At 39.5% G+C, this 58224-nt stretch overlaps 4 protein-coding genes across 4 annotated transcripts; 1 reads left to right on the forward strand and 3 right to left on the reverse strand.

Moving 5' to 3' along the window:
• Nucleotides 1–19612: 19612 nt before the first annotated feature.
• Nucleotides 19613–20265, reverse strand: LOC119730045 (lactose-binding lectin l-2-like). Its single transcript, XM_038202834.1, has 2 exons — nt 19956–20265; nt 19613–19809 (listed from the first exon to the last, which is right to left on the reverse strand). Exons 1-2 carry the CDS (start codon nt 20263–20265, stop codon nt 19613–19615), a joined length of 507 nt encoding a protein of 168 aa, XP_038058762.1.
• A 6400-nt stretch (nt 20266–26665) lies between these two features.
• LOC119730046 (asialoglycoprotein receptor 2-like) lies at nt 26666–27760 on the forward strand. The gene is made up of 2 exons (XM_038202835.1): nt 26666–26966; nt 27558–27760. Exons 1-2 carry the CDS (start codon nt 26666–26668, stop codon nt 27758–27760), a joined length of 504 nt encoding a protein of 167 aa, XP_038058763.1.
• Nucleotides 27761–31382: 3622 nt separating this feature from the next.
• LOC119730047 (tetranectin-like) lies at nt 31383–32128 on the reverse strand. Its single transcript, XM_038202836.1, has 2 exons — nt 31819–32128; nt 31383–31579 (listed from the first exon to the last, which is right to left on the reverse strand). Exons 1-2 carry the CDS (start codon nt 32126–32128, stop codon nt 31383–31385), a joined length of 507 nt encoding a protein of 168 aa, XP_038058764.1.
• A 2281-nt stretch (nt 32129–34409) lies between these two features.
• LOC119730049 (lactose-binding lectin l-2-like) lies at nt 34410–35099 on the reverse strand. The gene is made up of 2 exons (XM_038202837.1): nt 34793–35099; nt 34410–34615 (listed from the first exon to the last, which is right to left on the reverse strand). The coding sequence occupies exons 1-2, from the start codon at nt 35097–35099 to the stop codon at nt 34410–34412; spliced, it is 513 nt and encodes a 170-aa protein (XP_038058765.1).
• Nucleotides 35100–58224: the final 23125 nt, after the last annotated feature.

Below are 58224 nucleotides of genomic sequence, written 5' to 3' on the forward strand. Positions count from 1 at the left end.
TCAGTTGGTTGTTTCTCCTTAATTTTGATTATACCTTTGAGCATCTTGATGGCAGCCCTGTTCAAGTCTCCGTCTTTGCTCACAGTTCCGTATCGCACCTCACCAAAGTTCCCGCTGCCGAGAACTCGCTCATCAACAGTGAGATCGCTCCAATTAATCCCCCATCCCTCGACCCAAGACGGTAGACCAGTGTCTGATGGGACCGCGTCAGGCATTATATTGGGTTGTGTTGTGTTGTTCTGGTATGCGATTTCGTCTTGAACCCCGGCCAAAGACGGTAGGCCAGTATCTGATGGGACCGCGTCAGGCATTACATTGGGTTGTGTTGTGGTGTTCTGGTATGCGATTTCTTCTTTAACCCCGGCCAAAGACGGTAGGCCAGTATCTGATGGGACCGCGTCAGGCATTACATTGGGTTGTGTTGTGGTGTTCTGGTAGGAGATTTCTTCTTTAACCCCGGCCAAAGACGGTAGACCAGTGTCTGATGGGATCGCTTCGGGCATCACATCGGGCTGTGTTGTGGTGTTCTGGTAGGAGATTTCTCCTTTAACCCCGGCCAAAGACGGTAGACCAGTGTCTGATGGGACCTCTTCAGGCATCGCATTGGGTTGTTTTGTGGTGTTCTGGTATGCGATTTTTTCTTTAACCCCGGCCAAAGACAGTAGACCAGTGTCTGATGGGATCTTTTCAGGCATCAAATTGGGTTGTGTTGTGGTGTTCTGGTATGCGATTTCTTCTTGAACCCCGGCCAAAGACGGTAGACCAGTGTCTGATGGGATCTCTTCGGGCATCACATTGGGTTGTGTTGTGGTGTTCTGCATTTCTTCTTGAACCCCGGCCAAAGACGGTAGACCAGTGTCTGATGGGATCTCTTCAGGCATCAAATTGGGTTGTGCTGTGGTATCTGATTCTGAATCGGGGGCTACCGACCTCTGTAAGTCAAATGCATCCACCGATGTAATAAGAATATAGTTAACCAACACTCTAAATCATTCTTCGTCAGATTGACCCAGAATCCAGGTTCTACATCCTTTGAACCAGAAATGTTTCAATTGTGACCATGTAAAGTACATGTATTATGTCAAATAGAATCCAAACTCTGGGTCAATCTCTGACCAGCGACGATTCTAGAGTGTACCTCACCTAAAGGTCATCTTAATAGCTTTTGGTCCTCTCTCGGAGGTCGCCGATCAAGATTTCAGTCATGACAAGAACTCTCTTGCGACTTCCGAATTGTTCCGCCAAACTCAAGACCAGGATTCCAACATCTGAAGGTACCTCCCCTCTCCAATGGACAACGGTATGATTTACTTGATTTGTAATAACTAATTGCTTATCCCATCTGCTTATTTAATCTGGCTTATGTGTCTTAATTTGAGAAATGTAAATATTTAAAATAATTCCCATTTAATTTCCAAAAATCCTTGATTCCAATACTCATTCATGTTTGTGTTCCTTTATAAAGTTTTGGTTTTGTCTGTTTTGTTGCCTGCTAGGATTTAAAGGGACTTCGTAACAACATCTTACCATCTCGACGTTTTCTTGAAGGTTCGGTGCAGTTTGTGCAATCGCTGGTGCTCGGTTATTCGTCTTGGATCTCGCTGAAGCAATGACAAAAGCAGCGACCGACATAGCCAACAATCCACTCAGGACACCGACAATGGCAAAGAGTATCGCCATGTTGGTTGTGCTAATTGCTGGCTTGTTGTCTAGAAATGGAAACCAATCACACTCTCATATGTCACGAGTTAGATTTGGCCAGGAATCCGGGTTGCATTTGAACTGGGGTCTAAATGACACTTTTCTGGGTTAAAAGTACGTTTGCCTTTATCATTTTTCCCTTTTCGAAAAGGATGGCAAAAGTATTTTTCGAGCCACAAATGTTTCACTTTGGCTCTCAGAAGTATCAAATAGAACCCGGATCCAAGGTATAAACTTACCGGTGACTTTTTGGAGTCCTTATTGACATGTGTGGTGTATAGTCAACTTAGTAAAATTATTGATTATTTAGTTACACGTCAAGCACGCATTTCCAAATTACCGAGTTATACATGTTGACCAGAGGTTGCAAAATCGGTTGAGACAATTGGTGACTGCTCTATGTTCCGACACTCCTATGTTCCGACAACCTAGATTGTTACTCCCGGTTAGGGTTAGGGTTAGGGTTAGGGTTAGGGTTAGGGTTAGGGTTAGGAATAGGAATAATGTGCAGTCGGAACATAGAGGTGTAACCGAGACAATTAACTGGAAAGCAGGCCCTTACATGAAGTAAGAAAGCGTAGCACGTCTGCTTCTGTTGCATGCAGTCATAAAAATCCAACATAAAAATTCAAAATACTATTTAGCTCATTTTTTTTTTACCGGTGCACGATCGTAGTTGAACCGTGATTGCAAGTTCTTCTTTTTCTAGACTCGTTGCTCGGCAGGTGAGACTTGTGATGACGTCTTCACTTGATGGCTTGGAAACAGCGAACCTACTAAACACATCGACTAGTTCTTCCGTGCTCGGTGTTTGGAGCATGGATCCGCTTTCCTCCCTCATGCCATCAATGACCCAAGTGATTCTCCACGCGTCGGGTGTGGCTCGTCGCACGGTACATCCGAATACTCTTCCCGTCTCCGATGTCACGCAGATGGCTTCCGAAGTACTACTGATTAACTCTCCAGACGAGAGATTCAGGAGTTCCATTGAAGTATTTGAGACAATTTCTGAATAATCAAACAGGTATTTCGCAGGTAATCAGATACTTTGATACTGTGCTGTACTTAAAAAAACATTAACACTAGAAAGGTGGTCTCACCAGTCTGGAACTTCACTGTAACGCGTTGAGACTCTGTCTGGAAGAATCATGTCACCAAGACTGAGCTCTTTGGCAACTTTCACGAGTCACGATAATAAGCCCTACTGGTTTACTGTATGGGCACCAAGACCTTGGAGACATATCGAGGGCCGGGTCACCCATGCATTTTTACCGGTTGTTCCCACAATAGTGTACACTCGTACATCAGAGACAATGCTGTAAGCTCTGCCGAGGAACTGAACACTGTGTGCAGCTGTATGAGGCATCTTGCCTGGCACTGCCAAGATAAAGCCCGACCTTAATTGCCGACACAAATAAAAGGGTACAAGTAGTGAACGAAGTAGTTATTGTGACTGAGAAACCTTTTTTTTGTCCTCACCGTGACAAGACGTCAACTCAACTGTGTTGCTGATTAGTCTTTCGAGACCCGTAGCCTGACAAGTGAGGTTCTTCGGAATCTCGTCTTGCGACTTGGACAAATTGAAAATGCTGCTAACTGTCACCAGTCCACCTGCTCCGGTCTCAGCGAAACCTGTTACAACTCGCTCTCCCCCGACGAACCACGCGATATTCCAGACGTTGGGTTCGGCGTTCCGAACCATGCACTCGAAGCCGCGTACAGCTGAACCAGACCGACGGACACAAATTGGTTCAGAATCACTGTCGATGAGTTTGCCTGTCAGAAGATCCGTAACATCTATCGTCGTATTTGGTCCTGTAGACATGTTAAAGGTGAATATTAATACGACTGCTGCAAACTGCTTACGTGAGGAAGGGCGCCTCGCACGGTTGGTAGGTAAAAAGCAGATTTGCTCCATGCATTTAACGCGATAACTTAGTTGTAAAAGCCGCTGAACTATTATTTTCTTAGGCAAAATCCTGCAGATATATGTAACATTTGAAACGGTTTAATCCCTAATCGATATCACCACTCATGACTTGTGCTTCGCGCAGAAATGCCTGAAAGTGCAAAAACATTATTTTTTTTTATTTTTTTTTTACAGTTTACAGTATTATGCTAATGCAGTTACTGTGCAGGAATATGTATGGATTCAGAAATTGGGTGGTATATGAACAATTTCCCTAATTCTTTCCACTTTGCTAGTCAAATATATAATTGATTATTGCTCAACATGATTTGCTTTAAGTAAATAATATATCTAGTTATTAATCATTAGATAAATTAAATTATTAAGGATTTTGTTTTTCTGTTTTTTTTTATTTATAGAATGTACGTATTTTGATCAAGTGTACAACGCTTGTAATGTAATGCAAAGCGTTGTTAAAATAATATGAATTATTATTATACCTTTTATATTATTATAAAAGAGATCATAATTGTAAGCATTCTATTCAAATTATGATAAATTATTAAAAAAAACCTTAAGCAACTTCGGAAAAGTTAAGACTTTTGAAGCAATCGCCGCTAGTGCCCTTTTTGATTGCATTGCTCGGTCCCCCTCCTAAGAAATATCTTCTCTGATATTGATAAGGATTACTTAATCTCAAAGTAACTATTTTCACTAACAGGGGTTGATTTCTCGGTGAATTCGTTTGTCATTTTTTTTTGGCTCAACAATGAAAATGCCCCTCCTATTTTACACGCGATGTCCTATAATCCCCTTCTTAATTCACGTTAGCCGCACGCGGGTTTACCAACCTACCGTATGGGGCGCCCGTCTACATTGCCCAATTTGATGACGTCTTCGTGCTTCACAGGTCACCGTACAAGAAGATAACCAGTGTCCTATCTTTCCCTATTATAGGATGTTTGGTACAACTTACATTGAATGACTTAAAACGACATTAATTACACAATTGAGATGCTTCTGGCGATAAGAAGACGTAAACTTCCTACAGATTCTCTGAACAACAGGAACAGTCAAAGTGGTACTGTCAAAATTAAGTAGGTTTTTTTGGTAAAAAAGAATGACTTCACTCAATAAACGCTTTTGACATTCGATTTGCCATCTGGGTATAAATGAAAAACATGCAATGGGTAAACCTGAAGGGATTCCTCAGCAGTTAATCGAATATGAACAGCTTTCCAAAATGACTTTTAAAATAAGGTTCAAAACTCCAATGCAGCAGTTTGTGAAAAGATGATCACTTGATTCTGTTTATGTAGTCAGAAGGATTTAGATGAAAGTTTAACCAGTCCACTGCCCCATAGGCTTGTGCACAAAACGTCAGGTTTATTTGCATCCATACGCTGAATGCTTTGCGAGTGTCACAAAATGTTTATTTCATAGCTAAGAAATCAGTTTTGATCAGTTTCACGTTCTGTGAATTATTTGCTTAATTAACTGCTGCGTCCTAATATGTATTACACATTTCTGTAAATTATGATACTGACTACAACGCTGCAAACTGACGGTTACCGAACTTCCTGCAGAGGCCAACTTTCATTCTCATTCTAAGTGTATTATGTGAAATGAAAGTATTTCTTGTATTATAACTAAACCTGACTTAACATTTGGAAATAAACATTTTGTAACCTTTAGTATGACAAATTTGAATAAAATAATAGTCACCATCAAAAGGAAAACATTTGGTGAGGCAAACTAAAATAACTTCAAGGCCCGCACGACTCAATCACTTTTATTATCTAAATTGAAAAATCTTTACTGAACTGAAACAGCAAGGTATGATAATATCAGTTTAGAGTTTAGGAACCATTTTTCACTATTTTAATTTTTTCCTGTTTTTACTTCAGCAATGCGGTTCGAAATAATTGCAAAGGCTGTGTATTTTAACATAACATCCGGGATGGACGTTTTGAATATCCAACACCTACAAACCTATCGACCTAATCCAGATTACAGGAAAATAGACTTTGCAGTCAAGGTTTTGTTTCATCACAAAATGTCCCACGAAACTTTGTTTAAGTGAGTTGAAGCAAAATGAGAAATAGCCTACAATAGGGGAGAGGGCTGGTTTCTGATCCATCTCAAATATTCCAAACTACAAGGAAATAGGTAGGCTACAGAGACAAACTAGTTCATCTGCTTGAATGCCTTCACATCTTTGACATTATTAATCAATGTTGCCCACAGTTTGGTATTCTTAACCAACTGTTGGGCTGTTCACCTGGTATACAACAGTTAGTTATAATTAGTCATTTTACCCAACGCTGGTTAAATTTGGTAAAATGTAACCAGCATTGGATGAAATGACAAATTTTAACCAAGTGTCGCTTATAAACCAGGTGAACAGCCCTACATTTGGTTAAAAAATTTTCCAACATTGGGCCAAATGTGCCCAGCCTTTGGTAAAGGTTTGCAAAATTGGCAAATGTTACACGTTTGTTACAATTTTAACCAACTTTTCTAACCAACCAAATTTTAACCAGCGTTTTGAGGGTGTGACATTTTTTTCTTTTGCAATATGAAGGTAAATCAAACATCTACTCTTAAAAAAGAACCAAACAAACAAACAACCAAACAGCCCCCCCAACAAACAAACAACAAACAAACAAACAAAATTAAAATCCCCCAAACAAACAAACAAACACCCCAACAAACACCCCAACAAACAAACAAACAAACAAACAAACACCCCAACAAACAAACAAACAAACAAACAAACAAACAAAGTACCTTGCATTATCCAAACATCGGTGTAACAGTTAGACAGTGTGCCATCCGATCGGAACACATGACACCAGAAACGTGAAGAATCTCTCAGTGAATTCACCCTGACAGACCAATCGCTGTTAATATTGTATCCGTTACTCCAAGAATTGAGAAGCGAGCCGTTTGCAAGGCGGGCAGCAAGCGTGTCTGTATCGGAACTGATACCTGTTCCAATCGACCAATAAACTACCAATATTGATGCATGATGTGACCATCGTTCACACTGGCAGGGTAGTGTCATTCTATGTCCTCGCGTTACAGTAACGGACGAAGACATGTTAGATGCACTTGCTGGAAATGAGTCACCTAAAAAGACAATTGAAATTGGGGAGGAAATCTATTACAGACACAACAAAATTCAAAACAATAATCATGGCTCATTTGCAGCTGCATGCAGCAAGAACGAACACAGAAATGTAGAAAATGTATAGACACATTAATTGCTGTGTATTTGTATAGGGACGTGCCGAATATTCCAAATTTTGAAATATTCGATCATCAGTTGAATATTTGAACAACATTTTCTAGATTCGAATATTCGGGGGCGGGGGGGGGGGATGAGCAGTCCTGACAAGATGAAGAGCGATGCCAGTGATGTTATTTTAACCGTATAACTTTGCATCTTTAACATCTTTTAAGTATCAGCTAGTTAGCTATCTCAAAAAAATAGATCGATAAATGATGTTTTTGGGCCGCAGTCCCACAAAATATTTATCAGCACACAAATACTGATCAACAGCCCAGATCAGTGCACACTAATTTCAACCACGATGTGCGTATGAACCATAGGGCTATTATATAGCCCTATGGTATGAACGCGGTTCTTGACTAGCACGTGCAGTTTCCGAAATGTGTACGCAGTTTAGGCTGACGCATAAAAAAAAGAAACTTGATCTGTTGGTATCCCATATTATTTCTAAAATGTTTAAATCCAAATTCGAATAATCCAATACTTAAAATTATTTGAAAAGCACAGCCAAAGCTTTTGCCTTTGCCCCCTTTTTTTTTTTTAGCTCGGCCCATTTTCTTAAAATGTGTTACTGAAGCACGGCATTTATAACAAACTGGTTGGAAAATCAATCGACTGTTGACTTTAAACTGCTTCAAATACCAAACGTTTTAGGTACCTAATACAAATCTTCGGAATATAATATCACCTTTAAACAGGCAGTTGTGAAAGGATGGATCAGCAAAGTAACTTAGAAGAATTAACGCCTCAAAATGTGGGCCTCTGTTCAAAATTTTGGAGAATATTTTCATAACCATTGGAAGGTCAACATAATATTTTAATGCGATCACATACCAATGACATGTGTGTCAATAGTTCCTTTCAAGGACGCGTTTCTTGGACCATGAAGAATGTTGCAAAAGTACCGTCCAGCATGGGTGTAATTGACTGATTTGATGAGTAGACCAAAGTCACTGGCAAGATCGTAGTCGGAATCAGCTACGACGGTGTCAGCAAATAAGCTGTAACTGACGACCGGGCGTTGACTTGACTCGTGAATCCATTGGACCTCACACATCACTTCACCAAGCGTCCAGCTTGTACAAGGAAGAACTTGCTCAAATCCTTGAGGGAGATAGAACTCTGTTGGCGATGCCTTCAAGACAATGTTGGGATTTCGATCTGAATGCCAAAAAGAAAGGAATGAATAAAATATACATCTTGTGAGTGTTTAATATGTACATGAATACAGTGCAGAGGTACACAAGCTATGGGCTCCATGAATGGGTGCTTTTTATTACTTTTCGAGGCCCGGGGGACAGGACACTTTGTACTGGTTTGTGCGCATATAGCGTGAAGTAACTGTAGCGTCTTCGTCTTAGGCGTCGTCGGTAAAACTTGTCTCTATCAGTGGTGTGCACAACTCTCATTTTGTCACATTTACCTTGTAAGATCAAAACGTCAGTAGAACAACTATGCGTTGCACCATCTGGCTGGATCACGTGACACCAGAATCTCTGTATATCTTGCACGTCATTCAGGGAGTTGACTGTAAGTGAAGCGTCGCTACCAATGCTGTAATCAGCGCCATGTTTGATCTGCAGGGTAGCACCACCAGAGAAACGGGCACCAATGATCTGTGTGTCTGAAGTGACTCCATGTCCTGTCGACCAATACACTACCGATGTTGGTGCGTGTTGCATCTGTGATGCGCACCCACATGGTAGCGTGTGTCTACGTCCTCGCTCAAGTCTAGAAAGGGGCGATCCCCCACTGACAGCCTCACTTCCATGTGGAAACGTGTGGCCTGTGATGATGAAACAAAACCAGTTTTGTGATTCAAGGGTTTAATGCATTATTTTGTAACCTCAACTTTAACGCCTTTTTCAACACATTTCCTGTACCCTCAAGTGCCATCCAGTGAACTAAAAAAACAGATTGTCCCTCATTTTAATACGATCCAGATAGTAAAGAATTCACAGATATATATGCACTAAACCCATTTTTTGTGAGCCTCATTTCTTAGCCGCATCACCTTCGAGTTCGATGTATACTTAGATTTGTTCTACAGTGTTTTGGAGAAAAAAAAGGTTTCATTTAACACTCGTTTCGGTTCACCCAACATAGATGATGGTCTCAGACGGGCAAACGATATGAAATAGTTTTCCATTGAATAGTCCATGCATCATTCATTTGGACTAAACTATGCATCAAGAGATGTATCTTCAAGTCAGTGCTCAATGCCTATTTTTCATGTCTATCCTGGTAAAATAATCCTGGCAGAGGTCTTACCAATGACGTGTAAGTCGATTGTCTCTACTTGTTTTGAGTACCTCTCGCCGAGCCGGTAGACTGTACACCGGTATTTGCCACTATCACTCTCCTCAATAACTTCGATGAGGAGGCCGAAATCAGACGAGAGGGAATATCTTTTGCTGTCGCTGTAAACTCTTTCGTCTTTGTAGACTGCAAGAAATTCTGCTTCTATGTCCCCTCCGTTGGTGCTTTTGTGCATTTTGAACCAGTAGACAAACACAGATGTTTCATTATCCCGATTAGAGTACGCCAGACATGGTATTTTGTGTGGAAGTCCAATCTGCACGTAACTGAGAGTTTTGGCTGTAAGCAAAACATGACAAACAACTGTGGTATTCAGTGAATGTATCTAGGGTTGTGCATATTCAAAATAATTTAGTATTCAAATAATTCCAACTTAGACTTGATGAAGCACTCGAATACACAATTTCGGAATGCACTGATCAAGTTAAACGTGCCCAACTGCCTAATCGGGTAGCCAATTTGGATTTGGGTGCACTGGTGCGCTCGACCAAAATTAACGTAGAGCTTGTTAAAATAATACACAAAAAAAGCGAAATGGCTTATACATGTATTAAAGAGATATAATATTCCTCATGAAAGTCTTCAAATCATGCACGAAAGTGGCATTGAATGAAAGTGTGGTATTTGATTAACAATAACATCCCACAAACTACATTCACAGTGTACATGTATACGTTTTTCATCTTCTTGTGACTGCTCACATTATTTTTATCGAGAACAAAAAGTGCTATTTGGGTATTCTAATCATGACCGCACATTCGAATACTCAAATATATAGCTTTAAATGTATCACAACATAACCAGTCTCAATTTTAGTCGCAGGCTATTCATGGGAACTGTGACGAAGCGGTGGTGTCAAGAACAAAGGATGGTGAACAATGGTCCACTTGTTCTTACCGAAAGAATATGGACATGTGTGAATGTCACTAGATGTCAGAGATGGTGTGATCAATCCCACCACGACAATGATAAACGCCCCACGAAGTGCTGGTTTTTCGCCCATTTTGTCGTAACATGCGTGACGTGAGGAGTCTACACCTCAACAGCAATGGACAGCTTGTCAACCTGTTCAACAAAATAAAAAATTGCTTCGGAAATTCGAAAGCGTGGAGTGAGGAGGGGGACAGGAGAGGCAGAACTGGGGATGGTGGTGGAGATGGGGGGGGGGGCTTGAATGCAAATTGACTTAATTATTGCGACACTGTTCAAACATATTCACATACATACGAACACCTATATGTTTCAGCATTATACGGTGGGGAAAATATCGTGAATATTTACACAGTTGATACAACAGTTGGAAACATGTGGACGCTGTCTTTTAATTTTTCTTGGGGGGGGGGGGTTGCACACGCACCCGGCGCATGCCCCCACCACTTCCCATTGGTATTGGCCTTATACTTCATACTTGAATCTAAAATGTTAGACATTTGTATAAGGTGTAGCCAAGGTGGAATCACTTAGAGCACTGAAGACGCACCTGCTAGGCTAGTAACTTGCACATCTACAGTATTGTCTAGGCCTACACCATTGAGATTGAGTATGCCCCTCTTTGATCAAGTTGGAGTGTTTTGTTATCTTTCCAAAATGACTTTAGCAACCTAACGCAGACTTCTCATAATTCTAATCGCACAGTATCTTTCGGTAAAAAAAATATAATAATAATTCTTACGCCTTTAACGCCCCGTTCGGTGGCTGCATTACTGGTCGCCCTCCGTAAAGTAGGGAGCCCAGTAATGTGGCAACAGAATGGGACTAACGCCTTTACAGTTTTCGTGTTAAACATTGTCATCTTCATCGTCGTTTTAATTAGGCCTTCCACAACATTTCCCTCAAAAATCAAAATCCTGCCCTTTACACATACCACTCCTCCTATTGCTTGAAAATTTCGCTAACTAGTTAGGTACGTCCAATAACCAATAAGTGGCCTTGTTAACACATTGACCAGGGCGAGTAACTACATGATGGCCACATGTCGCCACAGAAACAGCCTTTTCCGGGCCTTGTGTCACAACCCCGCTTCCCTGGCCTGTTTTCACTCAAACCCTCCCCCTCCACTTTCACTCAAAACCATCCAGATGCTTCTTCATTAACATACTTACCGAGCGTGTGCCAGCTGAAATCGATCAATTTCTTCCAAATTTTGCTAAACGTGACTGAAAAGATCTCCCTTTTAGAAGTGTCTGTATGTTGTGATTCCCGGCATAGAAAGAACTTTTGTAGGTCGCGTCACCTAAAGGACACACTTATAGAGGATATATAGGCCCCTCCTTTCAGAAGAACTCCGTGTGTGGACACGAGATGGCGCTTTTTGACTGCTTTCGAGTTCTCAAGCGGGAGCTAAGGACACACTGCGTTAACCGTTGAGGGGGTACTTGTGCGCGGAGCCCATACACTTACACGTCATGCGAAATACCTCGCCCTATATTCGTACGCGTGTGGATATGTGAATTACATTTTAATTCCACCCGCTGCAGCGAGACCAAAGTTTTGGGTCGATAAGTCACCCTAACAAGCAAAACTATTGTAACAAAATCCTGGAAACCAAGGAATAGAATTCGGATCGCAGCCCATGGATATTACACCATTTGTTGATGAGTGCACTGCAGACCTAAGTTCATTTTGTTAAATCAACACACAATTGGACAAAACGCAAACAATTGTAAATGGGGGACTTTGCCATCAGCCTCCTCTACCCAAAATATATCGGGATACCCCTGCGGGATCGCCGCCCATTCCCCACCGTTCCCCTTGAAAATGGTATCATGAGGAACTGATATAATGAACTTTCCTCCTAACCTGCATCGGTGTCACAGCTCGCCTGAATTTCAAATTTAACTTGTAATATATTATTGGTGGGAAAGATAATTGAACTGTGGAATGGATCAATAAAAACGGACAATAGAAACAGACAATGGACATGAAGGCGTTTCACTATGAAGACATTTCCAAATCTATTTGACATTGCTTCGCAGAGTGCAGTAACGACATTGTGACGGAACATACATTCGCCAACTGTATGTTTAAGTACCATAGGACATTTGAGTCACCCACACTTTGCATATTGGGGAATCCTGGTATCCGATTGGTCAACTATTAAAGTTTATAAACTGATGTATTACAGGGTTTAGGCCAAAAAAAAAATTATTCGGTCTCTGGTCAGACCAAAGTTCCGGAATTGACGCGGGGACACGGCTTTTTTTTTCTTTTTTTCTTCAAGCTTGGATTGTACAGACAAGGTGGGGTACTATTTTACTATTTGGTGTCCTCATGTACATTGGTGTCCTCCATAATTTGCCTTGGTGCTCTCGATCATTTGCCTTGGTGCAATTTGCCATTCCTTGGTGCTCTTTGGTAAAAAAAAAATGAGGAGGTGCGGCAATAGAGGGCGCTGTTGGAGCTACCGCGGAACATTTTGGAAAAAAAAAAGATTGACGCGCAAGATTAAAATCGACGCGCGCGCTGACCAGAGACCGACTTATTTTTTTTTTGGCCTTATTACTATACCGCAACTAGTTTTGGGGTTCAAGAGTTTGTTTTAACATGGAAGTTTCTAGTACCTGAGCTAGAGAGAAGGTAAGGGAAGCGTACTGCTCAATGTCATTGGGACGAGGTTGCCCTTCAATCACATGACTAGCATATTCCTTATCCCCAGATTATCTCATTGTATAATGGTGTCCATCGATGGCTATAGTTGCCTAACTTCATAAACTATTTTTTCTGTACCGTCGGCTTTTAAAGAGACTTCAGTATTGTCTGACGAAACCGTGATCTTATAAATATGACTTTAACTTCAGGTGTGAAGACCAACCAAAATATTTCAAACATGTACATGCTCGATAACAACTTGATTTTTTGGGCTCTAAAATGGGTTTCACGTGTGACAGAATCTTTATTAAAATGATTTATCTTTCTTTTTTTTCCCATTGAACATAATTATAATATCTGCTGCCGATATTCTTCTCATATAAGAAGAGCGCAACTCCTCTCTTCCCGACACTGTTAGGTGCCACCGAGATAAACACTGCGCTTATTTTAAACGAAAAATCGCAATTGACCCATTGCACGGTGCATCCTCACTGGGGACATTTTTTTTTAAAATTTAAATTCAATGGCAATGCATATTCCTAGTTCTACTCATGCTTATCAGAGGAGCAAAGACCTGCCCTAAGGTGTGATGTCAAATGCAAGGGGTCTGTTGCAAACTTGCCCCATTTTATACACTGAACTTTGATTTGGTGTGCACTCTTTGTCAGTTTGCAACTTTTCATTTTGTTTTGTTTAATAACAGGGGAGATTCATTTGTTTTTCTTTGTAGCAGGGGGTGGATCCAGGCGGACTCTTGGAGTGCTGTTCAAACATGCATGTCCTGTAGTGGTTCTATCCCAACCTCGTTTCAATGGGTACGATCTTGCTGCGCCATGTTGTTTCCCATCATGCCTTGCGCGATCTGAGCCCCCTGGATTTGTTAAATTTAAATGTGACAAAATATGGCACATTTAAATAAGGACTGCAGTCGTTATACTGCAGTCGTTATATATAACACGAGACGCCATCTTTAAAATGTTAATGTCAATGTCAATCCATCGAAAATAAGGTTTTGACGTCGCGTTATTTAGCAAGGATTTGTGTTAGGCTAAATGTACGTACCTCTTTCGTACGGATTTTTTTTTGGGGGGGGGGCAGAAAACGAGGCTGCCATAATCCATATCGTGTTCACCACGTCTAAGGGTTAGTGAAGGAAAGCGCACGCGCCCATGGAGTCGAGGCAGGTTCTCTTCCTGAATCCCTGCTTACACCTGTCGGAACTGCGGAAATCGCAGATCGATCTAGGGCCCGAGAAACATGGATTCGTTTGGGGAGCAATTTGCCACCGATTTGTTGATGATTATTGACCTCTTGGATTCATGCAGTGAATGCTAATAAACCAGTGCTAATAAACCAGTAATGGTTCATGCTAATTATAAACCAGTAATTACGACACAATACTGGACAACGGACAGTTTGTTTCTGTGTAGGAAAAATCAATCTATTGCCTGTTTTAATCACTCTTCCTTAACCACATCTACACGATTCGTATTTTAATATTTATTCACATTAAGAACTGTTTTAATTGATAACCCGCAAATTTCAACCACAATTGTATACCCACAAGTGTCATCCACAGATGTCACCTACATTACGTCACCCACAAATGTCTTCCACAAATGTCATCCACATACGTCATCTACAGTGCCATGCTAAGACGTTATTCACAGAAGTGCAATGAAGGAACGCTAATGGAAAACGGACAGGATTGATTCGAATCGGAGTTCTCAGTATTTACCACCTATCTCACTTCTCGTTACTAATGATGTGCAAACCAGACCCGTACCTGAAGCCGACCCAACCCGTAACCGACTTCGGGTGGGGTGGGGTTTACCATTGCGAATGAAACCGTATTGGTTTACCCTGAAGGGGCCGGGGGGGGGGGCGGAATCCGCCCCTCCCCCTCAACATTTTCCGTGATAGCCGTGAAAACTGAATTTTCGCATATACGTCGTGTACACAGAGCAGAATTGCCATTCGTACATATGAATAATTAATTAGCCATAATTCCAAAACCCTTTGACCTATAGTCATGAAATTTCTTGGGTATGTTTAGGAAGAGTTGCTCTATGCAATCAGCCCACCCCCCCCCCACCCCCGGCTGAGAGATGGTCAAAATAACCCGGCCCCTTTAGGGTTAAATTAATATTACATAACACACCATAGAATTTCAAGTGTCCTGAGCAATTATTTTTTACCTATATAAGTTCCCTTAACATTTTCATGGAATTTAATAACACAAGTAAAACATCACATGTAAATTCTACAACACTATATAGATCTTCCACATTACAGTAAACATATCTTTACAAGCCTGATAACACATCCCAATAATTTCAGTTTACAGCCAAATTAAGTTGCCAACTTGACAAGCTTATTATACCGCCTTTAAGATCTCACCAGGATCACAATGTAAAGATTACAAGGCGAAAGGCTTTCCTTGTTTTAGCTGTTTACAATATTTTGGTAACTTATTTTAGTATGCCGTTCGATGAGAAATCAACACGAATTATATTTTAAAGATTGATTTAAATTCTAATATTAATGGTCTCAGACTATACTTGGTTTCAGCAACAAAATTAATGCTGCCTGTTCAGTGTGAACGTGTACGCATGCTGAACAGACCAAATTAAACAACCGACTTGGACCCAGTCTAAATTCAGCTCCAGTGTGAAACAAGCGAAATATATAAAGCTCTTCTTAAGGAATATATGTCTATAATTACTGCTAAAAACAAAATCATTCGCGATCATTAAAGAACATCATTTTCTTTAAATAGATATCGTTCAGAAAAAAAAAGACAATTTCAGTAATAACAGAGATAGTAGTTTTTACGTTTAATGCAATTTGAAAGGTTTGCATGATGCAGTGAGCAATAAGAGAACATTTTTTTGTAAGTTTGTGAAGTTCTGAAAACTGCCCTGTTGGGGGATCACCACGTTTCGACACATTTGCATATACTTTTTGATTTGAATTGGATTTGAAATATTCCGAAATGATATCGCGCAGACAATTACAACATTTTTTCCTCATAGTGATTATAGATTGACATCCCGCATGTGACATTTGTAATGTCCATTCGTAATTTGCGTTTAATCATCTATCTTCCACTTTGTATGGATTGTAAGTGTTAATAAGCGCAGCTGTCGCGGAGGCTGGTTTCACCTTCTCAAATCGCAGGGAGCTGCCTACCACACCATTGATCATTCCATTCCCCATTAGAAAATACATGAGCGCAGTCCTCATCAGCTCCTTGACCGTTATTGGGTTCACCAGGCCCCCAATTCCTGAACCCCACCTCATCGGTACCGTCCTGACACTTCCATGTACCTACCAAAAACAATCAATGTATCACGATAAGAGTTCAATTGGGTGGGATTGACAAGGTAACGACAATTATGTCGGAAATCCAATTTTCCAGCAACTGAACTAATCACGATTGAGATTTTTAGCAATTCAATCAAACTAGAAAGAGCAACAAACCTTCTTCCTCAAGATCGTTGCAATTGATCCAAAACCAGGGTGGCACTAGGCGTATGAGGAAATCAGTTTCCTCCTGAAACTGTGGCACGACCAAGACACCTCCCATCTTGATGCACTCATCTTTTGCCTCAAACCATGTCAGGCGTTCCATGACGGCTCTGTAACATTTGCCACCCCACTGGATCCAAGGAGGAGGACACGCCCACCGACGGCCACTACTGGAGGTCTTACACATCTCGTTACCACCAGTGCGACCCATCATCAGATGAAGGCTTATCAAGCCAAAGATGAACCGTTTAGGCACCATCATCTTTCGCATCTTACCCGGCTGGTGTCTAGTGGTGAAATGGTTAGTCTGTATGTCATAGTGAATCATCATAGGCCTAGGCCTATATATGCATTAAATCTCTGTTCGGGTATATTCTTAACGGAAATAAGATATTTTCTTTTAATTAAGAGAGTGAAGATAGCAAAGCACGCTGGAAACTCCTCCTTTTGTATCATCGACAGTGTAAGCTAGAGCGGTATATCGATCTGTGCTTTGAGTATTGCAACTCCCGTTGGTATAGTTACCGAGATGAAGTATTGTATTTTTGTCAATTGTTTCTGCCCGGTTTCATTACCGTGAAGATGAAGGAACGCTTCGAATGGGAGGCTAATTTAGACAGCGACTGGCAATGGCGACGAATCTTTAACCAGCGTAAATCACAACATTTAACCCAAATATTGTTCAGCATCCCCTCGTTTTGATTTTTTTTTCATGGTAAGTCGAACGTTCATTCACAACCACGTGAATGTCATTACAGAGTGCTTTTGAAGCCAGTGACAGTCTTCCAGATTGCTTTTAATATTTAATTCCTTAAAACTGTAACCACACAGTATTCCACATGAGTTATATCATTACCCCCCCCCCCCCCCAGTTATTTTGCTGTGATAAAACTACTTTGCTTCAGGACCCAAAGTGGAATGCAGAAACAAATTCTCACAATTGATTTTGTTTATCAAAGTGATCGGTTAAATACAATATAATGTCATTTTTTTTTTTTTGGGGGGGGGGGGGTTCCACTGCGGAGGGTACCACCAAAATCACAGACAACGTTATTTTAGAAACGTTGTTGTGGTGTTACAACTGTGCGATTTTTAGTAGATTTAATGTTCTTGTTGAGTGACAAATACGATTTCCCTCTGTAATGTCTTGCAATCAACAACTTCATTCTGATGATGACCATAAACGTTTAAAGACAATCTGCATGCATACAAACAGCCTTTCAAAACCAATGATATAAAACGTTTGTGAAGTCAAAACTATTTTACGGCACAAGTACAAGTATACAATAACATCTCCAATTAAAAGATACTTCAGAATAATTCACAGTGATTCGATCTAAGTTATTTCAACGAATTATACAGACAGTTGACTTTCACATATGTATTAGGGTTTCGAGAATACTAGTCAATGAACTAGGTGCACCTTTGATTGGGTGTTCTATCTCTTACGTTTCAAAAAGTCATGACAAACGCCATTGCTCTATACAGTTGTATTCATTTTTGTTCATAACTTAAAGTCTATGTGAAATCAATTAAGTCTGACAACACTTACATTCAAAAGTAATACGTCTCATCAATAATAATTTTGCTTAAACATCTGTTATTTCAATAAGAGTTGAACATTGACATCTTCTTAGTTTCCTCATTTACAAAAACAGCACATCAATAATTTCTTAAGTGGCTAATTATAAATGCAGTGCAATTTGCTCTAATACATCGGTCATACTGTTCAAGGGCCGTGGTATACCTTAATTTGATGAGGCTTTCTATCTGTTAGGCTTTCAACAGCCAATTTTGTATGCAGCTGTATTCTTTTTTACAATTTAAAGTATCAACACACCATACTTACGGATTTTATATACAAATGTGATACAATACATCCAAACTGATTTTCTCAATTCCTCATTTACAAACACAGAACATTGATAATGTTTTATTAAGTAGCTTATTATACGTGCAGTTTGTTAGAATGTTCTTTACTAAGATTAAATATAATTCAATGAACACAATAAAATATAGGAAATATTATTAGTTCTGTTGCTATTGTACGACAAATTTGCGTTTCTCGACAATCACATTTGATCACTTGCTATATAATCACTTGAAATATTTAAAATTGTCGACGAAAATTTTCATGATTTCATTACGAGTCAATTTGATTAATCATACTGATGGCTTTATATTTTAACGATTCTATCTGTTTTGGATTAACTTAAACCTTATTATATGTTGTTTACCATTGTGAGTGATACCGTATTGATTAAATTTATATTACATAACACATCATAGATTTTCAAGTGTCCTGAACAACATTGTTTCATCTATATACCTTTCCTTAACATTTTCATGGAATTTAATTACACACGTACTAAAAGCATCACATGTAAATTCTACAACTCTAGTTCTTCCACATTACAGTAAACATATCTTTACAAGCCTTATAACACATCCCAATAATTTCAGTTTACAGCCAAATTAAGTTGCCAACTTGACAAGCTTATAATACCGCCTTTAAGATATCACCAGGATCACAATGTAAAGATAGCAAGCGAAAGGCTTTCCTTGTTTTAGCTGTTGACAATTATTGGTAATATATTTTAACATGCCGTTCGATGAGTAGTCAGCACGAATTCTATTTTACTCTTTGCTTTAAGTTCTATTATATATGGTTATAGACTATACTTGATTTCAGCAAAAAAAATATGGTGCCTGTACAGTGTGTGTACGTGTACGCATGCTGAACAGACCAAGTTGAACAACCGACTTGGGCCCAGTGTAAATTCAGCTACAGTGTGAAACAAGCGAAATATATAAAGCTCTTATTAAAGAATATATGTCTACAATTAATGCTAAAAAAAAATCATTCAACATCATTTTCTTTAAATAGATATCGCTCAGAAAAAAAAATTCGACAATTTCAGTAATATTGAGGACAGTAGTTTTTAGTACAATTTGTAGTTTTAATACAATTTGAAAGGTTTGCATGATGTAGTGAGCAATAAGAGTACATTTTATGTTAGATCACAAAAAAAATTTCTGTTATAACAAGTTCTGAAAACTGCCCTGTTGGGGGATCACCACGTTTCGACACATTTGCATATACTTTGACGGGGGATTTGAAATATTCCGAAAGGACATCGCGCAGACAATTATGTTAACATCCTTTCCTCATAGTGATTATAGATTGGAATCCCGCATGTGACATTTGCAATGTCCATTCGTAATTTGCGTTTAATCATCTATCTTCCACTTTGTATGGATTATAAGTGTTAATAAGCGCAGCTGTCGCGGAGGCTGGTTTCACCTTTGCAAATCGCAGGTAGCTGCTTGTCACACAGGTTATCATTCCATTTCCCACCAGACAATACCTGAGCGCAGTCCTCAGTTCCTCGTTTGTCATTGGGTTCACCAGTCGCCCAATTCCTGAACTCCACCTCATCGGTACCGTCCCAACACTTCCATGTACCTACCAAAACAATCGATGTATCACCATAAGATTTCAATTTGGGTGAGATTGACAAGGTAATTATGTTTGAAATCAAATTTTCCATCAACTGAACCAATCACGATTGTGATTTTTAAAATTTAAACAAACTAGAAAGAGCAACAAACCTTCTTCCTCAAGATCATTGCAATTGATCCAAAACCAGGGTGGCACTAGGCGTATGAGGAAATCAGTTTCCTTCTGAGACTGTGGCACGACCAAGACACTGCCAAAATTGATGCACTCATCTTTTGCTTGCAACCATGTCAGGTGTTCCATGACGGCTCTGTAGCATTTGCCACCCCACTGGATCCAAGGAGGAGGACACGCCCACCGACGGCCACTACCGGAGGCCTTACATATCTCGTTACCACCAGTGCGACCCATCATCAGATGAAGGATTATCAAGCCAAAGATGAACCGTTTAGACACCATCATCTCTCACATCTTACCCGGCTGGTGTCTAGTGGTGAAATGATCTGACTGTATGTCATAGTGAATCATCATAGGCCTAGGCCTATAGATTCATCAGATCTCTGTTCAGTTATATTCTTAACGGAAATAAGATATTTTCTTTTAATTAAGAGAGTGAAGATAGAAAGCACGCTGGAAACTCCTCCTTTTGTATCATCCACAGTGGAAGCTAGAGCGGTATATCGACCTGTGCTTTGAGTAAACTACTGCAACTCCCGTTGGTATAGTTACCGAGATGGATTGTATTTCTGTCAATTGTTTCTTCCCAGTTTCAATACTGTGAGGAGGAACACTTCGAATAGGAGGCCAATTGAGACATCGATGGGAAATGGCGACGCATCTTTAACCAGGTTGCATCACAAACAGCAACCCAAATATTGTTCAGCATCCCCTCGCTTTTAAGTCAAGCGTTCATTCACAACCACGTGAATGTCATTACAGAGTGCTTTTGAAGCCAGTGACAGTCTTCCAGATTGCTTTTAATATTTAATTCCTTAAAACTGTAACCACACATTAGTATTCCACATGAGTTATATCATTACCCCCTTAGTTATTTTGCTGTGATAAAACTACTTTGCTTCAGTACCCAAAGTGAAATGCAGCAACAAATTCTCACAATTGATTTTATTTATCAAAGTGATCGGTTAAATAAAATATAATGTCATATTTGTTTTGTTGTTGTTGGTTTTTTTTCACTGCGGAGGGTACCACCAAAATCACAAACAAAGTTATTTTACACACGCTGTTGTGACAAATACGATTTCCCTCTGTAATGTCTTGCAATGAAAAACTTCATTCTGATGATAACCATGAACGTTTAAAGACAATCTGCATGCATACAAACAGCCTTTCAAAACCAATGATATAAAACTTTGGTGAAGTCAAAACTATTTTACGGTACAAGCACAAGTATACAATAACATCTTGAATTAAAAGATATGTTTAGAATAATTCTCAGTGATTCGATCTAAGTTATTTCAACGAATAATACAGACAGTTGACTTTCACATATGTATTAGGGTTTCGATAAAACTATTCAATGGACTAGGTGCACCTTTGATTGGGTGTTCTATCTCTTACGTTTAAAAAAATCATGACATATGCCATTGCTTTATACAGTTGTATTCATTTTTGTTCATAACTTAAAGTCTATGTGAAATCCATTAAGACTGACAGCATTTACATTCAAAAGTAATACGCTTCATCAATTATAATTTTGCTTAAACATCTATTATTTCAATAAGAGTTGAACATTGACATCTACTCAGTTTCCTCATTTACAAACACAGCACATGAATAATTTCTTAAGTGGCTAACTATAAATGCAGTGCAATTTGGTGAGGCTGTCTATCCGTTACGTTTCAACAGCCAAATTTGTATGCAGCTGTATTCTTTTTGGATAATTTAGTGTCTCAGCACACCATACTTACGGATTTGATATACAAATGTGATACCATACACCCAAAATAATTTTCTCAATTTCTCATTTACAAACACAGAACATCGATAATGTTTTACTAAGTAGCTTATTATACATGCAGTTTGTTAGAATGTTCTTTACTAAGATTAAATATAATTCAATGAACACAAAATATATTGGCAATTTTAGTAGTTCTGTTGCTATTGCACGACAAATTTGCGTTTCTCGACAATCAAATTTTATCACTTGCTATATAATCACTTGAAATATTTTAACAAATTTATTTAAAACATAAATTGTTCTTTTCTTTGGCATTTTTGTTTCAACAAAGATTTTCCCTCTTCCAAAGCTGAATTACGGAAAGTTTCAGTACCTTCCATGGCAAAGTTTGATGAGGTCCATGATTATTTGTTAAAAACTAATCATTACAAAAATATTAGGGCGTCTGCCGTGCAGACCTGTACCTTTAAACACGTCATATATAACGTCATATTTTTCACGGACACGTTTAATTGGGATTGTAGTGAAACCTCACAGTCGGGGCTCACACGGATCGTGCCTCCTATAAAGACATTCAATTCAGAGTGACCACGATTTGCTTTTCTACAAAGCTTCTTTAAAATGGAAACCTGGAATGTATTAAGACCTGGTGTTGTTTGCGTTCTGATCACGGCAGAGCCTGTGCGAAGGCAAGATTAGTGGATTTTTGTTCAGTGTCTTGCTACACAGTGATAATTATAATGATGTATAGTTTGATAATGGTGAAAATACCCAGCAGGCACCAAACGTCAGACTGACGTTGTATAACGGTTGTACTATGGTCGCAACGTCGGATCAACCATTCCTAACCGAAAAACAACGTTGTTTTGGTAGACCAAAGAAAACGTTGTCATTATAACGTCTGCCAGACGTTGCTTTAGTGTCGGCAATTTAACGTCAGAATTTGACATAACAACAACGTCACAATGTAGTAGGAATTTGGTCACAAATAATACGTAACATAGTTTCAACCATGATATGACGTTGTTTTGTCAACGTCTTTACAACGGCCTGAAAAACAACGTTGTATTATTGTCATTATTATGGTTCCCTTCAAGACGTCACAATTATGTCATGTTTTCAACCAAGATATGACGTTCGCTTTCTAACGTCGTTTCAACAAATCAAAACACGACGTTAAATTGTGGTTGGCCGTTGGTTATAATATCTGACGTCGTACATATGTCATGCTTTCAACTAAAATGCAGCGTCCGTTTTTTACGTTTTTTCAACTACTAAAAAAATGACGTTGAATTATGGTCGGCTGCTGGTTACAATATTTGAAGTCGTTATGAGGTCATGTTTGCATCTAAGATATTACGCCCGTTTTCTAACGTCGTTTCCGCGATTCAAATAACGACGTTGAGTTCTGGTCAGGGGATGGTTAAAATATTTAACGTCTTTATTATGTCATGGTTTTCACCAAAATATAACGTCCGTTTTTGACGTTTTTTCAACGTTTTCAAAAGCGAAGTTGAATTGTGGTCGGCTGCTGGTTATAATATTTGACGTCGTTATTAGGTTATGTTTTTAACCATGATATTACGTCCGTTTTCTAACGTCGTTTCGACGATTCAAATAACGACGTTGAATTCTGGTCAGGGGATGGTTAAAATATGTAACGTCGTTATTATGTCATGGTTTTCACAAAAAAATATAGCGTCCGTTTTTGACGTTTTTTCAACGACTCCAATCGAGGTTTTATTGTGGTCAGCTGCTGGTTATAATATTTGAAGTCGTTATTATGAGGCCATGTTTGCATCTAAGATATTACGTCCGTTTTCTAACGTCGTTTCCACGATTCAAGTAACGACGCTGAGTTCTGGTCAGGGGGTGGTTAAAACATTTAACGTCGTTATTATGTCATGTTTTCCCCAAAATATAACGTCCGTTTTTGACGTTTTTTTCAACGACTCCAAAAGCGAGGTTTTATTGTGGTCAGCTGCTGGTTATAATATTTGACGTCGTTACTAGGTTGTGTTTTAACAATGATATTACGTCCGTTTTCTGACGTCGTTTCCACGACTCAAATAACGACGTTGAGTTCTGGTCAGGGGATGGTTAAAATATTTAACGTCGTTATTATGTCATGGTTTTGACATTTTTTTTTTCAACTACTCGAACAGTGACGTTGGATTATGGTCGGTTGCTGGTTATAATATTTGAAGTCATTATTAAAGGTCATGTTTTCAACCATAGTTACGTCCGTTTTCTAACGTCCTTTCGACGATTCAAATAATGACGTTAAGTTCTGGTCGATGGATGGTAAAAATATCTAACGTTGTCATTATGTCATGGTTTAAACCAAAATACAACATCCAAACGTACGTCTTGGCTCCGAGCCAAAATTCCTGCCCCGCGCGCCAAATGACCAAAACATCGCGCGCGCACCGCGCGTGCGTGAGCATTATTTACGCCCTGTGTGTGACCTCTTGCATTCCATCCAATACTACACGAGTCTAGCAACTTCGAAACAGCTCAGTTCGGGAAAAGACGTGGTGGGTCAAATGTCGAAGTTTTGTGGGCACATTGCAACAGTCATTGTCCTACAGTATATGCTACTTGATGACAAGATCATGTTCCTGCTAATCTTAACTTCAAGTCAAGATACGACATCAGGATGTATGGGACAAGCACAAGATTCGATTGAACTGCAATTATCAAGATTACTACGCAGGCGTACAATATGGTCGGCTTTTGCAATGTACCGGTCTGAAAAACGGTAAGTTTCTAATGCGATTGTTTCCGAGTTAGGGATTTGAAATTTCTTTTAAGGACGGGATCGAGTAGTCTTGAAATGTTATCCTGACAGTGATATGTACAATGGGTTCCCTTCTGTAGGCCTACTTACTTGTATAACATAAAAATTCAATGGAAAAATACTTCAACTTCTCATTGTTGAAAGTTGTTAATGTTTGACGCTATTGTCAATTCTTATTTCAAATTCAAAGTTACACTTACGGTGCCCTTTATTTAAACATTGAAATCTAGACAATCTAAGCTAATCAGCAGTCATGCATGTTCTGCCCGCCTTCCATCATCATGTCCAAGCTGCATTTAAGCCTAAAACTGCTGTCATTTAACGCACATCTCAACATGAGACATATTTCCTACACTATGTTGATCGATAACTTAAATATTCCAAATCTCACTACCGCACTAACTCAAATGAGGACCTTGTGATGCTTGCAGTTTTTAAAATTTTTATATTCTTCGAATTTTTAAGTTTTGTTCATTTTCTTGGAATCGCATGGAACTGCCCAGTATACTTAAAATATGCATGTCTTCTTCATAAGAATAATTGTTTTCTTCGGATCTCTGAAAATAAATTTGCCGCTGCACTTAAATTGGCTTACATAAAGAATCTATTTTGTTTTAATTATTTGCAAGTCACAAAAAATATTTTTGAATGTGTTGGTATTCAAGAAAATTCACAATTTCATTCATCTCCTTTTAATTTTCCAGCTCATCTCTGCTCTTTGCAATTGATGGAGAAGAAACATACTACCCAAGCCCTACCATACGTGTCAACAATCATCAGAGAAAACATCAAGATCGACGGCCTGATGTCTTCTACCTCCACACATATTCAAAAAAGAGATTAGATCTCATGTCTGTGTTTTAGACGTCTAAATAAATTACACTTTCAACCATTAACTGACCTCAATTCAACAAAGAATCTGACGCCCTGTCGACGTCCATTTAACCAGTTAATCATGGTCAGACTGACGTCATGATTTGACCATATACGGATGTTAGATTTTGGTCATGTTTTCAACGTCTAAAAAACTTTCAAAATCAATTATAAAATGACCAAAATCTGACCATGAAATCAGACGTCAGATTAACGTCAATCAAACCAGTAGGATTGACGTCACAACCCGACCATAAACAGACGTTATTATTTTGTCAGATTTCAACGTCTAAATAACTTACAAAATCAATCATTAGATGACCAAAATCTGACCATGAAATCTGACGTCAGTTTAACGTCAATCAAATCAGTAGGATTGACGTCACAACTCGACCATAAACAGACGTTATTATTTGGTCAGATTTCAACGTCTAAATAACTTACAAAATCAATCATCAAATGACCAAAAACTGACCATGAAATCTGACGTCAGTTTAACGTCAATAAAACCAGTAGGATTGACGTCACAACTCGACCATAAACAGACGTTATTATTTGGTCAGATTTCGACGTCTAACTGACTTTCATAATCAATTATAAAAGGACCAAAATCCAACGTCAGTATTGGTCAGAATCAAACGTCGCTTGGACGTTAAACCGACCAAAAATGCCTGCTGGGTACTTGAATATCACAAATCAAAATGACCAAAAAAAAATAAAAAAATAGAGTTTAGACATTATTGAGATCATAGTTAAAGAGGTCTGTAATTTCCTTTAAAAAGATGAGGGGGTTCTTCCATGCATGTCTGATTCTAACTTAAAACACGCCAAATGATTTTTTTTTTAATGGCCACGCTTAATTGAGATTTGATTAACTTTCATTTTTGGAGCTCAAACGAATCGTGCCTCAATGTAGCGTAGCGCTATTGCATGTTGATATTTCCCACGCATCTCTGTTCAATGGAGCGTTATCTTAAGGTACCAGCTTGCACAGTTATAGCCACTGGTAGATGGAGCTTGACAAAAGTGGTATCGGAGACCAAATTGGTTTTCTGGCTCTTTGGCAATACGGATGACACACTTTAGCTACTCGTATGCAAGTGACAGTGACACAGCAGAAAGCATTTCCGAGTGTGTTTTGATATGTGCCCTCATGAAAATAAAGCATCATAGTAACAGCTCAGGCTTACAAGAGGAATCAACTTAACTTACAGTCTGATCACTTAACCACTGCACAAAGAGACCAACCGAGTAAGATCTGAAAAATGAGGATGCATAGACGGTTCATTGTTGGCTTGATAATCCTTCATCTGATGATGGGTTGCACTGATGCTAACGAGGCGTTTAAGGCCTCCATTGGTCGTAAATGGGCGTGTCCTCCTCCCTGGATCCTGTGGGGTGGCAATTGCTACAGAGCCGTCATGGAAGATCTGACATGGCTCCAAGCAAAAGAGAAGTGCACCAAGGAGGGAGGTTTCTTGGCGGTGCCACGGTCTCTGGAGGAAACTGATTTCTTCCTGCGCCTATTACCATACAGGTTCTGGATCAATTGCAATGATTTCGACAATGAAGGTTTGTAGGTATTTGGAACTTGGTTCTTAAAAAATGAAAAAATAAAATATTTTGAAGTTTCTTCAATCAGTAGTATAGTATTTTCAAAATGTTTTGTTTTTCCTCTAAAATGCCCGTTTGTCACTTTATACATGAACAATATCCTCTCTCACAACTGATAATGTAGTTACCAACGGTTGACATATCACCAATTGATAATGTCATACACATTGACTGATACTGTATCACTAACCGATAATGCAACAAAAGTGTACCGATAGTGTAGTAAAATGTACTACACTATCAGTCTATTGTTGTTACATTATTGGTCCGAACCCATAATGTAACAAAAAAATACCGATAGTGTAGTGACATTTAATATACTCTCGGTCAATTTCTGTTACATGATCGATTAGTGATACAGTATCGCTCAATTCGTGTGACATTATCAGTTGTGACATTATCAGTAATGGTAACATCCTCTCTGAGTGATCCCCGTGTGATATATCCCCGGTTTGCAGCATTGCTACTGTTGGCACCGGAGGTCGCAGGTTAAACACGTGTTCCTGTCATTTGTTTTTTCCAACTTTTGAATTTTGTCGTTTTTTTTAGGTACGTGGAAGTGTGAGGATGGCACCAATGGGGTGGAGTTCAGGAATTGGGCGGCTGAAGAACCTAATGACAACCACGGTAATGAGGACTGCGCTGAGGTATACACAGGGAAATGGAATGATGGGACATGGAATGATCAGCCATGCAATGTGATTCGCCGTGCAATATGCAAAGCTGCCACCAGCCCGCGCTGCACTTTCTAAATCTATGGTATAGAGGGTAAGTCAGAATAATCTGGACCCAAATTAAAGACAATATTAAATTATGTACATCACAATTAGCAAAACAAGTGCGAATGAGATATGTTAGAGGCTGGTATTTTGGACATATTTGGTGAAAGTTTGATATATATATATCCATTGTACCATCATGAAGAAAAACGCTAAGCAAAGAAAACACGCTAAAAACACTCTGGCCACGGTTCCATGGTTCAACAAATGTATTGAAATTGCGTACTGGTGTGAAGCAGTGTAATAGATAAAAACCAAGACATGGTGACCGACTCACTTGAATTTTTTGAAACTTTTTTTAAAAAGGCAAAACCAATTCCTAGTGTAGATTGAAAAATGAGACACTTCAATGAAAATGCCATGATTCCTCACCATAGCCACTAAATAAAAAAAAATAGTAGTTTGTGTAACGATGTTTAAGAAGCTACGTATTTCGTTTTAATTAAAAAAGTCTTTAACAAAATTAATAAATTCCGTGGCACTGTTTCTAGATGGGGTTTAATCAGGGTTTAGACCATCGGCGAATGAACCTTTGAACTAAATTTCAAATTGAGACACACATTTATTACGTGAAAACATTGTCCTTTGAAGCAAATCTCAATGACGAAGTATGTTTAATATTTCCCTCCACTAACGCCCCCTTGTCAGTACACTTTCTGTCGTACCAGTTCAGTTCAATTTTTGATCCTATAGCGGTTGTCGATGTTAGGAGGGTTTATCACATCAGGCGTATGAGGGAAGTACTGCGAAGGAATTAGGAATTAATTACTGATTTAAAGAGCCTGTTTCTCGATCCGACCGAGTGCAATGATAACTCTTCTTAACGTTGCTATCAGGTTCAAGACATGGAAAGTACAGACATGATAAACCCCAAATCGCAAACTAAAGAAAACTATAACAGCTTCAAGAAATGTATAGATATTTCTGTATGTAGCTTCGAAGCAAGTGCGTTATTTTATCCATGACTCCAATACACCTGCTTATACCATAGCAAAGGAACTATTGCTTACTCTTTCCTGTCGTCAAAATAACTAAAGGAAATTCTGCAACCCATGTTATCTAATCTTGTCTGTAAGGTTTTTAGGCCCACGGATAAGTTTAATAATTTGTGAACTCGTCTGTTGGCACTAGGATGAGCTTGGTATATTCAAATTCACGTGGTTGTAACTGTAGCATTTGGCTTACCGTAACAACATTCAGACGCGAGGGAATGCTGGATAATATTTGGGTTATGTTTGTGATTCACGAGTGTTAGAAATGTATAACTACATTTTAAGTACCTTCCTATATGGAGGCATGCGGTTTCTGCTATTACATTTACCGAATCAACTGGTTAATATTGGCGTCAATCCTCTAAGCCACTAGAACAGAATTTAATTCAATTTCACTTTTAACGTCAGGGATCTCGCATCTGATGAATTGGTTCTATACAGAGTGGCCTACTTGTAGCAAACTGCCGATCGGTGTGTCCTTGGGCTCCGATTCAACGCATGCATTCATCTTTCACCGTAATGAAACTGGGCGGGAAGAACTGACAGAAATATAATGCATCTAAAGACCAAGTGATTTGGTCAAAATATTGAAGTAATAAACAGAGTCGGAGCCTACGTTGGTGTGGAGATAGCGCCCTCTATTCGCGACTGAATTCGCCTTTGGCAAAGTTACCTGAGGCAAATGCCATTAGAGGGCGCTTTTCAAGATACAAATGAACTTTTGAATCTTTTCAAGGTTGTGCGCGTACGTCTCTTAATATTACATCCAAAAGAGCATTTCAAGCTTCTGTCCTGTTTATTATCAGGTTTTTTTTTAAATGAGTCAATAAACTTGGACGACCCCATAAAATGAACTTATAGTTTGGAATACAATAAATGAAGCTAGCGAAGCATCTCAGGGAATTTACGGGATTTTTTTTTCCTTTCAAATTAGTGTGATAGAACTCCAAAGTCGCAAAACCAACAAGTTGCGGGTTTTACACGGATTGATGTGGGGAAAAATTACATTCTAAACGAAAATAACGGATTGGTGTTAATAAAAAAAATCGTACGTAAGTTGAGAGAAGCACACAATTATCTTACAAGGTGATTTTTTCACGTAATGCTCGCCGGTACACTTGTTTTGAAAAATGAAAGATATTGGCTAATACTACGAGAATTGCCCATTTTTCGGGACCATGACGTCACGCACACTGACCAACTGAATAAGATTCGTGTGCCAAGTTCTGATTTCATGGGACACTACTGGGTAAGACTCACAGTTTGTGAAGGCCACTTTTAGATCGGAAGTACCAGCAACGGAATGCACTTATAGGTGGCCCAAATAAATATTATAGGTTTCCTGCTTTTCAAACTGTATATGATCCACTGAGGTGGAACTTCAACGGGTTAGTCGTCAAACAAACAACTGTACCTTTAAAATTAAAGATGTATGTGCAAAAGGTTTCAACAAAATATTGTTGGAGTGTTTAAGACATTGCAAATGATTAATTTATCTCATTCAGATTTATCGGATCAAATTCGTACTCGACGAATGTTTTAAATTCACAGACTTGTATAAAATGTAGCAATGTAGTTAGGTCCTCGGCTCCAATGGTATTAGACATTTTTTTTCTAATGAAACATGCGGCGGTCATCTTGAATTTCAAAACGACGGTTTTTTTCAGATTTTGCACAACAGCTTCGGATTTTGGAGGCAAATCCCTATTTTATAATTGATAAGAAATCATTGATGAATGGCGGGTATCTTTAATTTTCCTTCAAAAAGGTCCCTGCTTCACACACGAAATAGCATAGTATCTTTGCATATCTAGAAGTCACATGTGGTTTTTTTGGTTGCAAAGTCCAATTGTTTATACCCTAGTATACCAAAAAGCCACCAAAAAGCCTTTATGTGACTGAGCCAACACCGCCGCACGATTTATGGAAAATATATTGTTTTCAATGGTAACATCTTTCAAAGTATAAAACAAATTCCATCTTTAACAATATGAATAATGTACTATATCTGATATTTTTTAATCAGCGGCAACAAAAATCTTCAATTATGTCAAATACTGTACAATCTGATATTCTTTTAATCAGCGGTAATACAAATGTTCAATTATAAGTTCGCAACGATGGAGGAACACTTTTTTCACGATAAGTCTATATTATTTATTAGTCTATATTATTCTATTTTTATGATAGTAATTGTCATTTAAATGCAATCCTTGAACAATGTTCTCGATTAAAACCAATTGAACTAAAATCATAGGAACTCTTTTCATTGTGTATAATGGGCCTTAGCAAGAAGTATACCCTGCTATTCCCCAAAATTGAAGTGACCAAAACAATTTTAGTTTTCTTTTCCATCGCGTTCGAAAACAACTAAATATTTTATATGTTTTTGCAGAAACATGAACTTATCCCTTGTACATGTCTTCTAAAATACAATTCTAGTATTGATGAATTCTTTTAGAGGATTTTGCAAATGAACTTTGAAGAAATTTCAATTAAAAAAGATAAATACCTTTACTTTCAGTGACCATAATGATTTGTATCCCAGTCCTTTTGTTTCGAATCAGGGATCAAAGGTATTCAGTCTTATTTCCAGGTCGTGCTCACCGAGTGCAGCTGGTTACGAGTTTGCATACTGCAGGGCGTTGCTTTTTGCATTCAGCATCATTCCATTTCCCTGCGGGGTATGGAACCACCTCACCACAGTCCTCTATACCTTTACCGTTATCAGGTTGGTGATTTTCTGTTGCCCAATTTCTGAACTCCACCTCACGAGGACCATCCTGACACTCCCAAATACCTGTAAAAAAAGTCAATACAACAATCAATATCTAATGGAGGTTGAAATTTACTAAAATGAATCTTCAAACTTCGACAATCATGCAGAAGACGATAGCGCTTGCCTTCCACCCGCCCCCACTTACCCCACTTATAGGTCTGTCCCCCCCCCAAAAAAAAATGTTCTTGCATAGAAGCCTGTATTTCTATACCAACGATTGAACCACGAACTCCATGCATGAACTTAAAATTTCAACGAACCTTCTTCTCTGATGTCATTGCAATTGATCCAAAACCGGGGTGGTTGTAGGCGCACAAGGAAATCAGTCTCCTCCTGGGTCTGTGGCGCGACCAAGACACCTCCCATCTTGATGCACTCATCTTTTGCTTGAAACCATGTCAGGCTCTCAGTGATGGCTTTGTAGCATTTGCCGCCCCACTGGATCCAAGGAGGAGGACACGCCCATTTACGACCAATACCGGAGGCCTTGCACACCTCGTTACCACCGCTGCAACCCATCATCAGATGAAAGCTTATGAAGCCAAAGATGAACCGCTCAGGCACCATCATTTCTCACATCTTACCCGGCTGGTGTCTCGAGCTAAAATGATGGGCTTGCACGTTCACTAATTACATTGGAGAGCTCCGACTCTGTATGAACCAAGTAGTCAAATTAAAAACCTTTAGTGTGACCATGAAACGTGTCAAATAACGAGAAAGATGCATTATTTATTGAATGCAACCAGTTGGTAAATGAATATCGATCGAGGCCCTTACTTTTTGTGAGAGCAAATTTAATATAGAGAAGTGACAGCTAGTGGGCAAGATGCAGTATATTTCTCGCCAGTTGTTCTCACTTAATTCAATACCGCGAATATGAATGCATTCGTTATATAGAAACTCAAGGCAGACGCCGTATGCAATTTGCTGCACAAGTAGGCCACGCTGTATTACAACCACTACACTAGATGAGAGATCCCTGATATTATAATGAAACGCAGTTAAATATCGTTAAGGTTCCATCATGCCGTAGATCTTACCCGACTGGAGTCTCAAAATTAACTTTTGGGCAACGCTCAACCTCTTATAATAATAATAATAATAACGGGCATTTATACCGCGCCATTATCCGCCATAAATGACGCTCATGGCGCAACCAAAATTATATCAAATCAGAAATAACAAAACAATTAAATTTAACTAAACAAGAATATTCTGAGTGGTCTGAAACAAATATCTTTTTGGCAATCTATCGAGCATTTAAATTTGTCATATTAGGACACAAGCACAGACACGAGGTCGAGAAAATGGCCGCCATGTGAGAAGGGCTGATTTATTATGCACAACAACCAATAGTGTCATTCAATAGAGGGTGCACTCTACATCCGGTGTGGACCATTACATTACAATAACATTTTACTATAAAACCAAAACCCATTACGACTTTACGAGTATCTACAGTGGCATTACGAAGATGCATCATTTTTTTGGTTCAAGAAGATGTCGCTCAGTTTTCATTTCTGTATTATGAATATGCGTGGTCGTTGAATACGAATTCCTTGTTGACATCGATTGGCAATTTGCCACATGTAAGCCACGATGTAGTGACCCTGTTTGTCTGACACTCAGACAGGTTCCCGGAGCCCAGTAGCTAGTTCCCATTTATAGCCATCGAATTGATCGCCTGAGCGCGTGCTCAGTATCATTTTTTATATTTTTCCAAATGTGTACAAAAAAAATGGTACAAAAGCGTCCTCTCTTGTTGGCGCATGAAGCCCTTAGGGTGCTCTTTTCAAAGCGGACGATCATGGACACCTTTGGACAATAGGTGGCGCTTTTCATCCCGGCACATGATTGTGCCGACGGACATAAGATTCTGCCCACAGGAGGACAATTTTGCAGACACACAAAACAAAAACACGCAGGGGGTGGTGTGGCCGAGATCTATCGGAAATAAAAACTGGTTTGAACTGTTTTAGCTTTCAGGTTAATGCATTGTTTTCCTTATTTAAGGCCTCCTTAAAGTAAATGAACACTTCTAATACGTATTATAATTATAAGAAGTCATATTCACAATGTATAGATCTTAACAAACGTATCCTTTTACAAACACAGCGCAATATCAATATTGTGTCATGTAGCTGCTTGTATACATGCAGTCTTTTAAACAGATGTTCTAAGTACTAAGCATGTTTAAAAGAATCAATTAAACTTTGGTAACACTGAATTCTAAATAGTTTGTAAAAAGTATAAAGCAGTAGCTCAGCATCTTTCAGTTTTGTTTTTCTTTTGAAGTTAGATTCTTATGTGCAGAATGTAACCAGAAAGATTAGCCATTTCAGTGGTTACCAGCATACATCGTATTTGACCAATCACATCACGCACCCTAACATGAATATTTATCAAGCTGCGGAAGACACTTAGGTTCTCGTAGTGTTTTCCTTTCAATTAAACGTATCCCAACCAACAATCATATTAAACTTGACACAGGTTCGAACCATAAATCTTGCGATCCATAGTTCATCCCACTATCCACTAGAAATAGGCCACTGTGGCACCTTGACAAAAGCCGTTCTTTGAAAGGCTTCAATGTACATGCATGAGTGAGCTATAGCAATGGTGTGATGTCATTGTTATTTTCTTATGGTTAAACATCGAACTAGCTGATAATCATGATCTAATGACGATGTGTGCTGTAGAAAACAAAAACACTGCTACCGGTTCGAATCCTGTAATAGGCACTGTGACTCTGCTGTTCCCTTCAGAGTCGTTGTGTTCTAGTGGATGCAGGTTTGAATCCTAATCATTAGTGATTAGTGTCAACAGTTTTATTTACCGGTCCACATGGGTTTTAGAAAGTGCAGTCTTGGCGCAGGCTGGTTGCAGCTTTGCATATTGCAGCACGTTGCCAATCACACGGCATGTCATTCCATTCCCCAACAGCTGAGGTTGTCACAGCACAGTTTTCATTACCTCTGGCGTTATTAGGCTCGCTATTAACCGGGTCCCAATTCCTGAACCCCACCTCATCAGTACCATCCTGGCACTTCCACGTACCTTTCAAAAACAACACAACGATATACAGGTACAAAGGTGGGAATTGACGAAGTAACAAAAAACCTACAGGAAAAAAACATCGTATATATTTGTTTTCAATCCTAATATTAATATCGACTGTCTTTGGTTGAGGAATAAAATCATAAAATTAAAATGCAAAGATCCTTTGCAACTAACCTTCTTCCACGATGTCATTGCAATTGATCCAAAACTCGGGTGGCAATAGTTGCATGAGGAAATCAGTCTCCTCCTGAGATCGTGGCGCGACCAAGACGCTTCCGATCTTGGTGCACTCATCTTTTGCCTCGGACCATGAAAGATGCTCCATGATAGATGTGTAGCATTTGCCACCCCACTCGATCCAAGGGGGAGGGCATGCCCATCTGCGACCAACGGAGGCCTTACACATCTCGTTAAAACCGGTGCAACCTATCATCAGATGAAGGCTGATCAAGCCAAAAATTAACCGCTTAGGCAACATCATTTCGTAAACCTTACCCGGTGGCGTGTAGAAGTGAAATGGACAAAATGCTTTTCACGGTGAATTGTTGTATAGAACATGTCCTCGACTCAGATATTTTCTTTTAATTACGAAAGTGAAGGTGTCAAAACACGCTGGAAACCTGTCTCCTTTTGTGTTATTTGCAGTGTAAACTAGCCAAGTATCGATCAGTCCCATCAACAATTGCGACTCTCGTTGGAAAGATTCTGCCAACGAGACATCTAAGAACATGACCCAAGGACAAAATGCATCGAAACACGGGCGTTGCTAGACCATTTTAAATGGAGGGGGGCATCATGAAATTTGCCGAAGGACCGTCACGCAAAATGAGTGTAATTGATTACTTTCGCCCAAAATGATGACTGCCTGCGAGCGAGCACATGCTTGTGTTAGATCAACCGTCCGTAAATGAAGCGACCTCGCGCGTCTGCTCGTGCCGACATGACAGAATGTACAATCTTTTGCCATGGGTTGCAGAACCGGATTATAGCTTCGCGGGGTTTTGAGCAGCGGTGTTTATTATTTATATTCCCCACTATTACTTCTTTCTTCTTCCTTTCCCCTTCCTTTGCCAAAGTTCATTTCTGCTTTGCCGACAGCACCATGATTTTGCCGACAAAACTGACTAATGGGGGTTTGTGACACCCCTATGAAGCGACGCCCATGTGCATCAAATGTGCAGACGATCTCGTTCAAGCCTGTGTTTCATGTCCTCACACATTATAATGATAAACAGCCATTTTCTGTTTATACTGTCGATGCAATATGCTGCGATCATAGAATTTTTTTTGGGGGGGGCAGGGGGTTCAAACGTGCATTCAAACAAAATCGCACCTAGATTTCAATTGCATCAATATATTATAAATATAGGTTTTTCCGGCCAATTTCCTTAAATGTTCATTCACTTCTGAAAATCGATGTCGTTCATTTTCGTCTGACTTTGAACGCACGTCTTTAATTTCATTTCAATTCAACGAAAGTTCCGTGCATTCGGTTTTGAGAAACAGGCGGCCAATTACGTTACCTGCGCATTCATTTACGCATACATACCTTTTCGCGCAGAGTTCTATCAAAACAGCAGATTGCATCACATAACATTACACTAAAATTGAAATAGAATTTTCAATTTCTGAAATCACCCTCTAAAAGCAAAAAGGAATGTCTTGTAATTGAATCTGAATGAGCATATTAAAGGAAATGTGCTGCTCAATCACTTAATTGATTGAACTGAAATGGAATCGAATGCTCTGGTAGCGAAAATGAAACGCGTAGTCAGAAGAAAAAGGAAATTGGCCGGGAAAACCTATTTTATTGCGTATCAAAAGCAATTGGTGCTTTCGTGTTTGCAATTTTAGGTTGCTCGTACCATTTGGAGGAAATCAAAAGAAGCACATATTTTGAAACAAAACGAATTATGGGTGCAGAGATTTAAAGGTAAGTTGTGTGGGGTCATCACCACTGGCAACCCCGAACATAAATGTATTCATAAATATGGAAACAGCGTCATATTCATAAAACATTTTCAAGTTGAACATCAGGGTCTCGTATCTGACGAAATGGTTCTATTAATAGTAGCCTACTTGTAGGATCTAAATTGCCAATCGATGTCTACCTTGAGCTCCTATTCAACGAATGTATTCATCTTTCATGGTAATGAATTTGGCGATCGAGAAATAATGCCAGAAACATAATGCAGCTTGGTGACCACATGATTTGGTCGTATTGAAGTAAAAAAAAAAAGAATATGTGGTCATCGCGCTCCTCGATGACAAGTTGATAATTTTGATTAATTGCAATGATCTCGAGAAAGAAGGTAAATATATATATTTCGGATTCGTTTATAAAATATAGGTTTTCAACTCGCAAAGTAACTTCCTGCTTGTGAAGTTCTATTATTGGATGTTTTCCGCCTCCATATCAATCGTGTTATTGTTTTGATGGGCAAAATGGAAATGTCACAATGGCAAAAATGAGGTAATACTCAGGAATTGGGCGACTGATGGGATCCTCTGGTCAACCTCATAAACAGCACGGTAATTGATACTCTTTGATAACTTGAAAATGGAATGATTATCCATGTAACAGAAAATATAATGCAGTTTGCAAATTTGCAACCAACATTCGCAATCTCTACCATTTTTGGAACATATACAAGCTAAACACTGATATGCGTTTTGAGAATGACAACAATATTTAAAAGAAGCCGAAATGAAGGTCTTCAAATACAATAACTCGTACCGCTAAGATGTACCTCTTTTAATATTGATGAGATCAGGTTTCACGAGGTCCGTAATTTCTTTAAAATATGGAGAAAATTATTGGAACTTCAGTGCACGTCGGGGTTTAACTTGAAATACGTCCATGTGTTCAAATGACCATGAGATGTGATTAACCGTTCACTTTTTGAGCAAACAAGAATCGTGTCTCTTATATGGAGGCTCAAAGTAGCGTGACGCACTTGCGTGCTAATATCTCCCACGCATCTTCTAGTCACTGGCTTATTATCTTGAGGTTACAAACAGGAGCTATAACAAACTACACATCGGTGCATCTTGGTATAAAACGTGTGATGCCGTTTGGGCACCACATTTTCTCAGACCTTTCCCGCCTGGTGTCTAGTGGGGAAATAATTAGACTGCACGCGACTCCAATTACGACAAAATTACGTGATCTCAAAGCTCTATTTCGGGCTGTATTTCTCGATCGCCAAATTCATTACCATGAAAGATGAATGCATTCGTTGAATAGGAGCTCAAGGTAGACATCGATTGGCAATTTAGATCCTACAGGTTCTCTACTCTGTAAAGAACCATTTCGTCAGATACGAGATCCCTGACGTTAAAATTGAAAATATGTTAAAAGTCCATTCCAGTGGCTAAGAGGATTGACGCCAATATTAACCATTAAATTCAGTAAATTTACCAGCAGAAACTGCCTCAACAGGAACGTACCTAAAACGTAGCTATAACAGTACGCATGTTGTCCAGCATCCCTTTGCACTCAGAGTAAGCCTGATTCCTCCCCGCCCAGCCCCCCCCCCCCCGATCTCGGCCATTGTGGGACGACAATTTATGAAACTCGGTCCATGCATAGAACAACTTAATGTAAACATACCCAAGAAATTATATGACTATAGGTTAAAGGTTTTGGAATTATTGGCTAATTAATTATTCATATGCACCAATGGTAATTCTGGTTTGAGTGCACTACATCTGGGAAAATTTATTTTTCACGGCGGTAAACCATGGTCGAAATTTTATGTTTTGGTATCAAAAGATGCGCAAGACTCGAGGCTAAAATGTCAGGAAAGTTCGGGTGGGAAGGGGGGGGGGAGTTTGCAAGGGTATCGCAGAAAAAAAGTTGAGGGGGGCGAATTTCACCCCCAGACCCTTTTCGGGTTACAGACTCAATAAATGCTTGCTATTGTGTTTTGGCATTAGGGCCACAGTACAAACTAGGGGGCAGACCACGAGAAAAAAACACACTTATATATAATGTTTACGTTTATGGTTTTTGCCGTTGGGGAGCAGTTGGGACTTATACATGTAACACATATACTGTACACAACTACAATATACGTTTCCGCACCGATAGTTTCTTACAATTTTGGGAAGAAGTAAACTATACTCAGGTGGAAAGTAAGTGCCAAGAAAAATTGAACCGGATTTGTCTGAGATATTAAATACAAACGAACAATGGTTTACTTTACACAGGTCCATTATGTGGCTCCATTTTACAAGATAACTATTTTAAATGTTCATTTGACGTAAATTTAAATCCTACATCAAAGGACAAGAACAAAATGGCAATGCAATTATTACTTTTGATTACAGCGAGTGTTTGTTTAGATCAAACAAGTACCCTCTGAAACATCGTCAGACAATCTCTCTGTGCATTACTAAAAATTCACTGCAAGGTTTAGTAAATTACTGCAATGTGCATGGTTACACAGTATTCTTTAAATTCAACCAGTTCGATGGCGTAGCCACACTGTTAAAAATGTCCGTAAATTTACGGACTACGTAAAGTGAAATTGTCCGTAATTTTTGCGCTTAATTTTACGGCCTTTCCGTAAATGCAAATATTAATTATGCTAATTAACGTGATTACAATCAACCAAATTTGCCCAAACACCTACACAAAATAAAGAACATCTAAGTACATATTGTTATTTCACCCACAACCGTGTACTCATGTCCAAACTCATCTTAAGGGTCTGTTTATTTTACGGAACGAAAAAAGTTTTCCGGAAATTTTGCTGCCAGCAAAAAAAATAACGTTCCGTATTCCTGCAGCAAAATTTCCGGAATTGTTTTTTCTTTCCGTAAAATAAAGAAACCCTTAACATGAGTTTGGACATGTGTACACGGTTGTGGATGAAATAATAATATGTACTTAGATGTTCTTTATTTTGTGTAGGTGTTTGGGAAAATTTGGTTGATTGTAATCACGCTAATTAGCATAATTAATATTTGCATTTACGGAAAGTCCGTAAAATTACGGCAAAAAATACGGAATATTTCATTTTACGGAGTCCGTAAATTACGGACAATTTTAACAGTGCACGGGGGGGGGGGGCGTGAGGGGGATGGGGCGACAGCCCCCATGAAACCTTGTCCCCCCCCCCCCCCCCCCACTGAGATTTTGAGTTTCTAAAAAAAATATCATTGATCTACATGACGCCCCCATGAAATGTTCCAGCCTCCCCCCCCCCCCCCCCCCCCCCCCCCCCCCCCCCCCCCACTGAAAAAAATCCTTGCTTCGCCACTGAACTAGTTCAAGAACAATCTTTATACTCTTTGGGATTCCAAACTTGAAAATCTTTGATCACGATTTCTCTGTACCAAAATTCTTTCAATTTTTTACTGACACCTAAGGTATCAATAATTGACTAACTAATAAGTTGTATATATATTTTCCCTAACAATCTTCAATCACAAGAAGTTTATAACCAGAAATTAAAAGCCGTCAGCTTTATCAAAACATATAGCCATCTTTACTATGAGCACGACTACTTCCTCTACGGTACGCGGCAGTTTACATGACAGTCTCTGCTATATTGCAGGAATAGCATTGGATTCCGTAACTGGATTTTGAAGTTAGCAAATAACATATTTTTTTTTCAGATGACGACATTCGACCAATTTAATTGTAAACATGTAAAAATATTTACTTCCTTCCTCCTTTTTTTGCTTGAGTCTTCGAGTTTTTTTTACTTCCTTCCTCCTTTTTTTGCTTGAGTCTTCGAGTTTTTTTCCTCAAGGTTCAAGGTTCGAATCCCGCGAAATGTACTTCATTAAGTAATAAATATATGCTAATTTTTTACAACCAGTTTTGTTTAAGTCTGGCTCCCTAACCTGACAGTTCCCTCGATGCCCTGGCGCAATACATAGTAGGTCAGGTAGCCGCCACGCATAAAAAATATACATGATGACCCTTTCTTAAAGATTGGCTTCGCTTCAGGTTTGGCTTTATAATTAAAGCTTTAAATGTTCTTGCAGTCAGGGCTCAGGATAATAAGAGGAGCCAACAGACGAGCAGTCTGACTAACTCTTTATACTAGACACCTGCCAGCCGGGGAGGATGCAAGAAATTACGGTGCCTAAACGGTTCATCTTTAACTTGATAAGATTTCATCTGATGATTGGATACACTGATGGTATCGAGATGTGTACGGCCTCCGTTAATGGTCGAGGTTGGGCGAGTCCTCCTCCTTGGATCCAGTGGGGTTGTTAATGCTACAAAGAATCTCCCACGCATATCTGTTTATAACTTCAAATAGGCCATTTTTTTTATGACCTTTCACTTTTGGAGCTGACTCGAATCGTGTATCTGATTACGTGTATCAATGCAGTGTGTCGTACGTGCGTGCTAATATATCCCTAGCAATCTCTTTTCAATGGAACATCATATTAAAGTATGAGGTTACAAAAACAGAACTGTAACTCTTGGTAGATGCATCTTGGTAAACTTGCCATCAGGAGTCCAAATTGGTTTTATTCCAACAGGATGACACACTCAGCTAAGCAAAAGTGACAGTGACACACCCGAAAGAGTCTGAGTGTGTTTTGATATCTCCCCTATTATTAATTTGCTGGAGCGAGAACCTTTAATGTTTACTCTTCAGTGACTGGATGGAATGTGGTTTCTACAAAATGTAATTTGAGCCACCCGACCCTCACAACCAGCCCATTTACCCCTGATTAACCTCTGGCATGTCTGGAGTATCTCTCAGGCCCCAAACAGCCGTTAAAACCACAGACATAACCCCATTTGACATTCCATTTTGGTCACAGGGGTGATCGAAACAATCCCAATGTATATAGTGCATTTGTACACAAGCCTATGTAAATGTACACAAGCACACAGGGTTTTCCCGCCAATTTTCAACCCCTCCAGTATGATCACAAGACTGACACCCCCCCCCCCCCCCGAAGGATGTACTATGGTCCATACTACGATCTGGTGGTAGATGGCCCCGGGTGTGTTTACCACGTGGCCAGGACAATATAAAACATAAAAATGTGTAGAGTCGATATGTAGTCCGATCATTTCACCACTAGACACCAGCCGAGTAAGATGCGAGAGATGATGGTGCCTAAACGGTTCATCTGTGGCCTGATCAGCCTTCAACTGATGATGGGTTGCACTGGTGGTAACGAGATGTGTAAGGCCTCGGTTAATGGTCGTAGATGGGGGTGTCCTCCTCCTTGGATCCAGTGGGGTGGCAATTGCTACAAAGCCATCACCGAGCGCTATGGTCTGAGGCCAAAGATGAGTGCATCAGGATGGGAGGTGTGTTGGTCGTGCCACAGTCTCAGGAGGAAACTGATTTCCTCATGCAGCTAGTACCGGAGACTTCTATGTTTTGGATCAATTGCAATGATCTCGAGATTGAAGGTGTGTTTAAATTGATTGTTTTTTGGCGGTTTTTTTTAAGAAAGTGTCGCTTTTGCAGAAATAATATTTTTTTTTTTCGACTGATATGTTATTTTATTTATCGTTATGTTGTTTACTGATAGGTACTTGGAAGTGTCAGGATGGTACTGATGAGTTGGAGTTCGGTAATTGGGCGAAAGGCGAACCTAACAATAAGTCAAATAAAGAGCACTGCGGTATGATATTACCAACTGGTAAAGGGAATGATTCGCCGTGTGATTGGCAACGTCAATCAGTTTGCAAAGTTGCAACCAGCTTGCGCCACAACTGCACTTTCTAAAACCCACAATGAACATGGACTGGCCGGTGGTTGAACTTGGACACCTCGTGACTACTGATAAAATTCGAACCCGCAACCACAAGCACAAAAACTGTTTCGCTCCTGTTAGACGCCTGCAGAAAGACTTCAAAGGAAGTAACAGATTGGCGGTACCATTTACATGATTTCGGCTCCCTATCCGGGTCCAGCTTTATCACCAACCTGCATGAATGGAGAAGCCAGGGTTGGGAAAACAGTCCCTAGTCTGGTTCTGGCGTCAGGCCCACAGACATAAACACAGGCCTAGGTCTTATGATTGTCATGTCAGGGAAGCAGACTATATGCGTAGTACACGTACGTTAACATGCACGTACACATACACGCTCTGAGTCCCCTTTCGATTGTCGAATCGGCCTGTGAAGAATTTGTTGCACTTTTGTGCCCAAGCTGCTTCTTCTTGACGAAAGTCACGAAATATGTCGTCTGTATACAAGTAATCGTACTTGTACTCGGAAGTACAAGCACTCGTACTTGTATCCTACTCGGAAGTACAAGTACTGGTACTCGAAGACTTGTACTCAGAAGTATAAGTACTCGAACTCGTACTCGGCACTACTCGGTTCTTGGGGGAAAATACTCGACTACAACACTGCTTTATTCAAAAGACGGGCCTTCAAAATTACTTTGTTGACATATTTAACTTTTAAACTGAGTTTTTATCGCTGGTGATGTTTAAAGACAATTGTGACGACGATTCTTGAAATTGCAGTTTGGACGAAAGAGGTTTTAGGGTTATTGTGTTGAAATTGTGATATATTTTGAACGGATTGAGCAATTTAAGTGTTTTTTTTTCCTTCTAAAAATTTGCTTTCCAGTCATTATTTTTATTTTGGGGCTTCATATGTTTTTTAATATGAAATATTTCTTGAGGTTGGGGCTCCGCTTTTTTGACTCACCATGTATAATGTATGTATGTATGTGAGCTTATTTTTTGATCAAAGATGCATGATAATATGAAAATCGTTCTGAAAGAGTACAAGTATATAGTTATACGCTGCAATATCATTTGTTGGAATCGTGCTGTGTTTGAAAATACCGAAAATGTGTAGATGCTTAAGTGAAAGATGTAAAGATTATTTATTTATTTATTTATTTTTTTTTTTTTTTTGCTTCAGCATAATTTTTTGTGACGGGTGGTTGAGAAGGTTACAAAACCCAAATTACAATCCTCAACCGCGTAAGAATATTATAGACAAAAACTGGGTAAACATTTAAACGTAAGTTACAAAAGACCAAAATTAAGGTACATCGAGTCTGCATAATTGGATTAAAATCGTTGGCACTCTAATTGAAACAAACTGTCGCCAGTCTCTTCAGAAATATATTCAAATTGTCGTGGTTTGCCTTCATTAATATAACACTGTCTCCTAAATATTTATGAATACATTTATGTTCGGGGTTGCCAGTGGTGATGGCCCAACATAACTTACCTTTAAATCTCTTCACCCATAATTCGTTTTGTCAGATATGTCCTTATTTTAATTTCCTCCAAATGATATTAGCAACCTCACATTGCAAATTGGAAAGTACAAATTGCTTTCTATACGTTATAATATTTGTAATATATTAAATAATTTAATACCTAGGTTGCGGTTTTGGTTGAATGTACGTTTGACCCCCCCCCCCAAAAAAAAACCCTATGATTGCAGCATATGTCACATCCCCCATTAGTCAGTTTTATCGGTAGCCATGGGTAACCATGGTTACCGAAATGAATAATGGAGAGGGAAGGGTAATGAAAAAAATGGAGGATGTACATGATAAACCCTGCTGCTCAAAATCCCGCGAAGCTAAAATCCGGTTCTACAGCCCATGGCGAAAGATTGTTAAGCACGAGCTGACGCGCGAGGTCGCTTCGTTTACGGGCGGTTGACACTCACAGCTACAACTGTGCAAAACACAAGCGCAAGCACGTGCTCGCTCGCAGGCAGTCATCATTTTGGGCGGAAATAATCCGTCGGCATATTTTATGATGGCACCCTCCCCCCATTCAAAAAAGTCTAGCAACACCAGTGTTATGATGCATTTAGTTGTCATTGGCTCATTCTTAATAAAAGATGTCTCGTTTGCAGAATCTTTCCACCCGTGAGTCGCAATTGTTGATGGCACTGATCGATACTGCGCTAGTTTACACTGCAAATAACATAAAAGGAAACAGGTTTCCAGCGTGTTTTGACACCTTCACTTTCGTAATTAAAAGACAATATTTAAGTCGAAGATAAGTTCCATCACTCAGTCATGGGTGTACATGCACGTGTACATTAAAGCATTTTCAAAGAACAGCTTTCGTCGAGCTGCCACAGTGGCCTAGTGGATAGTGAAATTAACTATGGATCGCAAGATTTGTGGTTCGAACTAGACTTGATGACAAGTCGTTAGACTATAGTGGTTTATGTCCGTCATCAGCGCCAGAATCCGCATACCACCGCCGTTCATGCAACGTGAGCGCTACAACCATTCATGCCGTACTACCGCGCGGCATGGTCAGTTCGTGTCTAACGACTTGACTAACACGTTTTCAAGCGAATATTCATATATGCAGCCACTGCAATTAATATGCATGACGTTTCCATAGCGAGGGCCAGTAGTAGCCCATCTGGCTTACGAAGAAACATCCATTATAATATAGGGGTAATTATTACACGATCATTTTCAAGTTTGCATTTGATTTGGCAGTCCTATTTCTAAAATTACAGTAAAAAAAAAAGAGTATAACATTGTAGATAATATTGGTACTTTTGCAATTGTCTTTGAATAAAAGGAGTAATATTTAAGTGATTATGGAAGTTGAAACTGCTACGAATAATTGTAAATCCCTTCAAAAAATGAAGTGCGCGCCGACTGTAAACGTAAGCTCCTTTTGGCCCATGTGGTTTGTTGTAGTTTAACTAATCACCCTGCATAGTGACCGTTTTAGCCGATTTTCGGCTAACTTTGACATATTTTTGTTAAAAAAACGAGTTTTGCCTGAAATTTCATATTACCTTTATGTGGTTATAGATTGTTTAAAATGTAATTTGAACTTTAATTAAGGCAATATTATAACAACTGCATGTGATTTAAGGTGTTTTTAGTGTATTTCGAGTAAGTCTGGGGAATTTGGCAGATTTTTGATAAATCTGACAGATTTTTGAAGTGCATTTAGCAGATTTAGTCATGACCTTACGGTCACCCTGTCACCCTGAACACGAACTCGTACTCGTTCGCGGTTTGTGCATTTTTAAGGTTACAGAACCGCTATGCACTGATCGATGGCCCTAGTTCATCATGTTGGTTTAATTAGTTGAATAATGTGTAATTATATTGTGTTGGTATTCTACTCAAGCTTGAAAGGCTTCGTGAGTGAAGAAAGTATGCCCACATTACGTGATATAGACCTTCCTTTATGAAGTCGATACAGAAAGGGGCTAGCTGGTATTATCAGGGATATCCCGTACCCGGTGGGTAGATTCACGAAGCTAAGGTGTCGTTGCCGTCAAGAAAATCAGTTGCGATTGCCACAGTTTGTTGGGGTTTCAGAGCACTGGAAATCCCCAGTTTTCGCAACCCATGGTCAATGGAACCTCTATACCTTTCGGTGCTAGCTTCCAACACCTCCATTTTAACGTTGGGCGATATGAAATCCGAAGAAATTTGATGTAAGCGATTGAGAATGTTTGGTGAAGACTACACTAACATGCCGCGATAATCGGGTGTGTACGTACACGTACTATGTAAACTTGTGTGTCGTCGTGCAAGCCAAAACGCATCGGCTAAGAGATGCCTGTTGAATATTCATATTTTCTTGATTCTTAACCAATCAGACTGCTCCGTCCAATTTTGGTAGCAAGTCTCATTGCCTGTGCACAAACTGACAACGAGTTATTCAAGTCTGTAATGCAGCACACGCATGGGATCGCACACACATGGGGTCGAAAATGTACGTAGCGTCCCCGCTACTAGTACAGCACGCGGTACGTCGTACCCCCGGCACAGAGCTTGGCAGTTGAGTCGCGCGCGGCAGACGCGATTAAAACCACTCATTACAGACTTGATTTCAAGTCTAGGTTCGAACCTACGTCAATGTTAATATGATTGTTGGTTGGGATCCGTTTAATTGAAAGGAAAACAGTACGGGAATTTAAGTGTTTTTCATCCACACAGCGTGATAGATATTCATGTTAGGGTGCGTAATGTGATTGGTTAAAATACGATGTATGCTGCAAAAAAAAAAACAAAAAAAAAACCACACAAATACGCGAACAGTAACCACAAGAGTATATCTTCTTTCTGGCTACAGTCTGCTCATGTTCAAGACATATGTATCGCGCAGACATAAGAAACTAACTTCAAACGAAAAACAAAAATTAAAGATGATGAGCTACTTCTTTTGTTAAACTATTTAGAATTCAGTATTACCGAAGTTAAATTGATCCTAGAAAAATTTAAAAAGCTTGGTACTTAGAAAACCATTAAATGACTTCAGGTATATAAGCAGCTACTTGATAAAATATTAATAATGCGGAAGTTATATATTAAGATCAATACTTTGTGTTTATGAATTCTTATAATATATACGTGTTTTAAGTTGTGATTTATTTGTAGGAGACCTTAAATTTGGAAAGCAATGCATTAACCTGGACTTAAAATAGTTAAAAAACCAGTTGATTTTTTTTTATAGATCGTGGCCACCCCCATTGAACTTTATTTTTGTGTTTCCAAAATTGTCCTGTCGGCAAAATATTGCGTCCGTCGGCAAATCATGTGCCGGGATGAAGGGCGCCACCTATTGTCCAATGGTGTCCATGATCGTCCGCTTTGAAAAGCGCACCGTTAGGGTTCCATGCGCCAACAACAGCTTTTTCACCACTTTTTACCACATTCTCAAGAATATCATACTGCGCTCTCAGGCCTTCTTACAGCCCTCCTTACATGGTAGCAATTCAATGGCTTTAAGTGGCAACTATGGGCTCAGAAACCAGTCTAAGTGTCAGACAAACAGGGTCACTACAGCAAGGCTTACATGTGGCAAATTGCCAATATCGGTGTCAACAAGGAATTAATTCGTATTCACTGATCACATCTATTCATCTTGAAGAAAATTAAAACTGAGCGACATCTTCTCGAATCCCCCCAAAATGACGCATCTTGGCAATCACGTTCCCCTTTTTCATTATTGGGGACGTTTTCTGTTCATGCCACCGTAGATATAAGTTGTATGAATTATATCTTTCTGGTTAATGATATTGTAATGGGTTACAGCGGATGTAGATTGCGCCCTCTATTTACAGACACTGTCGGTTGTATGTGCAAAATAAATCAGCCCTTCTTACAAGGTAGCAGTTTTCTCGACCTCGTGTCTTTGCTTGTGTCCCAAAATGACAAAATATAACTGTTCGATAGATTGCAAAAACATCAAAAAAATATAACAGGCGGAGCATTTCCCAAAACTTTATTAAGAGACTCCACTCGGGTAAGATCTACAGCATGATGGAACCTTAACGATATTTAACTGCGTTTCATTATAAAATCAGGGATCTCTGATCTAGTGTAGTGGTTCTAATTTAGCGTGGCATACTTGTGCAGCAAATTGCCAATCAATGTCTACCTTGAGCTTCTATTTAACGCGTCCATTCATATTCATGGTAGTGAACTGGGCGTAAAATACTTGCAGAAATACAATGCATCTTGGTAACTAGTGGTCAGTTCTCTTAATTAAATTTGTTCATATTAAAAAGTAAGGCTCTCAATCGATTTTCATTTGGCCACTTGTTGCATTCACAAAATAATGCATCTTGGTGACCAGTTGTCAGTTCTCGTTATTTGACACGTTTCACTGTCACACTAAAGTATGGGGTTTTCAATTGCTTGTACGTTTGACTTCTTGTCCAATAATAAACGGAGTCGGAGCTCTCCAATAAAAGGTTGACAGGCAGTCCCATCATTTCAGCTCTAGACACCAGCTGGGTAAGAGGTGAGAAATGATGGTGCCTGAGCGGTTCATCTTTGGCTTGATAAGCCTTCATCTGATGATGGGTTGCAGCGGTGGTAACGAGGTGTGCAAGGCCTTGGCTCCAGTGGGGTGGCAAATGCTACAAAGCTATCACTGAGAGCCTGACATGGTTTCAAGCAAAAGACGAGTGCATCAAGATGGGAGGTGTCTAGGTCGCGCCACAGACCCAGGAGGAGATTTACTTGTGCGCCTACGACCACCCCGGTTTTGGATCAATTGTAATGACATCCGAGAAGAAGGTTCGTTGAAATTTTAAGTTCATGCATGGAGTTCGTGGTTCAATCGTTGGTATAGAAATACAGGCTTCTATGCAAGAACATTTTTTTTGGGGGGGGGGTGTACCTATAATTGGGGGCGGGAAGAAGGCACGCCCTATTTTCTTCTGCATGATTTTCGAATTTTGAAGATTCATTTTTAGTAAACTTCAACCCCCATTAGTTATTGATTGTTGTATTGGCTTTTTACAGGTATTTGGGAGTGTCAGGATGGTCCTCGTGAGGTGGAGTTTCGGATTTGGGCAAAAGAAAACCACCAACCTGATAACGATAAAGGTATAGAGGACTGTGGTGAGGTGGTTCCATACCCCGCAGGGAAATGGAATGATGCTGAATGCAAAAAGCAACGCCCTGCAGTATGCAAACTCGTAAACCAGCTGCACTCGGTGAGCACGACCTGGAAATAAGACTGAATACCTTTGATCCCCGATTCAAAACAAAAGGACTGGGATAAAAATCCTTATGGTCACTGAAAGTAAAGTAATTTATCTCTTTTTAATTGAAATTTATGCGATGTATAAAAAAGTTCATTTGAAAAATCCTCGAAAAGAATCCACTAATACTAGAATTGTATTTTAGAAGACATGTACAAGGGATACAGTTCATGTTTCTGCAAAAACATATAAAATATCTAGTTGTTTTCGAACGCGATAGAAAAGAAAACTAAAAATGTTTTGGTAACTTCAAACTTGGGGAATAGCAGGGTACTTCTTGCTAAGGCCCATTATACACAATAAAACAGTTCCTATGATTTTAGTTCGCTTGGTTTTAATCGAGAACATTATTCAAGGATTGCATTTGAATGGCAATTACTATCATAAAAATAGAATAATATAGACTAATAAATAATATAGACTTATCGTGAATAAAAGTGTTCCTTCATCGTTACGAACTTATAATTAAACATTTGTATTACCGCTAATTAAAAGAATATCAGATTGTACAGTATTTGACATAATTGAATATTTTGTTGTCGCTGATTAAAAAATACATGTATCAGATATAGGACAGTATTCGTATTGATAAAGATCGAATTTGTTTTATACTTTGAAAGATGTTACTATTGAAAACAATATATTTTCCATAAACCGTGCGGCGGTGTTGATACAGTCACATAAAGGCCTTTTTGGTGGCTTTTCGGTATACTAGGGTATAAACAATTGGATTTTGCAACCAAAAAACCCACATGTGACTTCTGGATATGCAAAGATACTGTGCTATTTCGTGTGTGAAACGGGGACCATTTCGAAGAAAAATTCAAGATAGCCGCCATTCATCAATGATTTCTTATCAATTATAAAATAGGGATTTGCCTCCAAAATCCGAAGCTGTTGTGCAAAATCTGAAAAAGCCGTCGTTTTGAAATTCAAGATGACCGCCGCATGTTTCATTGGAAAAAAAATGCTAATACCATTGGAGCCGAGGACCTAACTACATTGCTACATTTTATACAAGTTTGGGAATTTAAAACACTCGTTGAGTACGAATTTGATCCGATAAATCCGAATGAGATAATTTAATCATTTGCAATGTCTTAAACACTCCAACAATATTTTGTTGAAACCTTACACATACATCTTTAATTTTAAAGGTACAGTTCTAGTTGTGGGTTTGACGACTTCCAGCTCAGTGGATAATATACAGTTTGAGAATCAGAAAACCTATAATAATTATTTGGGTCTCCTATCAGTGTATTCCGTTGCTGGTACTTCCGATCTAAAAGTGGCCTTCACAAACTGTGAGTCTTACCCTGTCGTGTTCCATAAAATCAGCATTTGGCACACGAATCTTATTCAGTTGGTCAGTGTGAGTGACGTCAAGGTCCCGAAGAATCGCCAATTCTGGTAGTATTGGCCAATATCTTTCATTTTTCAAAACAAGTGTACCGGCGAGCATTACGTGAAAAAAATCACCTTGTAAGATAATTGTGTGCTTCTCTCAACTTACGTACGATTTTCTTTTATTAACACGATTCCTTATTTTCGTTTAGAATGTATTTTTTTCCCACATCAATCCGTGTAAAACCCGCAACTTGTTGGTTTTGCGACTTTGGAGTTCTATCACACTAATTTGAAGAAAAAAAACCCTGTAAATTCCATGAGATGCTTCGCTACCTTCATTTATTGTATTCCACACTATAAGTTCATTTTATGGGGTGTTACAATTCTACTACACATGTACTAATGCGCCTCCAGTTATAAGAGGACTGATTTTCTTTAACTTTTCAAATGTCCAAGTTTATTAAATAATAAAAAAAAACCTGATAATAACCAGGACAGAAGCTTGAAATGCACCTTTGGATGAAAGATTAAGAGACGCACGCGCACAACTTTGACAAGATGTTCATTTGTATCTACAAAAGTGCCCTCTAATGGCATTTGCCACAGGTAACTTTGCCAAAAGCGAAGTCGCCGGTAGAGGGCGCTATCAACACCCCAACGTAGGCTCTGCTTCTTTCTATTACTTTGATATTATGGCCAAATCACGTGGTCTTCAACATGCATTATATTTCTGTCAGTTCTTCCCGCCCAGTGTCATTACCGTGAAAGATGAATGCATGCGTTGAAACGGAGCCCAAGGATACACCGATCAGCAATTTGCTAAAAGTAGGCCACTCGATCTGTATAGAACCAATTCATTAGATGCGACATCCATGACGTTAAAAGTGAAATTGAATTAAATTCTGATCTAGTGGCTTAGAGGATTGACGCCAATATTAACCAGTTGATTCGGTAAATGTAATAGCAGAAACCGCATGCCTCCATATGGGAAGGTACTTAAAATGTAGTTATGCATTTCTAACACGCGTGAATCACAAACAGCAACCCAAATATTATCCAGCATTCCCTCGCGTTTGAATTTTGTTACGGTAAGCCAAATGCTACAGTTACAACCACGTGAATTCGAATATACCAAGCTCAGCCTAGTGCCAACAGACGAGTTCACACATTATCCCTGCGGGCTGCGCATTGGCTCACGCGCTAGTCCCTTTTTTGTTTCTTAACTTTTTTTATGAAGCTATCGCCCAATTCCCTTGAAACTACATGTAATCCTAAAGTGAATCTTGTGGTTTGAGATGGTATGGTCGCTTTTCTTGTAGGAGTTCACTTGGGGGTCAGCCGCCCCTGGGAAAGTTGGGCCTCCAGCCAAAGCCCATTCACTTGTGCACAACAAAGTTCTCTGTGTTTTACATACCGCCGTCACAACAATGTCACCAATCATCCTCTACTGCTGGCCCAGTGACAGCTGTCTAGAGCCACAGAAAGGCTGTCACCACTGTTTGATGTCCATCTTTTTGGGGGGATCCAACATGTAATGGTCGATCCAACATGTAATGGTCACAGTGCATGCAGTGTATATGTACATGACTGTGCAGCCACAATGTATGTGAGTGACCTACTGGAGGGGTTTCAATCTTGTATGGGTTCGGGGGACCTGCATTCATAATATTCAGACCATTAGAGAAAGGATTGTGTCCACAAAATGGTATTTTATACGCGAAATCAAAACTGCCTCACGCGTGAGCACCTCAGTCTACGCGGCGTAAGTTTTTACGCTTCGCAGCTCGCAGGGTTAAAGAGTAGCCTACTTGTAGGACTTAAATTACAATTTCATGTCTACCTTGAGCTGCTATTCAACGAATGCATTCATCTTTCATCGTAATGAACTTGGCGATCGAGAAATACTGCCAGAAACATAATGCAGCTTGGTGACCACGTGATTTGGTCGTATTGAGGTAAAAAAAAAAAAAAATCTGTGGTCATCGCGCTCCTCGATGACAAGTTGATAATTTTGATTAATTGCAATGATCTCGAGAAAGAAGGTAAGTATATATATTTCGGATTCGTTTATAAAATATAGGTTTTCAACTCGCAAAATAACTTCCTGCTTGTGAAGTTCTATTATTGGATGTTTTCCGCCTCCATATCTATTAATTAATCGTGTTATTGTTTTGATGGGCAAAATGGAAATGTCACAATGGCAAGAATGAGGTAATAGTCAGGAATTGGGCGACTGATGGGATCCTCTGGTCAACCTCATAAACAGCACGGTAATAAGCACTGCGATTTGATACTCTTTGATAACTTGGAAATGGAATGATTTTCCATGTAACAGGAAATAAAATGCAGTTTGCAAATTTGCAACCAACATTTGCAACCTCTACCATTTTTGGAACATGGACAAGCTAAACACTGATTTGGGTGGCATGGGTGGCTTGTGCGTAAAGCGCTCGCCTCTCACCAAGGTGACCAAGGTTCGAATCCTAGCCGCGAATCGCATGTGAGTAGAGTTGTGCGTTGGTTCTCTCCTGTGCCACGAGGGTTTTTCTCCGGGCCCTTCGGTTTTCCTCCCTCTGGAAAAATCAAACACTTTCGATCTCAGGCTGTGCTCCGTGGTCATATGGGTCGATGTGGCCGGCAGCCATAGGCGCCTTTACGTGCCAGCGGCCCGACCACGTTGTAGCCGCGTCCTTCGCAATTCAGCATACCAGCTGCGAGTAAGGATGATTAGCTTCCCAAATTATGATTATTATTATTATTACATGCGTTTTGAGAATGACAACAACATTTCAAAGAAGCCCAAATTAAGGTCTTCAAATACCAATAACTCGTACCGCTAAGATGTACCTCTTTTAATATTGATGAGATCAGGTTTCACGAGGTCCGTATTTTCTTTAAAATATGGAGAAAATTATGGAACTTCAGTGCACGTCGGGGTTTAACTTGAAAAACGTCCATGTGTTTCAATGACCATGAGATGTGATTAACCTTTCACTCTTTGAGCACACAAGAATCGTGTCTCTTATATGGAGGCTCAAAGTAGCGTGACACACTTGCGTGCTAATATCTCCCACGCATCTCTAATCACTGGCATATCATCTTAGAGAATGAGGTTACAAACAGGAGCTATAACAACCTACACGTCGGTGCATCTTGGTATAAAACATGTGATGCCGTTTAGGCACCACATGTTCTCAGACCTTACCAGCCTGGTGTCTAGTGGGGAAATAATTAGACTGCACGCGACTCCAATTACGACAAAATTACGTGATCACAAAGCTCTATTTCGGGCAGTATTTCTCGATCGCCAAATTCATTACCATGAAAGATGAATGCATTCGTTGAATAGGAGCTCAAGGTAGACATCGATTGGCAATTTAAGTCCTGCAAGTCGGCTACTCTGTAAAGAACCAATTCGTCAGATACGGATCCCTGACGTTAAAATTGAAAATATATTAAAAGTCTATTCCAGTGGCTTAGAGGATTGACGCCAATATTAACCATTGAAATCGGTAAATTTACCAGCAGAAACTGCCTCAATAGGAACGTACCTAAAACGCAGCTATAACAGTACGCATGTTGTCCAGCATCCCTTTGCACTCAGAGTAAGCCTGATTGCGCCCCCCCCCCCCCTCAGATCTCGGCCATTGTGGGACGACAATTTATGAAACTCGGTGCATGCATAGGACAACTTAATGTAAATATACCCAAGGAAAGAAGATGACTATAGGTTAAAGGTTTTGGAATTATTGGCTAATTAATTATTCATATGCACCAATGGTAATTCTGGTTTGAGTGCACTACATCTGGGGAAATGTATTTTTCACGATGCGGTAAACCATGGTCGAAATTTTATGTTGTGGTATCAAAAGATGCGCAAGACTCGAGGCTAAAATGTCAGGAAAGATCGGGGGGGGGGAATGTTTGCAAGGGTATCGCAGAAAAAAGTTGAGGGGGCGAATTCCACCCCCACCCGGCCCTTTTAGGGTTACAGGCTCAATAAATGCTTGCTATTGTGTTTTGGCATTAGTGCCACAGTACAAACTAGGGGGAAGACCACAAGACAAAACCATACTTATATATAATTTTTACGTTGATGGTTTTTGCCGTTGGGGAGCAGTTGGGACTTATACATGTACAACATACTGTACACAACTACAATATACATTTCAGCACCGATAGTTTCTTGCAATTTTGGGAAGGAGTAAACTATACTCAGGTGGAAAGTAAGTGCCAAGAAAAATTGCATCGGATTTGTCTGAGATATTAAATACAAACGAACAATGGTTTACTTTACACAGGTCCTTTATGTGGCTCCATTTTACAAGATTTTATATGTTCATTTGACGTTAGTTTAAATCCTACATCAACGGACAAGAACAAAATGGCAATGCAATTATTGCTTTTGATTACAGCGAGTGTTTATTTAAATCAAACAAGTACCCTCTGAAACATCGTCAAACAATCTCCCTGTGCATTACTAAAAATTCACTGCAAGGTTTAGTAAATTACTGCAATGTCCATAGTTTCACAGTATTCTTTAAATTCAACTAGTTCAGTGGTGTAGCCACGGGGGGGGGGGGGGGAGGGCGTGGGGGGCGACAGCCCCCCCATGAAACCTTGTCGCCCCCCATGAGATTTTGAGTTTTTAAAAACGTTATCATTGATCTACATGACGCCCCCATGAATTCGCAATCTCTACCATTTTTGGAACATGTACAAGCTAAACACTGATATGCGTTTTGAGAATGACAACATTATTTCAAAGAAGCCCAAATTAAGGTATTCAAATACTCGTACCGCTAAGATGTATCTATTTTAATATTGATGAGATCAGGCTTCACGAGGTCCGTATTTTCTTTAAAATATGGAGAAAATTATTGGAACTTCAGTGCACGTCGGGGTTTAACGTGAAAAACGTCCATGTGTTTCAATGACCATGAGATGTGATTAACCTTTCACTTTTTGAGCGCACAAGAATCGTGTCTCTTATTATGGAGGCTCAAAGTAGCGTGACGCACTTGCGTGCTAATATCTCCCACGCATCTCTAATCACTGGCATATCATCTTAAAGAATGAGGTTACAAACAGGAGCTATAACAAACTACACGTCTGTGCATCTTGGTATAAAACGTGTGATGCCGTTTGGGCACCACGTTTTCTCAGACCTTACCCGCCTGGTGTCTAGTGGGGAAATAATTAGACTGCACGCCGACTTCAATTACGACAAAATTACGTGATCACAAAGCTCTATTTCGGGCAGTATTTCTCGATCGCAAAATTCATTACCATAAAAGATGAATGCATTCGCTGAATAGGAGCTCAAGGTAGACATCGATCGGCAATTTAGGTCCTGCAAGTTGTCTACTCTGTAAAGAACCATTTCGTCAGATACGAGATCCCTGACGTTAAAATTGAAAATATATTTAAAGTCTATTCCAGTGGCTTAGAGGATTGACGCCAATATTAACCATTTAATGCGGTAAATTTACCAGCAGAAACTGCCTCAATAGGAACGTACCTAAAACGCAGGTTTAACAGTACGCATGTTGTCCAGCATCCCTTTGCACTCAGAGTAAGCCTGATTCCGCCCCGCCCCCCCCCCCCCCGATCTCGGCCATTGTGGGACGACAATTTATGAAACTCGGTGCACGCATAGGACAACTTAATGTAAACATACCCAAGAAATAAGATGACTATAGGTTAAAGGTTTGGGAATTATTGGCTAATTAATTATTCATATGCACCAATGGTAATGCTGGTTTGTGTACACTACATCTGGGGAAATTTATTTTTCACGGTGCGGTAAACCATGGTCGAGATTTTATGTTTTGGTATCAACAGATGCGCAAGACTCGAGGCTAAAATGTCAGGAAAGTTCGTGTCGGGGGAAAATGTGTGCAAGGGTATTGCAGAAAAAAGTTGAGGGTGGCGAATTCCACCCCCGGCCCTTTTCGGGTTACAGACTCAATAAATGCTTGCTATTGTGTTTTGGCGTTAGGGCCACAGTACAAACTAGGGGGCAGACCACAAGAAAAAAACACACTTATATATAATTTTTACGTTAATGGTTTTTGCCGTTGGGGGGCAGTTGGGACTCATAAAATAGACATATACATGTACAACATATTGCACACAACTACAATATGCATTTCCGTACCGATATTTTCTTACAATTTAGGGAAGGAGTAAACTATACTCAGATGGAAAGTTAGTGCCAAGAAAAATTGAACCGGATTTGTCTGAGATATTAAATACAAACGAACAATGGTTTACTTCACACAGGTCCATTTTGTGGCTCCATTTTACAAGATAACTATTTTAAATGTTCATTTGACGTTAATTTAAATCCTACATCAAAGGACAAGAACAAAATGGCAATGCAATTATTACTTTTGATTACAGCGAGTGTTCATTTAAATCAAACAAGTACCCTCTGAAACATCGTCAAACAATCTCCCTGTGCATTACTAAAAAATTACTGCAAGGTTTAGTAAACTACTGCAATGTGCATGGTTTCATAGTATTCTTTAAATTCAACTAGTTCAGTGGCGTAGCCATGGAAGGCGGGGGGGGGGGCTTGGGGGCGACAGCCGCCCATGAAACCTTGTCGAACCCCCCCCAGTCAACCCCCCCCCCCACTGAGATTTTGAGTTTCTAAAAAAGTTATCATTGATCTACATGACACCCTCCCATGAATTCGCAATCTCTACCATTTTTTGGAACATGTACAAGCTAAACACTGATATGCGTTTTGAGAATGACAACAATATTTCAAAGAAGCCCAAATTAAGGTCTTCAAATACTCGTACCGCTAAGATGTACCTCTTTTAATATTGATGAGATCAGGTTTCACGAGATCCGTAAGTTTCTTGATGTATGGAGAAAATGTCCATCTTTTTGGGGGGATCCAACATGTAATGGTCGATCCAACATGTAATGGTCACAGTGCATGCAGTGTATATGTACATGACTGTGCAGCCACAATGTATGTGAGTGACCTACTGGAGGGGTTTCAATCTTGTATGGGTTCGGGGGACCTGCATTCATAATATTCAGACCATTAGAGAAAGGATTGTGTCCACAAAATGGTATTTTATACGCGAAATCAAAACTGCCTCACGCGTGAGCACCTCAGTCTACGCGGCGTAAGTTTTTACGCTTCGCAGCTCGCAGGGTTAAAGAGTAGCCTACTTGTAGGACTTAAATTACAATTTCATGTCTACCTTGAGCTGCTATTCAACGAATGCATTCATCTTTCATCGTAATGAACTTGGCGATCGAGAAATACTGCCAGAAACATAATGCAGCTTGGTGACCACGTGATTTGGTCGTATTGAGGTAAAAAAAAAAAAAAATCTGTGGTCATCGCGCTCCTCGATGACAAGTTGATAATTTTGATTAATTGCAATGATCTCGAGAAAGAAGGTAAGTATATATATTTCGGATTCGTTTATAAAATATAGGTTTTCAACTCGCAAAATAACTTCCTGCTTGTGAAGTTCTATTATTGGATGTTTTCCGCCTCCATATCTATTAATTAATCGTGTTATTGTTTTGATGGGCAAAATGGAAATGTCACAATGGCAAGAATGAGGTAATAGTCAGGAATTGGGCGACTGATGGGATCCTCTGGTCAACCTCATAAACAGCACGGTAATAAGCACTGCGATTTGATACTCTTTGATAACTTGGAAATGGAATGATTTTCCATGTAACAGGAAATAAAATGCAGTTTGCAAATTTGCAACCAACATTTGCAACCTCTACCATTTTTGGAACATGGACAAGCTAAACACTG

The sequence above is a fragment of the Patiria miniata genome, unplaced genomic scaffold (genome assembly GCF_015706575.1).
Source record: "Patiria miniata isolate m_02_andy unplaced genomic scaffold, ASM1570657v1 HiC_scaffold_22, whole genome shotgun sequence".
In the NCBI taxonomy this organism is placed as follows: Eukaryota; Metazoa; Echinodermata; class Asteroidea; order Valvatida; family Asterinidae; genus Patiria; species Patiria miniata.

What these genes read in the sequence shown, in the direction of transcription:
- LOC119730047 (XM_038202836.1), bottom strand. Translation starts at nt 32,128, where the DNA reads ATGATGGTGCCTGAGCGGTTCATCTTTGGCTTCATAAGCTTTCATCTG. An exon ending in CAATGACATCAGAGAAGAAG is followed by an intron (nt 31,580 to 31,818) that starts GTTCGTTGAAAT and finishes CTTTTTTTACAG; the next exon opens with GTATTTGGGAGTGTCAGGAT.
- LOC119730046 (XM_038202835.1), top strand. Translation starts at nt 26,666, where the DNA reads ATGCATAGACGGTTCATTGTTGGCTTGATAATCCTTCATCTGATGATG. An exon ending in CAATGATTTCGACAATGAAG is followed by an intron (nt 26,967 to 27,557) that starts GTTTGTAGGTAT and finishes CGTTTTTTTTAG; the next exon opens with GTACGTGGAAGTGTGAGGAT.
- LOC119730049 (XM_038202837.1), bottom strand. Translation starts at nt 35,099, where the DNA reads ATGATGTTGCCTAAGCGGTTAATTTTTGGCTTGATCAGCCTTCATCTG. An exon ending in CAATGACATCGTGGAAGAAG is followed by an intron (nt 34,616 to 34,792) that starts GTTAGTTGCAAA and finishes TGTTTTTGAAAG; the next exon opens with GTACGTGGAAGTGCCAGGAT.
- LOC119730045 (XM_038202834.1), bottom strand. Translation starts at nt 20,265, where the DNA reads ATGATGGTGTCTAAACGGTTCATCTTTGGCTTGATAATCCTTCATCTG. An exon ending in CAATGATCTTGAGGAAGAAG is followed by an intron (nt 19,810 to 19,955) that starts GTTTGTTGCTCT and finishes TTGTTTTGGTAG; the next exon opens with GTACATGGAAGTGTTGGGAC.